The sequence below is a fragment of the Adiantum capillus-veneris genome, chromosome 27 (genome assembly GCF_014529385.1).
Source record: "Adiantum capillus-veneris isolate H3 chromosome 27, ASM1452938v2, whole genome shotgun sequence".
NCBI classification, from domain to species: domain Eukaryota; kingdom Viridiplantae; phylum Streptophyta; class Polypodiopsida; order Polypodiales; family Pteridaceae; genus Adiantum; species Adiantum capillus-veneris.
In genome coordinates, this window is record NC_140957.1 from 67,732,806 (window position 1) to 67,804,894 (window position 72,089).

General features: G+C 41.4%; 1 protein-coding gene across 1 annotated transcript; it reads right to left on the reverse strand.

The window, feature by feature from the left end:
• Nucleotides 1-38,009: 38,009 nt before the first annotated feature.
• On the reverse strand, nucleotides 38,010-38,678 carry LOC147422135 (uncharacterized). The gene has a single exon (XM_086503016.1). The coding sequence runs from the start codon at nucleotides 38,676-38,678 to the stop codon at nucleotides 38,010-38,012; it is 669 nt and encodes a 222-aa protein (XP_086359142.1).
• Between the last annotated feature and the right edge of the window lie 33,411 nt (nucleotides 38,679-72,089).

The window sequence follows — 72,089 nt, forward strand, 5'->3', positions numbered from 1 at the left end:
ATGTCTATCGTGCTTGTCCCCAAATAAATGCACTCAACAACCCGCCTTGAGTTTCTATGCTGGAAACTCCAAAAGAGGATGCTCATAGCAAAAGGCTTTTGTTTTTCCTAAGCTAGGAGATATGTACATACATGTTTATGAGTCGGGTAGCATCCTATCCCATGTAAATATGCATGCTTTTCTCAAGTTAATGAAAATCTATATATTCATATACATGATTTTTGTTAGAAAGTCTGTAAATGAATTCAATGTTTCAACCATTAACAATAAAAAAAAAAGACGGGAATCAAGAGGAATTAGAATTTTCTACATTCCTAAATGGATTCCAAAATGTTTTTATAAATGATACCCCCGTGAGCTATCTCCACAATGAGGGGAAAATGACCATGCAATGGAGCTTTTACCACGAAGCTCACTGCCTAATAAGCCTCCTTATTGAGCTTTATAAGCTCCACAAGAGGAGTTCAAAAGGCAATAGCAAGAACTGGTAAGTTTTGAAAGAGATAAGGCTTTCCTCTAACCAAAAGAAAAGTGGATTTTTTTAAAAAGAGATTCAATAATTAGGTCACATTATCTCTAAAGGTCGTATTTGTATGGATCCACAAAAGGTAGAGGTAATAAAAAGATGGCCTAATCCAAGGAGTCTACATGAGTTGTGAAGCTCTAAAGGTATGAGTGCATACTAGAGATTCTTCATACGAAAAATTCATGCTTATAGCAGGTCCAATACATGACTTAACAAAAAAGAACGTTAAGTGTACATGGACTACAAAGAGAGAAAAATACTTTTGAAAAGTTCAAAGAGAAACTTATCTCTCAACTTATGCTTACACTACAGGATCTCTCAAAGCTATTTGAGGTCCAATGTAATGTCTGAATGCATGCCTTCAACCAAAAATTTTCTTCAAGAAGGGAATACCATAGAATACAAGATTCAAAGACTCAAATCCAATGAGCAAATGCTGGACATATACAAAAGAAACTACGAGCTATTTTACATGCCGTTGACACATGGAAGTACTTCTTGCGGACTCCATCCATGATACAAACCAAGCTCTTCGACAATCAAATGAGGTGGGCAAATTTATTTTTGCAATTTAAATTTTACATTGCTCACATTGCTGGCAAGCACAAACATGTAGCCGATGCACTTTCCTGATGGCCAAGGGTAGATAGGGTATCAATAGCAACTTACAATGAACTATGTAAAATATGTAGTTAAATATGCTTCTAACCCAGGCTTTAGGGATATAATAATAGCCTTTACAACTGGAAGAAAAAGAACCACTCATGTTAGAGGATGGTTATCTTCCATACCTCAATAGGCTATATCTTCCTCACTTCCCATGCTCCTCCCATATGTGGGGCAAAGAGGAATTCGAATTTATTCTTTTAGAAATAAAAGCATACTTGTATTGGCTTACCAAGAAACAAGAACATACAAGAGTATGTTTCAAAATGTATGGTATACCAAAAGATGAAGTATGATAGAAGGACCATGGCTTGCCAACATCTAATTGTGTCGGATAGAAATCCTACCATGACCACTAATTTCTGATAGAGTCTCTATCAGAACTAGAGTAACCCTCTTATGTTGGCCTACTATTCCAACGGATGGCCAAAAGGAAAATCACAAAACTAATGATCCTTGATCTACTAAAAGCTTGTTATTCGAGGTAGATCAATGCTCAAAATTGGAGAAGTACTTACCCTAACAACAGCATGTCTCTAATAACATGAACATACTTCTAAGGGGAAAGTACCTTTCGAGGCTAAAGACGGAAGATCCAAACGTCCCTTGTAGCTTAAGGTACCTGGGAAGATCTTCATTGAAAAGGAGTATAGCCGAGATCAAAACGAATCTTTTTAGAAGATTAAACAAGATATATCCATCTATTAGCTAGGCAAAATAGGCTCCTGCCATTAGGCATAAAAGAGCCTTATCCTTTAAAGAAAAATAAATATTTCTTTGTGTCTTACTAAACAATTAAATTTGCCTAACTATTGGCTCATATATATCATTTTTCATGAGAGCCTATTCGAGCCTTATTAAGGAGAGCCACCAATAGAGGCTATAAATGTAGACCCATTAGAGATCGAGGAAGAAGCAAACGAGCTCCAACCCAAGTTCATCCTTGGACAAGAACACAAGGTATTAAGAAATGGTAAGATTACTGACAAAATCTTATTTAAGTTAAGAATTATCCTTTCAAAGATGCTAAATGCATGCAAAGAACATAGATTAAGGATAATATGAACCTTGTTAACGATGCTTACAATGACACAAAAGAGTAAGCAAATGTAAAAGAAATGCATTTTAAATGATCCATGTTTTTGTCTTATAAGACTCTCTTTTTATGTTTCGTGCACAAATTTTAAGAAGTATGCATACTTAGGATCATGTTTGTGGTGACTACGTCTCCCAAACATCAAGTAGAACTTGTCACTCTACTTTGGAAGTATGATATGGACTAAAAAGAGCACACATGCTTGCCGCATAAAATGTCTCTCAAGCACCAAGTGGATCAGTCATCCACTCTGGAATGATGTCATAGGGTAAAAATGGATCCTCTACCCGCTAAGACCAATGGACTAATGGGTGAGACTTTACCATCTCTACCTCATAGTCGAGGACGACTACGATTCCAAGAGAGAGGTAATGTCATAAAAACTAATATCTAACCAACCCAAATGATTTTCTCATATTAAACTGATCACTTAATGTGGGAGAATAAACGGGAACAAGGGTTAAGATATAGACATGTGCTTATAGATCTATCTCAACACGGGGCCAATGGTAAAGGAGCCCAAATGAGAGATGGCATATCAAAGAGCAAGGCTGGAGCATAAGACCTTAGGGTTAGCTTCATTGAAGACCTCCAATAATGTGTGTAAACGTCCTTTGACCTTATGTAAGCTAGGGATGAGCTTGAGGCGCGGGAACCCGACCCAGCTCGAGGTGCTTGTCTTGCTTGTCATGCTTGATGACTAAGGTGCTTGAGGTTCTTGATGATTGAGGTGCTTGATATGCTTGAGGTGCTTAATGATTGAGATGCTTGAGGTGCTTGACATGCTTGAGATGTTAGGGTTGCACTTGAGGTGAGAACCCAGCCCAAGCTTAAAGTGCTTAAGGGACAAGCTTGTGGTGGGAACTGGGCCTATACATGAGGGGTTGAGGTGTCAAAAAGTCAAAGATTCAATCCCTACAAGGAGGGGGCGAGCCCTACATGAGGGGGGATGAGAGAGAACACCCACACACTCACACAAGGCATGCATGGTACAAAGAAAGCAAAAGGGACACTTGTCAAGTTCCTCCTCATGTTGCCCTCATGGTGTGCCTAAAGCCTATTGGTTGGCCACCCAAGGGGTCCAATGATAATTTAGGGGATTTAATTAATTGATTTTTCATTTATCAATTCCTCTCTCTCAAAGGGGAAAGGGGGACACTTGTCTCAAGGCTACCCTTGCTGCTTGTAATGCCTCTGCTTATGATTGTCTAGGCTTGGAGGGGTCCAATGAGCTTCAAGCATGAGCTACAAGGGGGGGTCGACCCAAGCAAGCTAGGGGGTTGCTTAGGGGGTATACTCACCCACACACACTCACAAGCACTCTCATTGTGTGCTAGGCAAGGTGCAAGAGCTCCATCTCCTTCTCCAAGCTCCTTGAGAAGTTGAGAACCTACACCAACACTCTTGGCTATGGAATGCAAATCCAACCAAGAGCTATGCTTCAATGCTTAAGCTTTCCATCTTCTCCATCTTCATTACTATGCTATTATGTATGCTAAGCAAGAAGAGTGATGATAAGTGAGGAATTATTTCTTTCTCCTATGGAATACTTCTTCTTCCTCTTCCCTACCCTCATTCCCTACTAGCTCTCTCCACCTTCGAAGGTGTTTGAGGTCTTAGGATTGAGGCTTGGGATAGTTAATGCTTTCCAAAAATTGCATGTTATGCTTATTGCAAGAAGGCTAATGGTTTATTGCAAGTAGATTAGTTACTTAATGCAGGTAGATTAATTGTATTGCAAGGTAGATGAATTGTTGCTTTAGGCACAAGTTGATGCCTAAAAGTATACATCTTCATGCACTCAAATGATTTAGGGAACACAAAGACTAATGATGTTCACGAGTTCTTGACTGTTTTCAAGCTAAGATTGATTGTTGATATTATGCAAAAGCTTGGTGTATGAAGCTTCCATATCCATACTGTCAAAGAGCTTTCAAGGAACACAAAGATTGTATTGTACCAAGTCTCTCTTAATGAGAGAATCTATAATACAAATGCCTTTTGGAGGGGGACCGGCTCCACATAAATCCAGTCCTCAACTGTTGTCATATTCTCTAAAATCTCTCTCTCTCTCTCTCTCTCTCTCTCTCTCTCTCTCTCTCTCTCTCTCTCTCTCTCTCTCTCGCGCAAAGATATTGCTCATGCCTAGTTAATTAAGTGTTATGATTAAGTTGTTACTACCAATTAAGTCCACCATCTATGCTCTCAAAGTTGCTCACTTTAATTCTCTTAATTCCGCTATTCTCTAAGTTCATAGGCCATTTCCATTAAAATCTTCACCCATAACATCTTTGGGAAAATCACCCTTGGAAGTCTCAACATTCAACAAAGCTTTAGGAGTTGGCTCCTCTTGCAGCCCGTATATAAGCATAGATGTAAAATCCATGTCAATATCCTGTTCATAATCAGCATAATCTAAGCAATCTTCATACTCATCCATCTAATTCTCTACTTCCTCATCTGCATCCATGTTACTTAGCAATACATCATAGCACTGCAAAGGCTCATCTGACACCCCCTCTGAAGAGGTACACACATAAGAAAGATCTTCTATACTGTCATTGTGAGGTCCCCACCCCGACGTTTCCAATGGCGGATCTAATGGTGAACCCGGTGGCCACTAGATCTATTGCGGAAGCAAACAAAATGGTTCAGGGTCCGACTAGCGGACGATCTCTCATCACAAAGTGAGTCGAGTTCGAGCCTACTAGCAGGGAGATCTAGCTCCACCTCGCAGGGGAAGCGTACTTGAACTATCTAGCGATCCTAAGACCCACCTTCCAAGAGGAGAGAAGCCTCGAGTGCCTTTTTCCCCATGTTTCAGAGGCACGTACTCTCGAGAATTCCCCCCTCTAGGGGCAATGAGCATTACTAATATCGAGTAAGCACTATGGGGACAGAGAGTTTCCGACCAATCGGGACCACCCATCTCGTAGGCATTGGCAACGTGAGCCAAGCCCCCACTTTCCACCCCCACACTCACACTTCCTCGTGTGACCTAATTACTACCACAAAGGTTGTTCAACATAGATATTCCTTGTTTAATTCCGAATCACATGATTCGTTAAGACAGCCCTTCAACCAGTATTGCAAACAACACCAAGACAGAATTCTAGTAAAAATTCTACTCAAACTTATTCATAAAAGTTCCAATGTTCTAGAGGTACAACATCCTCCCTCCAACGAGAGTTCACTCCTCCCGTTGTCGCCTAGCTGTCCATACAACTAGGTATGTCCACCGCATAGAAAGCACGTCATGGACACTCCCGCCGCATAGAAAGCAAGACGTGGATTCAAGAATCCTTAACGAGGAACTCTGCCCCCTGTGATCAGTAGGGGGGTCAGGACTGATTCAACATTGGAAATAAAATGAACATGTCGAGCTAAATTTTCCCTAACAGACATTCTTTCCTAATTGCAACCAGCATACCCATCAATCATTCCCGTCCTACTTTAGAACTTAATGTACAATGAATTCAATGCCGAGGTTTCCGTCGGATTTCTCCAACATGTTTGGGGATATTTTCATTCCTAACTAAACGTGTGCAATGTTAAATTAAACAACTTGAATGAAATTATGATCTACCTCTTCCATTTCTTCGTCGATGGCCCGTGAGATGGCCGGTATTTGTTCCTCCATGGGAGCTTTTCCCTTTCCGTTCACCTTGCTCGTTCCTGCATCGTGGTCGTGAGCTCCACCAAAGCGAGTCCTCTTAACCGGGGCCATTTTAAACTCACTACTTTAAGTAATTAACTTGGGGAAAAGAGCTAATGTCCGTAAGCGTCATAACAAGCCAAATGATAGATTAGCAACATCAAACAATGTTTGCTACATGAGAGCTTTAGATTTTTCCATATAGCAATCATTATGGATGACACATAATCCTATGGGAACCGGCTCTAAAGATAATTACTCGGCTTACATGATTAAGAATAATAGGATTTCACTAATGGAATTACCAGAGAGATGAATTAAGCACGATTAATCTCTTTCCTAGCAATTAGAGGGTGCAGAATCACCGCATGCATAGGTGTGAGAAAAACCACCTCTTAGAGACTTAATGACAAATTAATCTTACCTTAATTATATCTTAATGCATAACAAAGATGGATCTAAATCAGCTACAATATAAATGCGTGATAGAAAGAGTGATTCTCATCAATCTACACAATTACCAGCTTATCGATTAATTTCTATGCTACCTAGAGAGAGAAAATTCTAATAATCGTGCACTAATCATTAATTAAGAGTGATGAATGGCTGATAATTCAGCTATGGGATGATGATTACATAATAGAATATGGTTAAGGATAATTTAGAAAGTGATTATAGAGAATTACGATTAGGAATAAGCATAATAGACGAGAAATTTAGATGGTAATGAAAAGGATTTGCAGAAAGCATTAATTAAACCGTGGTTACCGTGATTAAGGGCTGATAATCCTCTCAATTCTCTGATCTAATCGAGCTTCTTGAGGCGAGAATTCGACAGCACCTCCCTCCTTGCTTCTCCTTCAAAAGATGTGTGTTCCGGCAGCACCTTCCCAGAGTGTGTGTAGGTGTGTATGTATGCACTGTGTGTGTGTGAGCATGTGTGTGTGTGTGTGTGTGTGTGTGTGTGTGTGTGTACAGGCCTTTAAATAGGCTCCTACAGGCTGAAAATCGACCAGCCCTGCTATTAGCATCTGGAGGAGCACTCAGTTCACTGCATTGGCAAGTCTAGTTGCCTACTCACCAAGTGTCAGGTTGGCTAGTTTAACTGACTCTAAGACTTAGTTAATGGCTTGGAAACTCTCCGAGGACTCCCACAAAGCAAGAGGGCACCCCCTAGCTGCTAAAGCTGATCTGGAGTGGGCTGGAACCTGTTCCCACACAGTCCCGGGCCCCCCGGTACCTCCTCGGACAATTTTTAGGAAAATTGGTTCTAGGCTAAAACGGGTCATACGAGTCGGATTTTGATGCCGAAAATTGCTATAGCAAGATCTAACTAAGGCGTACTGGCCCGGGTACCTGCCATATTTAGCAGCCCCTGGGGTCCGAAAATGCATTTTTTTGAAATTCGGGGTACGGGTGCAGTTTTTCGAGACGATTAGAACTGGACGGGTCGGGTGACCAAAAACTTACTATTTTTGGAATTTTTTTACAAAAATTATTTTAATTCACATTTTGGAGCTTTAAAACATTCTAAATATCATGGCACTGACAGAATCTGGAAACTTGCTAAAAATAGTAACTTATTCCATTATATTCAGTTCATGGTACAAGGGTGCTCTTTTTGATCGGGGTCAGAGACCTTACAACCTCCCCAACGTGAAAAATTGAGATGTACTCATCTCAAGAATGTGCTTGGGTAATCCTTTATGAGCGTTGGTTCGTCCTCCCAAGTTTCATCTTCGTCAGGGTAATCCTTTCACTTTACCAGATGCTCCTTTCCCTTGTTTCCAGTACGTAGTCAGGTTGGAGCTCGAGAACTCCTTGTGCTGGCATGACTATCTGATCTGAGTCCGAGAATTGATCAGGGTTAGGAATATAGGGTTTGAGTAAGTTGACGTGGAATAAATCATGAACCTTCAAGTTTGCAAGTAACTTTAGCTTGTAGGCTTGGTCACTCACAACCTTAACGATCTCGAATGGTCCACAATACCTTGGGCTTAGCTTCTTATATCTGCCTAGAGATAAGTTGCTTTTCTTTTGTCGGACTCGTAGAAAAACCTTATCTCCTTCTTTGAAAGTTCTTTCCGAACGGTTCTTATCTGCATAGTGCTTCTGTCTATCCTGAGCGGCCTGAATGTCCTGGAGAATAGCTCTAGTCTGTGCTTCCATATCCTCTAACATCTTTCTAGAGGCTTCTACCCTGATGGTTGGATCTGAGAAGTTCAGTGGTGCTAAACAGTCATGTCCATAAAGAGCTTTGAAAGGTGACATTCCAATGCTTCTGTGTTTGGAAGAGTTGTAAGCATACTCCACCAAAGGTAGATATTGTAGCCACTTCTTTGGCTCTTGTGAACAATAGGCTCTGAGAATGTCCTCGATGACTTGATTAACTCTCTCAGTTTGCCCATCTGTTTGTGGATGATAGGCTGTACTAAAACCTAATTGTGACCCAATAGATTGGAAAAGAGAAGTCCAAAATTTTGATGTAAACTTGGCATCTCTATCACTGACGATACGCTTGGGTAGACCATGTAACCTAAAAATATCCTTGATGAATACCCGACTAATATCTGAAGCAGTAAAGGTTGTCTTTACGGGTATTAGATGAGCCACTTTTGTAAGCATATCAACAACCACGAAAACAGAGTCATAACCTCCTGTAGAAGGTAATCCTGTAACAAAATCCATACTGATGCATTCCCATTTCATCTGGGGTATGTCAAGAGGTTGAAGTTGCCCTGGTAACTTGATTCTTTCGGCCTTTATCTGCTGACAAGAAAGACATTGCCTCACATAGCGAAGTATGTCCCCTTTCATTCCAGACCAAAAATAACTCCTCCTGATAGCATGAAGAGTCTTAGCATAGCCTGGATGTCCGGATGTAGGGCTATCGTGCGCTTCATACAGAATAGTCTTCTTTAGAGCTGTGTCTCTGGGTACACAGAGTCTATGTCTTTAGTAAAGACATCCTCCCATAAGAGAGTAATCTTTAGCTTCAGGCATCTTATTCTGTTGGACTAGAGATACTATACGTTGGTACTCTGGATCTACCAAAGATGCTTCTTTGATTCTATCCCAAATAGGGTTATTTGGAATAGAGATAGCTCTGAGAAAGGATTTTCGGCTAAGACCATTTGCAACTGCATTTTCCTTTCCTGGTCTATACTTTATGTCAAGGTCATATTCCTGTAACAGCTCTATCCATCGTTGTTGTCGCATATTGAGAATAGGTTGAGTAAAAATCCATTTTAAGCTCTTGTGTTCTGTAACCAGTTGAAACTTGCGCCCAAGAAGATAATGTCTCCATAACTTCAACGCATGAATAACTGCTAAAAGTTCCAAATCATGAGTAGGATAATTCTTCTCATGATCTCTCAGCTTTTGCGAAGTATACGCCATTGGTCTTCCTTCTTGAGTAAGAACTCCGCCTAGAGCAAATTTGCTAGCATCAGTCGCTACTTCAAATTCCTTGCTGAAATCTGGAAGCTTTAAAATAGGAGCCGAGACCAAGAACTCTTTTAGCTTAGCAAATCTAGACTCGTGCTCGGTCTTCCATTCAATTCTCATTCCTTTCTTCAGGAGTTCCGTCAAAGGCGCAGCAATACGTGCATAGTCCTTGACAAAAATCCTGTACCATCCCGTTATTCCAAGAAATCCTCTTACTTCGCTGACGGTGGATGGTTGAGGCCAATCAACGATGTCCTTGACCTTGTCTGGGTCCACTAAAATCCCCTTAGCCGATATGACAAATCCAAGATAGTTGACTTTTGGTGAGCAAAAAGTGCACTTGCTCTCTTTAGCGTAAAGCTCATGTTCTCGAAGGAGATCAAGTACCTTGCGGACATGATATTTGTGATCTGCTTCGTTCTTAGAGTAGATCAGAATGTCATCAAAGAAAACCAAGACAAAATCATCCAGGTAAGGTCTGAAAATATCCTGCATAAGTCGATTGAAGCTTGCAAGAAGCGTTTGTTAGACCAAAAGAAATTACTGTGAACTCGTAGTGTCCATACCTAGTATTGAAAGCTGTCTTTGGAATATCTGATTCCTTGATCCTGATTTGGTAATATCCTGATCTTAGATCAATCTTTGTAAATATTTTGGTGCCGTGGAGCCTGTCTAAGAGTTCTTCAATCCTTGGAATTGGATACTTGTTCTTGACAATTACCTGGTTCAGTCCCCGGTAGTCTATGCATAGCCTTAAGGTCCCATCCTTCTTTTTCTGAAAAAGAACTGGAGCACCCCAAGGAGACGTATTGGGTCGAATGAATCCTTGCTCAATGAGTTGCCTAAGTTGTTCCTTGAGTTCAATGGCCTCTGGAAGTGACATTTTATAAGGTCTTTTTGAGATAGGTTCACACCCACGGATAGTCTCAATCTCATGATCTACCTCTTTGTGTGGCGGAAGATTTGTAAGGTCTTCTGGGAACACATCGTCATATTCCCTCAACCAGTTTGGTCGAAGTGAGGTATTTGATTGGTCCACCTTGTTGAGTTTAACTGCATATATTTGCTGACCCTTCCTTAGTCCCTTCAAAAGTCTGTTGGCCTTAACTAGAGTAGCCTTAGGTCTCCCATTTTCCCCTTGGATTAAGGCTTCATTACCCAAGTTATCTATAAAAGTAAAGTTCCCTTGTGCACAATGTATGTGGGCCCTATTTTGCTTTAGCCAGTCCATCCCTAGTATCCCATCAAACAATCCTAAGGGTAGGGTTCGAAATTGGGCAAAAGTTGGGTGTCCCCCTAAATCAAAGTCAATTTTTCCTGCAGAGTGTTGAGATACTACCTCCTTGCCGTTTGCTAACTCTACACCTAGCTTGCTTGTTGGATACTTATCTATCTTTAGCTTCCGCATGCATCGGGGTGAAAGAAATGAAAGAGTACTACCACAATCTATAATGAAGTTAACTTGTTCACCTCTGAGAGATCCTGGCGTATGAATGACTGCGTATTGCTTGCAACCATTGGGATTGTCAATTGCAGCATGTAGGGTTGCTCTCTCCACTGCTTCATCACCCACAATTGGTTGTACCACTGAGGCATTCACTCTGGCGGTAGCTCCACGCCCTCACCCTCTGTTCATCCTTCCTCGTCCTCCTCTTCCATTAGCTTGGCCACGCCCACGGGTATTCAAGGGTATGGCATTGGCATTGGTTGCTTGAATGTTCCTGGGGCAATTGGATCTGTAATGTCCATGCTCGCCGCAACCATAACATCGAACATCGGGGAACTCCATGGTTGTGGTGGTAGCCACAATAGGGCGCTGGTTATACGCTTGGTTGGCTAGTCTGTTATCCCAAGTAGTGGTCCTTTCCCTCTTTGCCCAATGATTCCTTCTGTTCTGATTAGCCTTTTGTACTTCGAGAGCTAGAGGTTTGGCCCTTAACAAGGCATCCTGTAGCGTCGTCGGCCTGAGAGCTTCCAACCGAGTATTCAGGGGATCGATTAGTCCTTGACAGAACCTTGCCACCTGTTGTTCCAAGGTCATCGTAGGAGCATATCTCTGAAGAGTGACAAACTTTGCATAGTATTCTTCGACAGATGAATTCAGCTGCCGAAGTGAAAAGAATTCATTCATCCTCAAGGTTCTATAGGCAGGCGGTAAATAACGTCCCATTATTGCAGCTTTGATGTCTTCCTAGGACTGGGAAGATCCCTTAATATCCATGTCCCTGCAATGTTGCTTCCACCATATCTTGGCATCGCCAGTCAAGCGGAACATTGCAAGCATGGTCTGATTTACGGGTTGGGTTCCCGCAGCTTCAAAGTAGTCGTCCATGGCTTCCATCCATACTTCTGCATCTCTCTCCACATTTTCCCCCTCGCCCTTAAATATCGGAGGTTGGGCATGCTTAAGGAGGATCTTCTTCTCTTGCGCTGCCGAGTACAGAGCAACAGGCAGTGCCTACATGGGTTATACGAATTCTTGATACATTACTTGGATTTCAAAATAGACACGAGACTTTAAATAAAATTCAAGATTCTACTTTATCAAGAGACAGAGATTCAGAGACAAAAAGCACTTTATTGATGAAAATTTATTACAATTGAAACCCCTCAAGGTTTAGGATAACTGATGATTAGCTTATTACATGGCTTTATGGATTGCGTATAAAATACGCCTAGGAGATGGTATTCACATGATGCACTACTTCATTCGTGTAATAGTTCCTATACTCATTCTTGAGTGGATAATAAACTAAGATATCAAGCCGGAGTTCCGCTTTCAGTAGTCCAAAGGTTTTGACTCGGTTCGCTGGGATCACCTTGGTGACCTTCTCCAAGAGCCAGTCATTGATGGTTTGATTGGAGTTGCCTGAAATAGTCTGGTCCAATCGTGTAGGCACCAAGTAGAATATCTCTATTACTCTCAACTCTTGTCCCCAACGTATCTTCTTCAAGTCGGTAGCCAGGCATCCTAGCTTCCGAGCGTTGATATAGTAAACCCCTCCTGGAAATGTCCAATCAAGTTCCCATCCTCTATCAATGCGAGTGGAGTTTGGCGTATAAGCCTTCAATAGTATCTCCATGACATCTCGCCTGAACTGGTAAACTGGGGATCTTCGAGCTTGCTCATAAATAAGCTCAAACACTTGGAACTTCCGATATTCGAGCACGGGGTCTTCCTACAACACCAATGCAAGGAATTCGGATCAACTACCTATATACTTTCAGTTCCTTTTAAATGTTCAAACAATACGACTTTATTTCCCAGCCTAACCTAGGCTCTGATACAAGGTGTGAGGTCCCCACCCGCCATTTCCAATGGGGGATCTGATGGTGAACCCGGTGGCCACTAGATCTATTGCGGAAGCAAACAAAATGGTTCAGGGTCCGACTAGCGGACGATCTCTCATCACAAAGTGAGTCGAGTTCGAGCCTACTAGCAGGGAGATCTAGCTCTACCTCGCAGGGGAAGCGTACTTGAACTATCTAGCAATCCTAAGACCCACCTTCCAAGAGGAGAGAAGCCTCGAGTGCCTTTCTCCCCATGTTTCAGAGGCACGTACTCTCGAGAATTCCCCACTCTAGGGGCAATGAGCATTACTAATATCGAGTAAGCACTATGGGGACAGAGAGTTCCCGACCAATCGGGACCACCCATCTCGTAGGCATTGGCAACGTGAGCCAAGCCCCCACTTTCCACCCCCACACTCACACTTCCTCGTGTGACCTAATTACTACCACAAAGGTTGTTCAACATAGATATTTCTTGTTTAATTCCGAATCACATGGTTCGTTAAGGCAGCCCTTCAACCAGTATTGCAAACAACACCAAGACAAAATTCTAGTAAAAATTCTACTCAAACTTATTCATAAAAGTTCCAATGTTCTGGAGGCACAACATCCCCCCTCCAGCGAGAGTTCACTCCTCCCGTTGTCGCCTAGCTGCCCATACAACTAGGTATGTCCACCGCATAGAAAGCACGTCATGGACACTCCCACCGTATAGAAAGCAAGTCGTGGATTCAAGAGTCCTTAACGAGGAACTCTGCCCCCTGTGATCAGTAGGGGGGTCAGGACTGATTCAACATTGGAAATAAAATGAACATGTCGAGCTAAATTTTCCCTAGCAGACATTCTTTCCTAATTGCAACCAGCAAACCCATCAATCATTCCCTTCCTACTTTAGAACTTAATGTACAATGAATTCAATGCCGAGGTTTCCGTCGGATTTCTCCAACATGTTTGGGGATATTTTCATTCCTAACTAAATGTGTGCAATGTTAAATTAAACAACTTGAATGAAATTATGATCTACCTCTTCCATTTCTTCGTCGATGGCCCGTGAGATGGCCCGTATTTGTTCCTCCATGGGAGCTTTTCCCTTTCCGATCACCTTGCTCGTTCCTGCCTCGTGGTCGTGGGCTCCACCAAAGCGAGTCCTCTTAACCGGGGCCATTTTAAACTCACTACTTTAAGTAATTAACTTGGGGAAAAGAGCTAATGTCCGTAAGCGTCATAACAAGCCAAATGATAGATTAGCAACATCAAACAATGCCTGCTACATGAGAGGTTTAGATTTTTCCATATAGCAATCATTATGGATGACACATAATCCTATGGGAACCGGCTCTAAAGATAATTACTCAGCTTACATGATTAAGAATAATAGGATTTCACTAATGGAATTACCAGAGGGATGAATTAAGCACGATTAATATCTTTCCTAGCAATTAGAGGGTGCAGAATCACCGCATGCATAGGTGTGAGAAAAACTACCTCTTAGAGACTTAATGACAGATTAATCTTACCTTAATTATATCTTAATGCATAACAAAGATGGATCTAAATCAGCTACAATATTAATGTGTTATAGAAAGAGTGATACTCATCAATCTACACAATTACCAGCTTATCGATTAATTTCTATGCTACCTAGAGAGAGAAAATTCTAATAATCGTGCACTAATCATTAATTAAGAGTGATGAATGGTTGATAATTCAGCTATGGGATGATGATTACATAATAGAATATGCTTAAGGAGAATTTAGAGAGTGATTATAGAGAATTACAACTAGGAATAAGCATAATAGATGAGAAATTTAGATGGTAATGAAAAGGATTTGCAGAAAGCATTAATTAAACCGTGGTTACCGTGATTAAGGGCTGATAATCCTCTCGATTCTCTGATCTAATCGAGCTTCTTGAGGCGAGAATTTGACAGCACCTCCCTCCTTGCTTCTCCTTCAAAAGGTGTGTGTTCCGACAGCACCTTCCCAGAGTGTGTGTAGGTGTGTGTGTGTATGCACTGTGTGTGTGTGAGCATGTGTGTGTGTGTGTGTGTGTGTGTGTGTGTGTGTGTGTGTGTGTGTGTGTGTGTGTGTGTGTGTGTGTGTGTGTGTGTGTGTGTGTGTGTGTGTGTGTGTGTGTGTGTGTGTGTGTGTGTGTGTACAGGCCTTTAAATAGGTTCCTACAGGCTGAAAATCGACCAACCTTGCTATTAGCATCTGGAGGAGCACTGAGTTCACTGCATTGGCAAGTCTAGTTGCCTACTCACCAAGTGTCAGGTTGGCTAGTTTAACTGACTCTAAGACTTAGTTACTGGCTTGGAAACGCTCCCAGGACTCCCACAAAGCAAGAGGGCGCCCGCTAGCTGCTAAAGCTGATCTGGAGTGGGCTGGAACCTGTTCCCACACAGTCCCGGGCCCCGGTACCTCCCCGGACAATTTTTAGGAAAATTGGTTCTAGGCTAAAACGGGTCATACGAGTCGGATTTTGATGCCGAAAATTGCTATAGCAAGCTCTAACTAAGGCGTACTGGCCCGGGTACCTGCCATATTTAGCAGCCCCTAGGGACCGAAAATGCATTTTTTTGAAATTCGGGGTACGGGTGCAGTTTTTCGAGACGATTAGAACTGGACGGGTCGGGTGACCAAAAACTTACTATTTTTGGAATTTTTTTACAAAAATTATTTTAATTCACATTTCGGAGCTTTAAAACATTCTAAATATCATGGCACTGACAGAATCTGGAAAACTGCTAAAAATAGTAACTTATTCCATTATATTCAGTTCATGGTACAAGGGTGCTCTCTTTGATCGGGGTCAGAGACCTTACAGTCATAACCATCTCCTTCAGATCTAGACAATAAATGATCGATTATGGCATCTTCTTCCATGATAATAGCATCTGCAAACATATGGTTAGTAGCAATCATAGTCTCATTGACATCCTCAGGCTCATCCCGTGCTGGATCGACAATCTTGGTCACTTCATCAGCTATTGTGTATATAATAGCTTTGTTTATGCACTCATCTATAACAAACATGTTTTCCTACTTGGCTATAGTGCAAATAGTTTCAGTAATATCCTGTAGAAGCTCATCTGCTTGACAAACTCCTTCAGAATAACCCATATCAAGGTGAGCAGCTTGTAAACCACTTGCTATATAGTCTATGTCTTCACCGAAACCATTATTGGAGGTAGCATCCATGTGAGCAATCTTTGAAAAAAAAATCGTATAATTTTGTTTCAACATTAAATTCATTGTTTACCTTTTCTTCGTTGCTCAAAATAAGTTCCTCTGAAATTGAATCTGCTACTTCGAGCTCAGCATTTTCTTTGGCTTTGCTTCTTGCAGAAATATGCTCCCACAATTCATCATAGTTGAGAAACTGCATCTGATCCCCTTCACCTTTATAGAAAACAATCTAGCTTCGTTCGGTAATCTCCTTCATTGCGAACTCAATAATCCTTGAGGTTTCATGAACAAACCCATCTGCAAAATAGTCCCATTGTGTGGGATATGTTTCTGCAACTTCTCAAACCTTACCTTTAAATTTGGAGGTTACCACTTCTTCAAAACTCGAAATCATCCGATCTTCTGAAATTCCTCGGCTCTTCATCTCCGCTTTATAGCATGCAAGGAGTCCATCTGGATCATGTCCTTGAAAAATTCCATATTGTTCATGTACGACATCAAGTGCCATCTCCACTGCATCATCAATCCGCTCTTTCATCTTCATAGCTTTTACTTCTTGTAAACATCTCTGAACTAAGCCCAACATTTTTGGCAGATCTGTCGCTGCTAGATTTCTATCAAATCTATTGAGGTTGTAATCTTCAATAAACTGCTTCAACTCTGTTGGAATCTCCATCTTGTCCTCCCACCCCGGCTCGTTTCGCGTCGGGTTCACCAAGAATGTCGAGGGATTTGTGTTCGAAAGGTGAGCCAGGAAGGCGCGGAGCCTCTGGATGTGAGAGATGTGTGAAAGACAGTTGCAGCAGACACAATGAATGTAGACAAAGCTTGAAATTAACAACTTGAGCAAGATCATGAAGCTTGATTATCATTAACAGTACCACTGCTTTAATTAAATGTTAATTGAGGAGTTTAAGCTCCATACATCCGTTTAATCTGCCTTAATTCAGATTATAATAGAGAAAATAACACTTCAACTATCTCAATGATGATGGTGTTGAGATCGATGATGATGATGTTGTTATGCTTTCCCCTTTACCTTAATTGAACTGCCAAGCTTGCCTTGATAATATTCCTCTCCTTCGTTCTTCTCGTGCTGCTTTAAGCAGGGATTTTAATTACGCGATGACGCATTTTGTTAGATGTTAATTATTGTTGTTATTATCACTATTTTTGTCATGTTAATAACATATCTAATGTCATGACTTACGAAAACCGGTAGAAAACGTAGAACCGGCGGGGCAACCACAAACCCCGGCAGGCCCAGCGGGCATATTATGAATCCCGGCGGGCCCGACGGGCAAAGCAAGAATCCCTCCGGCCCCGTCATGTACCCCCTCCATATTTGGCGGCTCTATATAACCCTGTAGTAGACATCACATCACATCACCGCTTCCTCTAAATTTGGTCATCCTTTAAAATTTAGAAGAAAAACTAAAGGTAAAAGAATGAATAGTCTTTAAAAAAAATTAAAACTTAATGAAACTCTGATCATCGATCATTAGTTCTTTTTTGGACTGAACTGATTCTTGAAAGGAGGTAGAAAGGTGAATCTTTGGGTCGGTATCTCTACATTTGGGATGGACTAATCTCATGTTTGGTTCACCGTTATATTTGCTAAATTGATTGCTATATTGATTAGAACTTCTATCATGGGTCATTAGTTCTTTTTTGGACTGAACTGATTCTTGAAAAGAGATAGAAAGGTGAATCTTTGGGTCGATATCTCTACTTTTGGGATGGACTGATCACATGTTTGATTCACCGTTGTATTTGCTTGCTATTTCGATTAGAGCTCCAATCATGTGTCATTAGTTCTTTTTTGGACTGGACTGATTCATGAAAGGAGGTAGGAAGGTGAATCTTTGGGTCGATATCTCTACTTTTGGGATGGACTAATCACATGTTTGATTCACCGCTGTATTTGCTCGCTATTTCGATTAGAGCTCCAATCATGGGTCATTAGTTCTTTTTTGGATTGGACTGATTCATGAAAGGGGTAGGAAGGTGAATCTTTGGGTCGATATCTCTACTTTTGGGATGGACCGATCACATATTTGATTCACCGTTGTATTTGCTTGCTCATGTTTGAGTAGATTGAGGTTATTCCCTTCAGGCTTCACTACTACGCTTGTGTGTGATATTGATTATAACACTAATGTTTGGTTTGAATAATACTTGAAAGAAGAGATAGCATACTGAGCTATGTTTATTGGTATTGCACGCATCCAATAAGTATGTCTTCCACCGGGAATGTCAGCGGTGGTGTTGGTGTCCCAAGCCTGGCTTCCTTGAGGAGACCTCCTACCTCGATGCCAGGTCCTGCTTCAAAGGGCACCACTTCGCAGGGCAAGCGAAAGGCAGGTGGAAAAATTCCAGGACCCGAGTGGAATTTTGCCACAAATTTAAATAAGTATCAAGATTGGAAATGTAACTTTTGTGGCGAAGCAAAATCTGGAGGAGCACCAAGAATAAGGGATCATCTGCTAGGTGGCAATACCAGAATTCAAGAAGGAAAGTGCAAGGGCTTAGGTGCAGAAGAAGCAGCTATGCGCTTAAAAGCTTTAATTGGTAAGCTAATTTCCACGAGCAAAAGATCAAAACTCTCTACTTTCGACCATCACACCCCCGTATCGATAAGATCAAACTAGTATGAGGGATCATTGGGTGTAACGCCCACCAATGGAAGCACTCAAAGTAGGGAACCAACTTCTCATATCGATGGAAGTACTCCTCCAAACCATGGATCTCCTGACTTTCAGGTAGGATCGTAAAAAAGTAGACAAGTTATCTTACAAACGAGCTTCAAAACACTTGCCTTAGAAGAAGCACAACTTGCACTAGCTAAAGCCGTCTATATTCACTGGGGGAGCATTGGCCATTGTCACCCGTGATGCATGGAAGTCAGCTTGGAAACGCATTGGGGAGTATGGTGCTGGATTTACCCCTCCAACATATCACCATATGAGAAACCAACTGTTGGATAAACGTTACACAAGCACACAACAGGATATTCAAAGGGTAATATTAAATGCAACAGAACAATCTGGATACACCATAGTTAGTGATGGTTGATCCAACGTTCAGAGGCGGCCATTGATCAACATCATGCTTGTATGTCCTCGTGGTGAATGTTTTATCAAAGCTGTGGATAGCTCTGGTCAAATAAAGTCTGGCAGTTTTATAGCTGACATCATTGGCGACGCAGTTGAGGAACTTGGAAAAGAAAATGTTGTCTAAGTAATCATGGACAATGCCAAAAATTGCAGGGCTGCAGGTAGAATACTTGAAATTCGCTTCTCTCACCTATATAATGTTGGTTGCAGTACACACAGCTTGAACTTGGTATTGCAAGATTGGTACAAGAGGGAGGACACAGAGTGGTTCAAATGGATAGTAGACAGTGCTCGCTTAATAGTCAAGTTTGTTTTGAAGCATCAGAGGGTTCTTGACATGTACCGTCAGAGGATGTCTACTATGTTAAAACTGTCGTGCGAAACTAGATTTTGCACCAACTACTATACGGTAGAATCACTAATAAAAAATAAGAATGTTGTGATGGAGACATTTGTTTGTGCCACTTTTTTAGAATGGGAGGCTGGTCAAAGGGAGAAGATAAAAAGCAAAATAGGGGTGATCAGAGATCTACTAGCTGATCGCCACTTCTGGGATGATGTGGTGGATGTGCATAATGTCATGATGCCCATTATGCTCGCATTACGCCAATTGGATTCTGCCTTGCCTAACATAGGTAAGGTGTGGATGGCTTGGTGGACTGTTCAAGAAAGCCTTGCAAATCCAGAGGAGCCCCAGGAGCCAATTGTGAAGCCTTGGAAGACACCATTCACTCAAAAGAGGAGAGAAATTTTGAGAAAGTGTGTGCATGGTCGATGGGTTGGAGCACATAGTCCACTACACAGCGTAGCTTTCTTATTGGATCCAGAGTATTGGGCAATGGAAATAGACAAACTTGATGAGGAGGTGCTGGAAGACTTTGATGATGTGATAGGCAGGTTTTATGATGATCCTGATGAGCATGCATCAGCTGTTACTGATCTTACGAAGTTTAAACTCAAAGAGGGTAAGTTTGGTACAGAATTTGTGCAGAAACTTGCCACGGAGCAACCAACGTTGAAGTGGTGGATGATGAATGGTGGTAGTGCACCCACCCTTAAACGCCTAGCTGTTAGAATCCTAGCCCAATGTGCATCCAATTCAAGTTCTGACAGAAACTGGAGTACATATAAATATGTACATTCCACCATCAGAAACCGCCTTCTAAATTCAAGAGCTGAAAAATTGGTGTATATGTACTGCAACCATCGGCTATTGGCAAGAGTGCAAGCTGAGAACTACAAAGAGGAGATGCCACGCTGGACTTATGATGTAACCAATGATGAGGTGGACGAAGACAGTGAGCTGCAAGGGGAATCTCATGAAGTAGAAACTACATGTACTTTAGAAGAGATTGAAGAGAATTTGGAAATTAAACCAACTTTGACCCGTCACAGCAAGCGACGGTGGTTTAATTAATAGATTATCGAATCCATTGAGTGACTTCTGCTTAAGCTCAAAAATTGTTTATCTTATAAGCTTTTTTTTATATTTAGTTTAAGGTTTAGACATTTTCTTAATAATAAACGAAGCCCTTAAAAACCTTTACAAGGCCACAAATCACTATTAAAGCTTCATAATATACAAAGCCCTAACAAATCGTTGCATTATCACATATCATAATTGAAGCTGAAGAGAAGACAATTCACAATTCACTAATAAATTCTCGCAATGACTGGGAGCAACATAAAACATAGTCATCCTACGCTTTTGCAATGACACACCTAGTCGCAATTGCAACCATGTGCCAGTGCATCCACGCATGGTGACTTCTTTCAAACAGATACTACCGTTAATCTAGCAGCAACACACCTAGTCGCAATTGCAACCATGTGCCGAAGCATGAATGATTGGGAGCAATATAAAACATAATCATCGTACGCTTTTGCAATGACACACCTAGCCGCAATTGCAACCATATGCCAGTGCATCCACGTACGATGATTTGATAAAAGAAATTTTATACCTTTAAGTTTTAACGCAAAAAACTCAAAAAAACATCAATAAAATAAGGAAGGGATTAAAAAATTACCGCTACACTGCTTTGAGAATGTGGAAAGCTGCCAGAAAGTTTGGTGAAGAAGACTTTTCAATGTACCTCTCTTGTGAAAAAGACAAGCACCGGCGTCGTCTTTATATAGCCACGGCGGGCCCGGTGGGGAAGTGGCTTTACCCGGCGGGCCCGGCGGGTTAACTACTTAGCCCGGCGGGCCTTTAGCCGGTCTCCAAGTCTCCTTGCAGGTCAAAAAAGATGAATGTCGATTAACATAATATTTGTTATTTTGCATTTCTATTGTTATTAACCTGAAATTATAGTGTGATCACGTCATTTTGAAATCCCTGGCTTTAAGAGAGAGAGAGAGATGGTAGGATCAGAGTGGGCTATGGTGGCTTTGATTAGATTGGCTATGGAATCTTGAATTAGAGTGGGCTAGGGAAGCTTGGATTAGAGTGGCTATGGAAGCTTGGCTTAGGATTAGAGTGCTCAAAGCTTATGGCTTCCTCCCTGTTAATAGAGCAGAGTACAAAAACTTGAATATCTCCTAATCGGTGCAGAATTAGCCTCTGTGCGTGAGATGCAAAAATGTTTAAAACGCCCTTTTCCCCAAAAACCTACTTTACGAAAATTTTGTAGACTAAGACTTTTTCAGCCTCCCATGCAGAGGTGTGAAGTCTCTCACACACTTTTCTTTTTACCACTGACCACATGTCTTCCTCTACCCAAGTTGCCTTATATGTCCTAAGAGCCCTTTCACATGTAAAACCTTTTCTTCAAGCATAAAATCTCTACGCTTAGGCCTTCATAACCACATAAAGTATACGCTTTCTGGATCTCCTTGCTTGTTTTTGAGCCCTGGTCACTGCTCAATAAATGTGTGAGCTTCAAATAGACTTTTTCTGCTTCTCTTTACTCTTTTTTCCATCGTGGAAGCGGAGCGGCACAACATTGCCCTTATCAACAAGTAGCCGGCGATGGTGATATCTAACAAGCAAGGGAAATTCACCATCTCTCACATGGTATTAAAGCACTCCTATAGCAACCAGTATATTGATTATTAGAGTTTGGATAGTGATGCCGAAGAAGAGCCAAAAAAACAAAAAAAATCCAAAATCAAAGCTCATCTAATAAGCAAGTCAATGGTAACTCTTCTAATGGTACATCAACAGATGCAAAACATGAAGATTTGCTTCGAAATTTTGGTTAAGACTTCACAAACTATTGTTACTAGCTAAGTGATAGATTTGTAAAGGTTCTTCTATTGTCAAGACAATCATATATTTATCTGTCAAAAGCCTTGTTTTAGATTGTAAGTTGTCAGTAATTGCCATGTCACACTCATTTTGTATGGGTTAGACATTGCCACACATATATAAGTGGTAAGACCTCCCAAAAACATTTTTTCTCAACCCATTTTTGTCCCGCTTCTCATGAGGTTATTGGGTACCCCTTAAACCCAAGGTTTGGTAGTTAACCAAAAACTCCATTTGATGATAGCCTAATAGAAGCACCAGGTTATGGATACACCAAAATCCTTGGTTGTGAGAGAATCTAAAACTCACGGTTGATGAGTACACCAAAAACTCAAGGTATCATGAGAGTGATGTAGTTCGGGCTTGAGGGGGGGATTGTTAGGTTTCAAGCCCTCCGCGTGGGAACATGCCCTTGTGGCATGTAGGAAAGGTCAGTTTAGCTTCATTTTTGCATGGCTAATCGCTTATATATTGTAATGTTTTTATTATAGAAGAAATAGCGTGCTTTTTCTTGTGGTGTTGAAACTCTCTTTCTCTCTCTCTCTCTCGGTACCTTCCCCTTGCCTTGCACATACACGCCATGGCTTCTCCTCACCGCCGACACCCACCATATCTCCGCTGCACCCAATAGGTTTGGGAGAAATCTCCATCGAATGGCTTCTAACACCAACATCAAGGAGTGCTTCAATAAGTGCAATTAATATCCAAGTTAACATAAGGATACTAAGAGTAAGCTGTAATAGGTAATAAGCACGCTAAGGATAAAGAAGTGAAGATAATGTAGACTGAAGGGAGAAAAGCACTCTTATGAAAAAGGTAATAAGCACACTATCAAAGATGAATTTGAGCCTAGGTATGCAAGGTCATTGACGTGCTTAGGTAACAGGAAATGAGCATTCAAATAGCACCCAACAAGAGCAGCCAAGGGGAACCTGTGAAGCCAGCCTACCAAGGTAGGGAGGGGGGAACGGCTGTCTCGCGGGGTGGGTGAGTTCCCAAGCTGAGAAAAAGTGAACCCTACAAACCTCGATGGGCAACCTCCACTCCACTGTAGTTCTTTCACAACCTGGAGCTGCTACCCTCCCCTTCACCACTCAGACAATGTAGAAGATAACCCTAACCAAAGCACCATCATCATCTCTTGATATGTAAAGCAATCTTAATCTTCAACTGCACATACTTTTTGGCTTTCTAAAAGAAACCTTAGAGGAGAGTTGGGTTAGGCATACTTTCAATGTTTTCAATGATGATTTAGATTTATGTTTAATGTTATTTCAATTTTAAAATTGTAAATGGATCTTTTCATTTCACTTTCATTTTACATCCTGACATGTCTTGATTTTTCTTCCATTTTATTGTTTTAGAAAGTTAAAGTGAAGCTTCACCTTGCATAATTCTAGTATATTCTATGGATACACACACACATATATATATATATATATTTATTTATATTTATATTCACACACACACGCACACACACACACACACACATATATATATATATATATATATATATATATAATATTGACTAGAATCACATTTCATTTCACAGCCTCACATGGCTTGACTTTTCTTGCATTCTATAACTTGATTCTAGTCAATATTATATATATATATATATATATATATATATATCACATTTCATTTCACAGCCTTACATGGCTTGACTTTTCTTGCATTCTATAACTTAATTCTAGTCAATATTATATATATATATATATATATATATCACATTTCATTTCACAGCCCTACATGGCTTGACTTTTCTTGCATTCTATAACTTAATTCTAGTCAATATTATATATATATATATATATATATATATATATATATATCACATTTCATTTCACAGCCTCACATGGCTTGACTTTCTGGCATTCTATAACTTAATTCTAGTCAATATTTAGGAAAGTCTATTTTATTAAGCGGCCGTCAACTAAGTTTCCTCCCCAAAAAAAGAAGCTTTCCTCAAAATACTAGCATAAATTTAAAATTTGCAAGATTTTTGAACTATTTGCTCACATATTTCACCAATTTTTCTTCCCTTTACCATGGTTTGCAACCAGCTAGTCTCGATTTTCAACCGTCTCAAGGCTAAGCTGAGGCAATCCTTTCTCGAACACTGACTCTACTCAAAATAAACCTAATGATTTTATCACTTTCTAATTGTTTTAGAAAGCCACCATGAATCTTTCACTTGTTTAAGGAGGAACATGTGTCATTATGTTTATTGACTTGTTCAATAAACCCATGTCTACAAGGTAAAGTCATCTACCAAACCATTGGAATAACATTAGTGAAGTATTAGGATAGGATGAGAAGATTCTAGGGTTTGTTGTGTGTTGGGAATGTATGGCCTTTCAGCCTGCGAGGTCGGTCCCAGGATTGGAGGGCCCCTTGGGGACGCTGCAGTAGGGCGAGGCCAACAGTTCCCAACCTCAAGCAGCCCATCTTTTTAGAACTTCGGGGGGCAGAGGTCCTCCCACCTCCTCTTGGGGAGGAGAATGGCCTCCATGTCGACTGGGTGTCGGCAGTATGGTCAAATAGTGGGAGGGGTTTGTTGCTTGGGGCGGGCTCCTTCCTGGGATGCAGAGGACAAGTTCAGTTTGTTGAGAAGTAGGGCACTGTTGTGCAGTTTTGGTTTGGGGCCGGGTGTGTCTCTGAGCTACCTTGGTGGTGTTTTCTCTCTAGTGGGTGCTTGGCCCACCCTAATGGCTTGATACTTTATGGTGATGGTAGTTGTTTCTCTTTTTGCATCTTCTCATGTGGTTCTAGGGGCTTGCCGACATCGGTGACAAAGACCTCGACATGATGGCACTCCTCGGACTAGGTTGGTTCATCCTTATGTGTTCTCTTGGGTTTGGTTTGCCTCTGTTTGGATGCATGGCTCCGGTTGGGGTTTGAAGATCCTTTTTGCTTGGGTTATGTGAAGTAGTTTTCTGTGATGCTATCAGCGGCGGCCAGTTCAATGGTTGGTCCGTGTTGCAAGGTGGCAGCCTTCTCGGTCTTGTGGCAACCTCGGTTGGACTTTCTCTTGTTTTCCCTCATACGGGTAGCTCCCAGTTCAACCTCTACTACATTGTCAAGGTGGCTCCCTTGTCAGCCAGGTGGCTCCTAGATCAGCTAGTGTATTTGGTGGGGTTTGTGTCTTCGGATGTCTTATTATGTATTGGTGATGCCCTGATTTGGTCTAAGAAAGGCTATCTGTAATTCGTTTTTATGATATCTAATATACCACTCACTCTTGTGAGTTTAGCAAAAAAAAATAGTGAAGTATTGGTATCATTTTTAATTCCAAAGGTAATCTCCTAAGGTTGCAAAACCTTTGCAAATCTAAGCACTTGTTTCTATAAAAGCTCGAACAAAGGAAATATATGTCTCCCATAGGTGTGTTTATTAAGGGGATTATCATTGGATTCCCTTATGGATTTGAGGGAAAAAGTTATGATGCAGCACGTGGAGGAAAGGTTTTTTTTGGTTGGATTGTTTATGGTTCGAAGCCATAAAATACCATGCAAGGATTTTCATGTGTCTTGAATTGGAGGGGAGATTAAAATAAAGGTAGCGACTTCCAGTATGTTGGCTGGCTCGGAAAGGTCTAAATGGCAAAGTTTATGCAAAAAGTGGGTGATGGTCAACTTATGGGAAGTTGGCCCATGGAACAGCATGCCTGGTTTCACCTACACAAGACTCTAGTATGTCTGCACTGCCTTCAGGTTGGACAGATGCTATTGCTCACACCAAGCTGACTGGATACCGTCGTTGATGGAGATGAAGGTAGTCCCAACAAAAAGCCTTTCGGATCACATTCCTCTACACATACATTTTAAGAAGAATAAATGGGAGGAGCAGACCCCAAGAGGTGAGAAAAAATTGTTAGTAACAGGGGCACACCTATTCAAAGACCCTCTTCTCAGGAATCTAACCAAGAAGGCACTGGGTAAGCTCAAAAAAGATGTCGACCTCAACAAACACAATGTGTGGGACCTATTTGCTCGGAGCATCCAAAAAGAAATCAAAACCTCGGGCCCCCAATTCAAGAAAGCTAGGGAGGTACTCCTTCTGCATCTTATAGCAGAGGTACAATTGCTTACCTCCATAAAAGCCAATGGGCATGCTACGGAGGAGGAGCACAAACGATGGCTCAAAGCCAAAGCTAACCTTGCTAATGAGCAGTTAGAAGATATTAGAAAGGCAAGGCTTCTCTCGAGGGAGACTTTTCTGCAACCTGAAGCATCTTATAGTGGAGGTACTCCTTCTGCATCTTATAGCGGAGGTACAATTGCTTCCCTCCATCAAAGCCAATGGGCATGCTACGGAGGAGGAGCACAAACGATGGCTCAAAGCCAAAGCTAACCTTGCTAATGAGGAGTTAGAAGATATTAGAAAGGCAAGGCTTCTCTCGAGGGAGACTTTCCTCCAATCAAACTCAGTCTTTTAGGGCTTTAAAAATCAAGAAGAGTCGGGGCCACATCCGCTCACTCTATGATGAGAAAGGGACAACAGTTCATAACCAGGATGAGATGGATGGTCTGATGTTGAGATACCTTAGTCAAATCATTGGACGGCCAGAGATCCAATCCCAAGAAGTGGAAGAAGCCAGAGGGACCTTGCTGCAGAGTGTCAAGAAGGAAATTCCCCACTCAGAAGCTAATTGCTTGGAACGGGCATTCTCCGAAGACGAATGTTCACTAGCATTGCAAGCCCTTGGCAATGAAAAGTCCCATGGTTGGGATGGGATGACGGTGGAATTCTATAGAGAAATTTTGATGATCTCAAGGCCCCAATCACAAGATTGGCCAATAAAGCCATGGTCGAAGGGTCGTTGGAGGTAAGTGTATAGAGAGGGCTTATCAAACCCATCCTAAAACAGATTTGTTGTTCTCAACTTAAACATTGGCGCCCTATAACGATGATGTCTGTGGCTTACAAAATCATAGCTAAAGCAGTAGCCCTCAAACTAGTCCTCCTTAATAATCACTCAAACTAGTCCTCCTTAATAATCAAGATCATCTCTCCCCATCAACATGGGTTCATAAAAGGAAGATCCATCTACGATAACATCTTGGCAGCAATGGTGGGCATTGAATACGCAACTATCACAAAGCAAGATTGCATTCTACTGCAGCTGGACCTGGACAAGGCTTATGACAGAATAACATGGACATATATAGAAGCCATCATGGAAGCTCTGGGCTTTGGGCCTTGCCTATGTCAGTTGGTACGCGTACTAGGGGCTCGAAGCCACTCAGAGCTCCTATTCATTGATATAATTGTGGGGCTCTTTTGAGGTCAAAAGGTCTATTAAGCAAGGATGCCCTCTGGCCCCCCTGCTTTTCACCATAGGATCACATCCTTTAATCATGACGCTCGAAGCTAGTGCGGAACGAGGGGAGTTGCAAGGCCTTGCTTTGCTAGGAAATAGCCAACTCCTAGCAAAACTCTTTGCAGAAAATTCTCTTCTCTTCTTGAAGGCATGCCTCCAAGTCATCAGAAAAGCTTTGGAGATTGTTCAAATATTCTCAGTAGCTTCAGGGTCCCAGTGTAATATAGAAAATTCAAGGCTGATCTCCCTATCGAAAAATGACTCATTTGACCCTTCTATCTGGTCAGGGGAGATTGTCACAAAAGGGAATATATTCAGGCATCTGGGAGCCCCCTTGGGGGTGGACGTAACTCACAAGCAAAGATTTGAGTGGGTGCTCAAAAAAATCAAAACAAAAATGAGTAGGTGGGAGTATGCTCTTCTCCCATTCCCAAGTCGTATAAAAGTGATGAATGCCTTTATGATTCCCTATATTGCCTTCACTAGCCCACATCTCAAGATGGCTAAGTGTCACTGGAAAGAGTTCTTAAAACCAGTAAAAAGGTTTTTATGGAAAAACAACACAAAATCCTCCAGGCCATGGCAATGGGCCCGTTGGGAATCAGTTGCTCGGTCGGTGAATCAAGGAGGCCTTGGAATTCTCAACCTTGTGGCCCATGCAGAAGCTTGTTGCACCAAGTTTGTTGTTTCCTTGGCTAAATAGGATCAAGTTTGGGATGTCATTGTCAGAGATATGATAAAAGCGGCTAAACTTGGCTCGAATGGTGGAAAGTGGAGAGGGGTGGAGGTTCATGACAAACTGTTAGCCCCGGCGTGGTCTACCTTAAGACTGGGGGCTTGCTCAGGTGAATTGATAAGAAAATGCAATAGAGCAGCAGGAGTTTTAAAGTGGGGTGAAGAAGTCAGATACTTCAAGAACTCCATTTTACATTGGTCCCCTTGGCTGTACAAAGTTGTCGATCCGCCACAAACTCCCTATTGGATTGAGACAACCAGGAAATTGAATAATAAGGGTCTGAAGCAACTTGGGGACTTCTGGGACAGTGGAAACAAGAGTTGGAAAACCATTGATCATATGGTTACCCAGTACCAACTCAATAGCTTGGAGGTCTTGCTTGTCCACAAAGTGATGAAAGAGCTTGGCAATTTAGTGATGCCAATCTATGATTCGAAGTTTGATTGGAATGCCTGGAAATGGCCCAGAAACAGTCTCTTATGGAAACCCCATCTTAAAAGCATTTATCAAACAATGGAGAACATATGGAAGCCAAAGCTTCCGCATCACATGAAGGTTTTTCTATGGAAGGTAATTTGGGGTGCTCTACCAACGGGGGTGAAGATTCAGGAGAGAGGGATTGGGTCAGATTGATGCTTGGGGTGCAGGATGGCTAGTGAAGATCTAGCCCACCTATTCATGGACTTCCATCTATTAAAGGCCTCGCAGGAAAAACATGCAAGTGAGAACATGGAAAATTAGTTTCTTCAAGACTAACCTATTCCTTGTAGGTAAGAATTCAGGAAGTCCTGCCCTCCTCATCAGCACTAAATCGTCAGATACTTCTTCTTACATAATGTATGGCAAACAAGGAACCGCAGTGTGTTTGAAGGAGGTTTTGAGGTGGCAAGCTTCGCAGAAATCACTCAAGAAAGCAAAGTGCTAATATGGATGCGCGGGTGCAAGCAACACTCAAAGGATTGGTCTAGGACTACGTGTACCTTGTTGTCAACAGATGGAATGCCTAGGATGGGGGAAAGTCTTGGCCATCGGTAAATAAAAGATCTCATAAGGGCAAGTTTATGGACCTTGTGTATCGAGGAGGAGGGGGCGGGTTGGTGGGGGTGGCTACCCTGATAGCCGATGTAATTATAGTTCCATGATGATGTCATGGCTCAACAAGAGCATGACAAGACCTTGTAATTTTTTGGGCTGTTCAATACAATTCACTCACAATTGTGAGTTTTGCTTTTTTTTTTTTTTTATAAGGTAGCAACTTGATACAGGTAGCTATTTTGAATCAAATGTCTCCCAAATTAAATTTATGTTGCCACAGGCAATAATTCTAGTAAATACACAAAAACAGGAATTTTTTGGTAAGTGAAATTAAAGTTAAGCTTAACTGCTATTAAAAAAAAAGACCACATCTGAGAGTCCACAATTAAACAAAAAATGGATTGAAGATTGAATAAACTAACGAGCTTGCAACAGAGTAGCGGAGGCCTTGGAATGGGGAGAGTTAACTAGATACCTTCACAACTCGATGTCTCATTGGTCCCCTTGGCTATCTAAGGTGGGAAGCGTCCAGTTGAACCCTACTTGGAGGGAGGTGGCCAAAAAGATGAACAACAAAGGACTCCAATGACTGGGCCAATTTTGGGACTACAATAGCAGTGACTGGAAAGGATCGGACCAACTAGCCTCCCATTTCCATTTCAATGGGACTAAAAGATTGCTGGTAAATAGAGTCTTAGAACGGCTTGACAGTTGCTGCCTACCATCCTGCGAGTCTAGGTTTGATTGGGAAGCATGGCAGTGGCCCATAGACAGACACTTCCATAAACCACACACCAAGGAGGTGTACAACATACTCATGGTCTTGTTGGATTGGTTCTCCCCCCTAAAGAAGAAGTGGGCCAAGCAATGGCCGGAGGCAAGATGGGTGACTATTGTTAAGAACATCTGGTGCCCACAATGGCCACTTAGGATGAAGGTATTTTTTTGGAATGTACTCTAGGGTACTTGCCGACTGGGGTGAAGGTCCTAGCTAGAGGGGTTTATCCAAATAGATGCCCGCAATGCAAATAAGCAAGTGAGAACCTCTCCCACCTTTTCAAGGATTGCCCAAGGATTTGTATCCTGGCAGGAAAGACATGTAAGTGGGTTCAAAAGACATGGAAGATTGGGTTCTACAAGAGCGATCTCTTCTTGGGTGGGGAGGTTTTCATGAGCCAACCACTTCTAATCAGTACACAAATCGTCAAGTTTCGTTACTTTAAACATGCTTGGAAGGCCAGGAACTGTCAACTATTTGAGAACGTCCTTGAAACAACCAACTTCATAGAGATCATTCAAGAAAGCAAGGAAGTGATTATAACCACTGGGAAATGGAGGAACTTTGAAGAGTGGAACAAGGTTGTGACTACAATAATGTTGGAACCACATGGGTAAGTTTCTGCTCCTTATCCAGCCAAGTGTTTTACCTTTGTTGTGGGGTGGCCCCCCTATTAGCCGATACACTAATGGTTGTTGTTATGGATCAACACTAGCATGACTAGTAAATGTAATTATTTTGGGTTGTTAATATAATCCACACAGTTGTGAGTTTTGCAAAAAAGAGGGAAAATGTTTTTGGCAAGCCCTGTTTAAAAGCACAAAGAGGGATCATGATTCAAAAACAATAAATGGTGCAAAATGCATGCTTTTGATCAACACATACATCATCATCATCACCATTTTGATGAGTGTGCAGCTTGAAAAATATAAAAGCCCCCCCCCCCCCCCCCCCCCCCCCCCGCCCCGGCCGAGAAGAACCACAATCTTTCACAGTTAGGTAAAATGGAGTTGATGAAATCCATGGTTCAAGGATTATTCAAACAAAAACCATTTTCTATAGTGAGGATCTGTGGAGATATCTTCAACTCCAAAGTCAAAATGGACTCTCTTTTGGTTTCAAAATTGAACTCCAGAATGGGGGATTTCTTGGAATGCCCACCAACAGGCCTATAGACTCAAATGCTTGTGGGCTTATCCTTTATCTATTAAGCAAAGATGTCTCATGTGGCTAATCCTACATCCCGGATTATGGATAGGTTCAAAAGCCAAGAACTACGGTAACTCATATGGGTTGCACTACAGGTGTAACTTTCAAGAGGAATCCCTTGCTCATTTGTTTATCAACTGTCCTCACAACTTCCATCTCACAAGGGAATTACAAACAGCCTGTGGAATGGCTTGTCCCTTCCTAGATCTCTTGAAAGTATATACTTTTAGGGGTATGTAAACACATGACATCCCTCCCTGGACTTTTCTCAGAAGTTCATATGGTTGGCAGTCTTTGGAAGACCTCATAATACTAATCCCATCAAATTAAGGACAAACTTCTCGTTCATGATGAGGGTGATCAAATCTCATATAAGGGATGCCACTATAAGTAGTGGTGGGATTCAAAAGTCTATTTGTTGGAAAAAATGGAGAAAGTGTATTTTGGTTTTCTTTGAGTCTTCAAGATTGTACAAGATCCATGAGTATATGGATTGGGTGCAACAAATGTAGTAAAAACCTTGCTTTTTTGTTTCATAGCATAGGATAGCCCCAATCCTACCTTAGGAGCATTTGTATCTCTTTCATCTTTATATTGATATAGCAATTTTTTTTAACCAAACGAAGGTGCAACACCATAAAAATACCATGAAAGGGATTTCATGGTATTTCAATTTGAGGGGAGATTACAATAAAGGTAGCAACTTGGCATAGGTAGCTATTTTTGAACCATATGAATCCCAAATTCATGTTGCCTCCGGCAATAGTTCAAAAGATTTATGAGTATTCAAAAGATCATGTGTGAATGTGTGCTCCTAGTTTTCGAGTTTAAAACCAAATGTAACAGTAGGAGTTATCTCAATGTGTGTGTGTGTGTGTGTGTGTGTGTGTGTGTGTGTGTGTGTGTGTGTGTGTGTGTGTGTGTGTGTGTGTGTGTGTGTGTGTGTACACACACACATGTGATTAATTTTTGTAATTGTTCTCATCGCATGCATTAGGAGATAGCAAGATGTTCTTAGCTATTATATGCAATACTATAATACATGGGTTATGCTTATAGGGAAGTGCAAGTAAGCTCTCAATTTCTAGAAGGATAAGGAAAATTTTCTTTGGGATGTCCCAAGAGATCTCACAATGGAACAAGGGGAGATATGAAATTCCATTCAAAACATATGAAGGTAGGAGGTAAAAGTGTAAATGCATGCCTAGAATTTCATACTAGATTCTCACGGGAGAAGTGTGTGTGGCTTATTTACTTAAATACGTAAATACAAAAGAACTATTAAGTTCAAAAGACAGTTGGCTTTAGACAAGTGACTAGGGGTGGCAAAAAAACAACTCAATTTTAGAATTATTTTTGTACATTGCAAGAAGAAAGAGGTCTTATTCTAGTAAAAAACTAGAAAGGAACATTTGTACGGTCTGCTTCAAAAAGTGGGATTGGTTCAATATATGAAGGATGGACGACAGCACAGCCAAAGAGATTCCAATAAATGACAGAGTCCTCACTTGCATCCATTCAAACAAGACAAAAACTCTGTTAGCCTTGAATGCACAATACAGGTGTCAATGGACTATTATCAATAGTTATCCATGTACAACATACAACCTTTTTAACCTAGACCATCATCCAAAGTAATCAGTTTTGCCAAAAAGATATGTTTTGTTCTTTTTAAGTTCATTTTAGGGCATGTCATCCAAAGGTCATTACTCATTTATAATAACAGAGAATTAATATAGCTTTTATAGATATGGTTTCTAATGTAAATGGCCTATGAAATTTGAGAGCAGCAGCATTAGGAATTTAGATAAAGCACTTTTGTGAGATTACTTTGTGAGCATAGCGGCTAAACTTAATTGATGGTAGCAACATAAACATGGTACTTAGTTAACTTGGCATGAACAATACTTTTGCAAGAGAGAGAGTTTAGAGAACATGACAACAATTGAGGACCGGATTCATACGGAGCCGGCCCTGCCTCCAATAGGCATTTGTATTATAGTTTCTCCCATCAAGAGTGACTTCGTACAATACAATCTTTGTTTTCTTTGTGACCTTGGTGATGCAATGAAGATGAAAAGCTTCATGCATCACAAACATAACATAAACTTTTTAGAAAGCATTAACTATCCCAAGCCTCAGTCCCAAGGCCTCAAACACCTTCGAAGCTGGAGAGAGCTAGCGGGGAATGAGGGTAGGGAACAGGAAGAAGCAACATTCCATAGGAGAAAGAAATAGTTCCTCACTTATCATCACTCTTCTTGCTAGCATACATAATAGCATAGTAATGAAGATAGAGAAGATGGAAACCTTAAGCATTTGAAGCATGGCTCTTGGTTGGATTTTTGTTCCATAGCCAAGAGTGCTGGTGTAGGCTCTTACTTCTCACAAGCTTGGAGAAGGAGGTGGAGTTCCTCTACTTTCACCAAGTGAGAATGAATCCACAAAATGAGTGTGTGTGTGTGTGTGTGTGTGTGTGTGTGTGTGTGTGTGTGTGTGTGTGTGTGTGTGTGTGTGTGTGTGTGTGTGTGTGTGTCTATCCCCCCAGCACCCCCTTGCTGCTTGGGGTGAGTTGTAGCTTTTACACATGTTTCAAGCTCATTGGACCCCTCTACCCCTAGCCAATCAGCATGCATTCAAGTACATGGGTAGTCTTTTGACAAGTGTCCTACTTACCCCTTAGAGAGAGAGAGAGCTTGAAAATATCTAGATATTTTTTGGATGGAACTAGGAGCTCATTGGACCCCTCTTTAGCCCGACAAATAGCATTCAAGCACACCATGTGGTTAAGCATAGGGAGAGTCTGACATGTGTCCCATATTCCCTTTGAGAAAAGGGGTGCCCTTTGGGTGAGTGGAAGGTTAAGTCAAAGATTCCCCTAACTTTGGGACTTTCATGCATAGGAATCTTCTCAAGCACCTTCCTCATTAAGTTTGTAGGGTCTCTTTTTTACTCAAGCACCTTACCCCCCCATGCGCATGGGAATCTTCTCAAGCACCTTCCTCATTAAGTATGACAAGCACCTCAAATACCTTAGTCATCAAGCATGACAAGCACCTCAAGAACCTTAGTCATCAAGCACAACAAGCACCTCAAGCATAGTCATCAAGCGCGCACCTTAGTCATCAAGCACGACAAGCACCTCAAGCTTAGGTAGGATTCCCACCTCAAGCTCAGCCCTAGCTTGCCTAAGGTCAAACGACTTTTAACACTAACCATTGGGAGGTCTTTAATGAAGCTAACCCTAAGGTCTTTTAAGCTCCATTAGATGCACATTGCTCTTTGATAGACTACCTCCTTTTGGACCCCTATTGAGATGTAACCATCTCTCCTCTTGGTCCCCTGCTGAGGTAAGTTTAGAAGCACTTATTGCACATTGCTCTTTGATAGACCATCTCCTTTTGGACCCCTATTGAGATGCACCATCTCTCCTTTTGGTCCCTTGTTGAGATAGGTCTAGAAGCACATGTCTCTATTCTAACTCTTGTTCCCATTTATTCTCCCACATAAAATGATCAGTTTAATATGAGAAAATCATTTGGTAAAGTTAGATATTATATTTTATGACATTACCTCTCTCTTGAAATCATAGTCATCCTTGACGATGAGGTAGAGAAGATAAAGCCTAGTCATTAGTCCATGTTTTTTAGCGAGTAGAGGATCCCTTTTTACCCTATGACATCATTCCAAGATGGATGACTAGTCCATTTGGTGCTTGGCAACAGTAGCTGTCGCAAGCATGTCTGCTCTTTAGTCCATATCATACTTCCAAAGTAGAGTGACAAGTTCTACTTGGTGTTTGGGAGACATCGTCACCACAAACATGATTCTAACCATGCATACTTTTTAAATTTGTGCACAATAAAAAGAGAACTAGAGTGCTTCGTCAGCCTGTATAATCGGAAGTGGTAGAAGCATCGAAGCATTGAAGAAGAGTATACATTAGTAAAAAGAACATAGAAGTGAAAGCTGAGAGAGAGAGAGTGCGCTTATTTTTTTTTCGACAAATCTTGTTAGTGCAAGGGAGTAGAAGTCACTCATACGTACAGGAATGTAAATATTGTTTTCTTCTCATGCAAGCACTAAACAGGAGCATACATCCGCAAAGAAGAATGAAGAAATGAAAGGTGAGAGAGAGAGAGAGAGAGAGAGAGAGAGAGATAGAGGGGGGGGAGAGAGAGAGAGAGAGAGAGAGAGAGAGCGCTTATTATTTATTTTGCACGAATCTTGTTACGCTAAGTGAGTGTAAGTCACTGAAGCGATTTGATGTAAATAGTATGACAAAAAGTTGATGAATTAAGAACGAAACTAAGCAAACGAGAGTTGGGAAGACTTTGAATGTAGCATGCAATGACTTCTTTACAATAAAATGGACAGAACTTCTGTGGAGAAGAGGAGAACTACTAGGTAACAACACATATCATTGGGATTTTTTGATGCAAGAAGAAAGGGCTATATCGGTAAGATGCTCTTCAAAGTTGCGCGTGTGGCTAACTGGTTGACAGAAAAATAGCATGAAACGAATTGTTTAGCTGACAGAAGGTGGTTGGAGACCACGTTAGAGTAATTAAATTCTATAGTCTCGAGTAGCCCGAGTACGCCCGCAATCTGCACGAACAACATACAATGGTGTTTTGTGGAGCAACCAGCCAGCACGGCAATGTCAATGGTGATTTGTCGACCGAGTGTATTCCAAGTGATGTAATGCCACGGGATAGGTGGCTGAACTGGCCATGGAATGAACTCACTCCATTTATGCATGTAGTGTCTGAGCACCCGCTCTTGCAAATGTGGGTAAAGACAGTATTGCAACTTATACATTGCAGTCTCAAATTATGGCTGCTGCTACTCAATCAGATCAGCTGGAATCGGCCTACCCATTCTAAACTGAAAAGAAAAAGCATTTAAATCAAAGTAGGTGATAAGTTGTCATGTCTGTCATAGCTTGAATGGTAAAAAAAAAGACATTGTTGAAGCCAATGATCAACGTTATATGACAAAGACAGTGAAAAAAACAATGAAATGAAGATGGCAGAAGTTCGCAGTTATATTTTCTTGTTTTTTTTCAAAAAATAATATTTTCTCAACCTTGGTGGATGTCCAGAACAAACGTTATAACCTAATGCAGATGTTGTTTTGTGTTGTTTAATATAGATATGTTCTAAGTTTCTAGCATTATGTATATTTGTACTAGTTGCTAAAGTGGTAATTTCAAAATTGTCCTCGAAAGGACTATGTGCTTGCATGTCCGCTCGCATTCTCTTCGAAGTATTGCGCTTGTGCTGGCTTACGCGTTTATGGATATTATTCGTAACGCCAATATATCTCCTATCGTTTTTCGTGCAGCGTATACTAAAGACTATGTATTCTTCCCGCGACGCTAATTTTTCTAGGGTGGAAGGCCGATGCTTGTCTTTGTTTGTTGATGAGTGTCTAAATCTGTAGTCCATGCAGATTGGTTAGGTCAATAAAAAAATGGCGGTAATACGGAGAAATGAATGGAAGCTAGTGATACTTGTTATCCATACTTGCCTTGGTCTATTGCAATTGGCTCGTATGGTGAGGCTGGTTGGCCGCAATTTACTGCCTTATGTTCGCTGTAGTGCCATGCTACCTTCTGGATTGTGATAGGTGGATCAGTTGCATCGTGCGTGTGGTTTGCCGAAGTCATGAAATTTGTCAAGATAGCGGCACAGTTTTCTTGAGTAGCTTTTGAAAATTCAGCTAAATCAATGTTGTAACCAAACCGCAGCTGCTCCATCGTGTACAATGTAATTCCTTCAGTTTTTGTGTCGAGGAGTTGTTGTGCTTCAACATTACGCAACATACTCTCATCATCATCGTACTGGATGTCAAGCTCTTCAAGTATTTGCTTCATGAGACCTGCAGGATGTAGGAGCAAGCTGGTTAGCGTAACAGACAAAAGGCATTATATTTTTCTTTTCTAATAGTACCTATTTTCATCCTGTTTGTGTTTGGTGTGACCATCGTTTGGTTTAGAGCTTTATATCTTGCGTCGCACTTATTCATGAAGTTGCGACGCTCTTGAAAAGTATGGAACCCCTCAATATACGCATGGGGTTTCCCGCCTACTGAGTTAGCCAATATTATCTGCTTAGTCATGAGGTAAAATCTCTTAGGTTGTATCATTGGTTGCGTTTCCTTTGCATTGTTCGTGTATTGCTTGAAGAGCTGCACAGTAAGATGAGTAATTGATTCGCATGTGTATACATAGGCAGATGCAAGATCGGACAAGCAAGCAAAATGTACCATGTTGTGATCCATTGTTTGATTTAGTTTCCTGCACGTAAAAATAATTATTTTGATGACCTCTTACAGTATTTATGAAGGATAAGATCCGACAAACGTTTAAACACAAATGAATGAAGTGAAAAAGGGAAGAGCAGTAAATTTACAAAAGGTGGATCAGAGTGAGCAGGGGTGATAGGGAAGATGTCTCAGCAATGTAACATATTGAACATGACAAGTCGACAGAAGAGAAGATAAGCAGTTGAACTGAAATTTCTGCTTTATATACAAGGCAGTTACAAGGTGATTCAATCAGTTTAATAGAAAGAGGAATTGATACTAAAGAGGTGGTAGGAGACAGTCATGTTTAGAAGGTCAAAAATCTAGATGGTGTGAACATCTCTGGAGTAGGGAGCTGTAGTAAATTTAGCCGAGTTCGCTCAGTGATGCATGACGTATAGAAGGCCAGGGGCGAAAACTTCTTTTACAATGAGTAAGACGTTGGTGTTGATTGTTGCGCCTTGGGACTTGTGTCCAGTCATAGCATAGGCGAGAGCTATTGGGAATGTGGATTTATGGTACCAGTACCCATTGAATGTCCTCTTGCTATACTTTGACCGTCGAAGTGTAAGTTCTTGTTTGGATGTGTCCAGTGTGACTTTGATTGCTTTGACGCCTCCTTCTTCATCTTGGAGGATTTCGTCTACGCGACATATTGATCCATTGGTTGCTCCAATTGTTAAGTCAATGTTCTCTGTTATCAGCGCCTTTGCTCCTTCTTCTATTCTATCAATTGCATGGAAGTCGAGATCTTCAAGCCATGCTTGGAGCTCAGGGACGTTGTGTGCATTTGTCTTGAGGCCGATTTGGATGATGTGATTGTGCCGATGAAAGCGTTCCAAGAGAAGGTTATTATAATATCGAACGTCAATCTTGTGTGTGCAAATGAGTGTCATATTCCTATCCATGTGTTGCTCTATTTGATCCTGGTTTATGATGCGGTCACCGAGTGTATCGTGGATCTCTTTCTTTGTGGGGAGCCTGACTCTTATTGTATTGAGGAACTCTATGAAAGAGATATCTTTTGCATGGCGCACTGAGCAAGACATAATGTACGTAGTAGCAGTGGACCAATAAGTGGAGCTTGTGATGTGGCATGAGTAGCACTGATCACTTTGATGCCTGCATACTGGTGGCAACTATGCCAAATCATCGCGAACGAGAAGACCTTTTTATCTTTGAATGGGTCTAGCAGTGTGCCATTGGTGACATTCACAATTTGTCGTACTATGAGATCAAAAGTTTGCTTTGTCAACATAGAAATCTCGTCTATGATAATCATGTCTGCTTCTTTAATACTGATGTATCTATCATCAGTTTCGGAGATTGACAGGGGATACTGTTGTGTGCGCACTGGTATCTTGAATTGGTAATGGACAATTGTTGCGATGCTGCCTAACCTCGTCGTTGCTGCACCAGTTGAAGCAACGAGTGTGACAATTTTCCCTTGCATTATGAGTTGGCTTGGGATATATCTAATGAGGAATCTTTTGCCACTCCCAGGAGTGCCTGTGATCACATGCAGTCCACCCTTTGCTGCTATGAGCTTCTTGTAGATCTCTGCTTGTTCAGATGTCAGTGACGCGTTTTGGACGTTTTGAAGCTCGTTTAGATACGAGAAGGCGTGTCTTGTTGCTCATATTCTGTTTGCACATCTGGAGATCGAAATGAGGTAGCCTTTATTGAGGATGTCTTTTGTAGTATCATGTTGTGAAATTGGTGTGTTTGATCTGTTGTGAGCATATTTCATTGTGTGTACTCTGTGATGTACATCTCAAGGTCCTCATCTGTCAGTATCAAATTTCTAAGTTTGCACTCAAGATAGTATGACCTGGACTTGCTCTCTGGTGAGAGAAGCTGGGATTCATTTGTGAAGGTGATGCTCTTTAGTAGCATGGTGTAAAAGAAAGCCTCTGGATGATGCCCTGGGTGAAAGTCTGTGAAATGGACCAGGTGGTGTTGCCGTTGCAGCATTTGGTCGTAGGTATTCTCCTCTGAAATAATTTTATTCCTTTCTTTTCCCTTCATCACTGTGTAATTCTTGTGGAAGTCATAGAATGCAAGCTTCTCCAGAGTTTGTGGTCGTGCGCAATACAGATCAACAGGGTGCAACACGACATCATTGTTGTGAGAAATGACTCGTTGTCGTAGTGCTGGGGGTGATGAGTCGATGTATTGGACACTATCACTCTTTGAAATGATTGGGATTTGCAAACAATTTAATGCCACTTCTGTTGTTGAGATAGGTTTTGACAGTAAGGAGGCTGAGATCAGCTTCAATTTTACAGTGTCAAGGCCACCTAGGCCTAAGCACTCTGCATCTTCTAAGCGGATGTTGAGATGGCCCGTTGGTTCAGTTTTGAGTGCATACTTCAAGAGGTAGTAGGACAACGATGAATTGGTGACCCGCTGTATATTCATATGTGCACCCCATAGCAGAAGCAGTGTAGGGTGGTATGGTACGACATTTCTATCTTCATGTCGGGGCCTAAAGTATTGCCATTTGTGATTTTGTTCGTTGAAGACTGGGTTTGGATTTGGTTGCGCATGGAATGGAAACCCATGTTTACATACTCCATCTCTTTAATCATGGTAACAACTTGTACGGAACTTGTGAAGTTGTTTCCTGAGTACGAGTTCTCAGAGCCGGCTTACTTCTAGCAAAACTACAAAGCTAGTTTCTGTCGGGATGTATGCAGCTATTTCAGCAGATAGTTTCTCTTTGTCTTCTTCATGCATCCACAGTATGATATGAGCATGCAATGATCCTCTATTTTGGACCTCATATCTAACCAAGTGGTGTTGCACACGGCCCAACACACCTTTCGCTAGTATATATTTGGACATAAGCATTTGGAACTTAGAGTGGAAGGTGATGGCGCATTCGACTGGGCAGTCTGTCCAAGTGAAGGAGGCATTCAACTGACGTGCAATTAGCTCGATCGTGTCAATCTCAAGCCATCTTGTGTCTGTGACCTCATCGGCAGTGAAAGTCAAGAAGAAATCAGGCATTCCCCATTCATCCACCATTGCTATCAAGTCCTTTAGGTTCTTGCGGTGCCACGAGCAGGAACCTGGCATGCTGGAAGGGGTGTTGTACCGAAGTACATGTCTCAAAGTATCTTCATCAGTTGCTGTGCAATTGGCCCTCTTGTAGTTGTCAATGTCCCTTTGCAACAAGCTCGTGTGTGTATTGTTAGCCAACATAAGTGCCTGCTTTAGTTGGTACATTATGAGCAGGTATCACTTGTACAGGGTGTAAACGGAGAACAGAGTCGATGCACGTATCTTTACATATGTACTGAAGTTGATTTTACCATCATACTGGCCTTTCCCAAAAGGGAACAGGAATGGAAACGCTGCTGTCTCTATTGTGATGTCATTCACAGATCTTGTTGCGGCAGGCATGCTGTTGGGCTTGAAAGTAACTGTTCTCTCAAGCAATTGTTGACGGCCACGGAGCTGCAGAGAAGCAAATTCGTAAGTATTGCTAGTGGTGAATGCTCTTCGCCTGGCTGGTTCAACGATGTTTTCAATGATACCAAACATCAAACTTGTGTCAAGTTGCGCCATCAGTGCAAATGGTGCATTGTCTTGTTGTTGTTGAATGATCTTGCTCACACTATCTTGACTTAGTTTGCAGAGGCCAAGCTTCTTATACGATCGTTCAGCCATTGACATGCACTTCTGTAGTACAAAGTTGTTCTCAAGATTGAATGCAAGTATGTCTGCCACTTGTGATGTAGCTAGATCTTGCTCTCTGAAGGTTGTTCTATGCTCTTTACTCCATGATAGTAGAGGGTTATCTAATATTGAACGTCTGTCTAGTGTACCTCGTGCAATTGTTGTCACTGTTGAGATGGCATTGATAGATATGTCAATGACGCTCAGAAGCTGTATGTGAAGCTGATTTCCATTCAATATTCTTCTTGTGTAGTCTGGAAGTAAGGGCACACAATATCTGCGACGTGCACTTGAGTTCTCACAAGTGGAGCACTGCACCCATTGCATTTCTATTTGTGTAGCCTCTAAGCTGGATACCAATATACTGCTAGCAAACATTGCAATCAATGTCTCGTCTGGAGCTCGAGTACAATCAAAAGAGGCACTTCTTTGGATGAAAACTACACCACAAACAAAGCATATGCTTAAAGGTCTGAATATCACTGCAGCGTCTGAACTCCATCGGTATACTAAATTGACGATATCAATCCATGATTGTGAGCATGGTAGAAATCTAGCCTTCTTCTTGATTGAAGTGTGATGTCTCGCTTTCGATCTGCTGAGGTGTATCCTATGATTTTGGTGATGGTCCATTGGAGGCTTAAGTCAGACTCAATCTTAATGATTCAATGCGATGAGAACCTTGTGATATTTACTTACTAGTCACATCTAAGCAACGAACAGTTCAAGCGTTTGAAACAACCATGTACCTGGTGCTCGATTGTGCTGTTGTGGGGTTTCGAACTGGGAAGAGGCAAGCGATAGCTGATTTCCCGAATGTCCCTTGCAAAGAATAAGTACGAAGCGTTAGAAAAGTAATAGCACAATGTTGAAGGTTCTAAGCGTAATCTCATTATCTGTATGTGTTCTTCACTTCTTATGTTATAGAAAAAAAAAAAAGAAAACGTGATGGTGTCCCTGCACGGGGGAGTTTTCACAGCCCTCCCCAATTTTTATAATACGAAGGAACGTGCCATTCCCACGGCAGCATGCAATTTTTGGTGTGTTCCTTTTCACTGTGTCCTCAGCGTTCAAGATTAAAATGTGGCACTTCTTACTCACCGCACATTGGAATATGTCACTGTTGCAAATGTAGAGGAGATGTGTCCAATTTTCTCTTGATCTGTTTGCAGGAAAAAATGTAGAGGAGATGTGTCCAAGTTTCTCTTGATCTATTTGCAGGAAAAAATGGTAGAGTTAGGCCATAAGTAGTTGCATCTGCAGAAACGAGCTGAGTAAGGCAGTTAAAGGTGGACATACACACAAAGCTGCTATGATTGCTACACCGGGAAGGTGCAGAGGCTTTACTGCAAATGAAGGTCAATTCGAATATGGCAACGAGGCAAACAATGACATTGTCGACCTTCTACTGCTGGAATGAATAGGGAGGAGCTTGGCCTACAGAATCTATGATATTGAAGAATGCTCTTGCTATGTCGACGAGGTAGGCTTTTTTTCTATGAGCGAGAATGCCTAGTTATTATCGTGAACACTACTGCCATTCCTTCTAGTGAGACCTCTTTATCCTCAGCATGGACACCCCCTGCTCGTGCATGATAACTCTCCCCTCCTAGACGTTGCACAAGGTGGACATGGTCGCAAAACATCGAATAAGTTATCCAAGTAAGATGCACCAGCAAGTAATGAAGATCTACAAGACAATTGGCAGCATTGTGAAACAAGGAATCACGAAGCAAACAATTAGAGCTTATAAGAGGGATTTGCTAGTAGTGTTGTGCGTTGTGACTAGCCCTGGTGTGCTAACGCCATATGTGTACTCCATGGCCCTCGAGGTCCTCCAAGTACTCCTATTGACAGCATGCAATAGATCGTATTGCATCAACGCTAGTACCACACCCTACACCATCACCACAAACCCTGGAGCAATGAGGGATTTGCTAATAGTGTTGTGCGCTGTGACTAGCTCTAGTCTGCTAACGCCATCTATGTACTCCATGGCCCTCGAGGTCCTCCAACTACTCCTACCAATAGCATGCAGTAGATCATATTGCATCAACACTAGTACCACACCCTGCATCATCGCCACAAACCTTGGAGCAATGAATTTTTGAGAGATGTATAGTGCAAACTGGGAGAACAAATTGCACAAGAGCTGATTGGAAAAGCCTTGTGACCCATTGATTGGAAAGCCTTGAATGCAACCACATGGCTTTTGCATCCCACGAGAGTACTGCTCTCTGTCGACTTGTAGACCCGGACCAAGGAAATACATGAAAAATAGCATAATTTTGTAAAATTACTCGCTAGTATTGTAAAATTTCTGATTCAGATTTGTCTTGGAGGGATTTTTGTATGTTTGTGAAAATGAATTTTCCCGAACACTGCTGTAGATGAGTTGTGTCATTAGGTGCTTGTGTGTGTGTGTGTGTATGTGTGTCTCACAAGCATTTTTTTGGACTAAGAAGTCGCATAGAAGGGCCGCCTTCAGGATGCAGGTGGTCATTGACATAACAAGTTCAAATATCCTGATTCTAGATGATAGGTAATCTTGGTGTACCTATGGGTACAAAGCAATCGACGGCTCCCTTTATCATAGGTAAGGCATTTAACAAGACTGTATATTGTTTATATGCTTTTTCAGTTTTCGTGTAGCAAGGACGTAGTTTGTTTTCAGCAGATCTGAAGTCTCTTCCAAGTTTCCAACTATGTACAGGTGTTGAGCCTTCTAGACTGTTGTACACAATACAAAAAAATCCTGGTAACACACTATCCCCAATGTTCGACATCTGTGTATAATGGAAACAGATGGCTAACGTGAGCATCTTTGCATACCCAAATTGTGAATATGTCTGGTTTAAGTATATACGTCAAATCATGAGAGCCTGACTAGAGTTCTTCAAACTAAACATGTTGCGTCTCTCTAAATGAAGAAGTCATGAGAACAATCAGATCAAAGAAGTACTGATTACTTCATTAGTTTTAAGTTGACGGCGGCGTACCTTTTCAAGGCGTAGCTTCCTGTGACAACGAAGTGCTTTGTTGCGAGCTGCTCCTGCTGATTACTTCTTTAGTTTTAAGTTGACAGCGGCGTAGATTTTCAAGGCGTAGCTTTTAGTCACGGTTTTTTTTAGAGCTAAGCGTTGGCCACGTGGCTAGCTGAGAAGCGGAGTTTCTTGAAATCGCTGCTACGCTAACGAAGTAACTAGTCTTATAAGACAAAAACATTTTTCATTTAAAATGCATTTTTATATGCTTACTCTAGTGCAACATTGTAAGCATTGACAAGGTTCATAGTATCCTTAAGCTAGGTCCCTTGTTGCATCCATTTAGCATCTTTAAAAGGATAATTCTTTAACTTAATAAGATATCATCAGATAATCTTATCGTTTCTTAATACCTTGTCTTCATGTCATAGGATAGACTTAGATTGAAGTACTTCTTCTTGATCTTTGATTTTTGGAGGTTCTACAACTATTGCTTCTTTTGATGGCGCTCCTTTGTAAGGCTTATGTAGGTTCTCATGGAAAACATTGTGCATGAGCCAATGGTTGGGCAACTTCAATTGATAAGCCATCTCATTGACTGGCTTAAGAATTTTAAGGGCCATAGTATCTTTTTGCTAGTTTAGCATCATAATCTTGGTGGTCCGTTGGACTCTTGCCCATAGTATGCCTCAGATGAGCCTTGAGGAACTTTAGCAAGACCCAATCATTTTCCTTAAAGGCTAAGGCTCTTCTGTGCTTATTAGCAGCAGCCCTTTTTCCCTTTCCTGTGAGATGGATATAGCCCCTTTAATCTTTGGAAAAGATTCTTGTAGGTCTCGGCTATATTCATCAGCAGTAGCGAAGTACTTTAAGTAGTAAGTGACTTTTGGATCTTCCTTCTTTAACCTCAAAAGGTACTTTCCCCATAGAAGTATGTACAATATCATTGTACGCATACTCTATAAGAGGTAGGTACTTCTATCATTGAGAACATTGATCTACTTCCATGACATAGGCTTTTAGTATATCAAGAATTTTTAGATTATTTATTTCACTTTGGTCATCCGTTTGTGGATGATAGGCTGAAAGAGAAATTTAATCTACTTCCTAGATTCTCAAAGAGACCCTTCTAGAACTTACTGGTCATTCTAGGATCTTTGTCCCAACACTATGGGTGTTCGAAATCCATGATGCTTGAAAATTTGAGATCTGAAGAGGGTTGCCATTTGATGTGCCTTAATAGTCTTTTTGGCAGGCATAGAGTGTGTTTTCTTGTTAAGCATGTTGATTGAAACAATCCAAGTTGCTTCCCTCGATCAAATTTCAACTTTTGGTATACCACGCATTTTGAAACATACTCTTGTATGCTTACTTTTCATGGTACACCAGTAGAAATACACTTCTACTGCTCGAAGACTAGACTATGGAATCCCTTTTTGCCCCGCATAAGGAGAACTATCGGATTCATACATGACTTTATTACTATATGGGTGAGTGACACATATCCTATTGCCGTTTGGAAGATAACCATCCTTCAAGGTGAATGGTTCTTTTTTCTTCCGTAATGCAATGAATATAATTACATAATTAAAGTCTCGGTCAGTAGCATACTCATCTATCATAAAAGATAGATCATTGTGAGTTGCTATAGACACCTCATTTACCCTTGGTCATTATGAAAGTGCATCGACCACTTGATTGTGCTTGCCAACAATGTGAGCAATATGAAATTTAAATTGCAAAAGAAAATTTGCCCACCTCATTTGTTTGTCGGAGAGCTTGCTTTGCGTCATGAAGTTCTTGAGGCTTTGTGATCCATTCGTAGGATGAATGGAGTCCCCAAGAGATAGAGTTTTCATGTGTTTAGGGCATATAGAATAGCTAGTGGCTCTTTTTTGTATTTGCCCAATACTCACTTATTGAAGTTGAGTCTTTGACTCTCATATGATATGGCATGCCCTTCTTGAAGCAAAATAGCTCCAAGGCAATTACCACAAGCATTACATTGGACCTTGAATGGCTTTGAGAGATCTAGTAGTGTGAGCACACATTGAGAGATAAGATTCTCCTTAAGCTTCTTCAAAAGCTTCTTGCACTTTTGCACTCCATGAATACTTAACGTTCTTTTTTGTTAAGTCATGTAATGGGAACACATACTTACAAAGCTTCGTACCTCTTGTAGATTCCTTGGATTAGGCCATTTTTTTATTACCTCTAACTTTGTTGCATCCATACGGGTGCCATCTTTAGAGATAATGTGACCTAAGTATTGAATCTCTTGTAGGAAGAATCCACTTTTCTTTTGATTAATGAAAAGCTTATTCTCTCTCACAACTTGAAAGATTACCTGGAGGTGTCGCTTGTACTCCTCAAGAGAATTTAAATGGCCTGAAGATTTTTGTCCATCATGAGTTTGAATGCGTCTGGAGCATTTGCCAGGCCAAAACTTGTAAATTATCAAATAGATCTTCTATCCACGACACAGGAAATCTATCTTTGATAGTGATCTTATTTAGTGCTCTATAGTCGACACACATGTGATATGTGTCGTCTTTCTTTTGCACTAAAAGCAAGGGTGAACAAAATGGAGAGGAGCTAGACCTCACCATCCCTTTTTTCACCAAGTCATGCACTTGCCTCATGATCTCCTCTTGTTGAGCTTGTGGAACTCGATAGGGAGGCTTGCTAGGCAGTGAGCTTCCTGATAGGAGCTCATTCCATGGTCATCATCCCTCATTTTAGAGGTAGCTCACTATGGATCATCAATGAAAACATCTTGGGATCCATTTAGGAAATTAGACGACTCTAATTCCTCTTGATTCCCTTTATTGCAAGGATATGGTGTTCCCCGACTCATTAGCATCTATGTACATGTTTTTTTCCCTGTAGTAGGTGAAGTAGATTCTCCTTTCAGGGAACTTCATGTTGGAAGCCATGCAGTTAAACCATCGTGCCCCAATGATAACATTCTCATGTTTGAGAGGGAAGATGAAGAAATCCTTTTTTTCCACATAGCTTTGGACATGAAGCCTCAATTTTCCAATTAAGGGAGTAACTGAGATGTCTTGTCCCTTGATAGATCCATCGGCTTTTAATGTATCTCCCATCTCGTGGGCTTGTAAGCCTAGCTTGGTGGTCAACTCTAAACAACATAAAGGCATCATGCTCTTGCATCTTTTCCCAAGCATAGCAAAGGAGAAATCCTTGGCAATGAGCATCCTCTTTTGGAGCTTCAAACATCGAGGCTCTAGGAGTCTCATTGCGGGCAATTCTATAGGGGCAAGGATGATAACCATGGCCTTGCTCCCCACACTTAAAACATTTGTGATCCTTACAAAAAGCTTCTAGCTCTTTAGGAGAGAGTTGATATTTACCTTTGTAAATTCCCTTCTCCTTGGCCCAATTGTTGTTGGAATAGCCTTGGTAAAAATTTTGGGCATTGGTTTTCCCCTTGGCATCACTTTTGTCTTTATTTTCCATGGGCTTGACATTCCGTCTAGCCCCTTGTTGGAAATTGAAGCGCAAAGCAATCATGGTGTGGTGGATTTTACTTTGGTGATAGAACCAGGCCATTGAGAGTTGACATACTCGGTCATCTCTTTGGGTAATCCCTCACATAATTGTTGCTTTTGCTCGACAAAGTCTATCTTTTAAAAGATAGTAGCCTTGAGATGTAAATCCCAAAACTTGTCCACATATTTGTGGATAGACTCATGAGAGAGAATCTTTAAACTTCACCATATGGTAAGCACTTTGTCCTTTTCATCATTTGCAAGGAATTGCTTCATGATGGAAGCTCATAGAGTTTTCCATGTCTTTGAAGCTTCATTGTTGCCACAAAGTCTAGCCCACCATTGACGAGCCGATTTTTGGAAGTGCATAGCTACATGGCGTAGCTTGGAGGACACCGTGAAGCCCTCATCTCCAAAGGCCACATCACATTGTTGGATGAAGGTCAATACTTTGTCAGTAGCACCAAAGGTGCCATCATAGGTGAGAAAAGAGATACTCTTTCCTCCCTCTTTGAACTTCTTGAGCTTTTGTGACCTTCGCCATGCAAGATAATATTTGCGATATCCTCCCCTCTTGTATTCTCTAGGAGAATAGCTATTGCTTTCGTCGAAAGAGGAGGAAGGTGAAGAAGAAGGAGAAGAGGGTGACCTCTTTATTGTCCTTTTCTTCCTTTGTTTCCTCTCTTCCCTTTTTGAAGTGATGAGGAGAAGGACTATAGGTTAACTGTTTCCTCTTGGGAGGAAACGGTTTCCTCTTCGGAGGAGAAGGACTATAGGTTAACCGTTTCCTCTTGGGAGGAGTTGACGATTGTTTAGTCCGTCATCTTCGTAGAGCCACATCTTTGAAGGAACATAGCGATTCATTACTTTCTTGTTCTTTGGATTCCTACTCTCGTATGGGAGAGAGTCTTCTTTTGGGGGTCTCATCAAGAGGCCTCCTAAGCTCTCTCTCCTTTTGGAGAGGAAAGGAAATCCCATAAGCACAAAGTTGTTGAGTAACTTTGTTAACCCTCACGGCTCACGGACACCCTATCACCTACGACGGACGTTGTAACCTACGGCGGACATTGTATTATTTATTTGGTAGAGTCAGGTACCGGGCTTGTCGGTCCAATAGGAAAAGGGTAAGAGTGATCGCCGATGAGAGGCGCACTCTAACTGGAACATTCAAGGGATTAGTTGGCTAAGCATGGGCACCCAAGTTTGAATGGGACGAGCTCATATAAAAGTCAACTAAACCTAAAATCCACTCATTCTCTCATTTGTGCAATAGAAGAGTGCTCTTGCTCCATCTTCTTCTTCTTCTTCTTCTTCTTCATCTCTTTGTGTGTGTGAGAGAGAGAGAGAGGGAGAGAGGGAGAGAGAGGGAGTGTGTGGGCGATCGAGCATTACGAAGGCACGACGGCGGTGAAGCGGTTGAGCGCGGCGTAGCGGCGTCTCCTTCTTCTTCGTGGCGAGGAATCCTCCACGAAGCAAGCGTAGAGCGGTGAGTGACACACCATCGCCTTCTTTGAGCTTACTAGTTTAGGCTTGTTGTGTGCTTGGAGCCATTTGTGGCTCGCACACGGTGTATCAGCAAGTTCCTTGCATTGACAGGTGCGACATACGCGCTCATTTTTGGCGCCGTTGCCGGGGAATGCCATACATGAAGCTTGAGTAGCACTCTATGCTTCTCCGTGGTGCAATTTCTATTGTAGGAAAGGTAAGGAAAGAGTGTGTGTGTGTGTGTGTTGAGAAGAGGGATTTGGTATTATACTGTGTGTTTTTTTTGTTAATGGAGTTTTCAAAGGTTCTGTGTTTATTCTCTATATATTAAGGTAGTTAGTTTTCTTTGTTAATAGAGATTTCAAAGGTTCTGTGTTTATTCTCTATGTATTAAGGTAGTTAATTTTCTGTTTACAGTAAGTAGGAAGTAGATTAGTGAGAGTTAATAGAGTGTGTTAGTGTGTAAGAGTAGGTGTATTAGTTAGAAGTAGGTAGATAGAGTGTGTGTGTGCTCTCGCGCAGGCCGTGGCGACCTTATCCTTAAAAAATAATAATAATAAAATTTAAAAAAATAAAAAAATTTAAAGGTAGGACCGGGATCGGGAATATCTCCAAGACCCAAGCCCGAGCTCACGCAGGCCTAGGCCTCAGTCGCCTTTTAGAAAAATGAATTTTAGCTTCACACGCAGCTAAAAATCGATTTTTTGAGGACCAATGGAACGTCAAATGCCCGAAAATTGTGTTGTAAAGCACACAGTGACCCTCTAAGTGATACACTCATTTCGAGCTATCACACACTTTAATAAAAAAAAATCAAACATTAAAAAACATTCAAAAAACATCAAAAACAAGAATAAATCAAGTAGAAAACGGGGTGCAAAACACCCACAAAACAAAGCAAGTAACCTTTGAGGGTACTTGCCGACACTTGTAGGCCACCCAAAGCACATGTATCTACGCTCTGGTCGTGTGCTAGAGTCCAAACAACTAGCTAGTGCTTCAAATTACGGGGGTACTCACTATCCTTCCACGCTAGGGTCTACTCCCTCGGCGGGGACCCAAGGTAGTGCAACCCAAGACCCAAATATAGCGGCTAGCGACTCTTCCTCTGACTACGATATTATGGAAGAGCATCTTACACAAAGCCCCGGGGGAACAAATGAAACCGTGCCTAGCTGGGCCCAACAACCTGGAACTAGTGTTTTTAGCCGTTTGATGGAAACTTTTAGTAGAGCTACGCGCTCTGAACCTACGGCTAGTGAAGTAAACGAAGGGGGTGGGGAAGTAGAATCACCATTCACATCTCCTGTAGACCCCACACTCCCTCAGAGTGTCCACGTGGACATTCTACCTACCTCATTTAATGAGGGCCCTACCGAGCCACCACCTTCCAAAGTCTCCTCTAAGGTAGCGGTGACTAAAAGTCAAAACACGGGAAGCAACATTGCATCCACCTCACGGCAACCCTCTAGTACACCAAGTTTGGACGGGGTATTTCTCAATGAAAATTGGGAATATGACCTACACACAAAGACTTTGACCGACCTATACATGGGCTACACATACCATGTGGGTTGGTTAGAAGTTGTACAATCCACATCTAGTGCCACTAGTCTAGAGGAACAACAACACATGATCTGCAATGTCATCCATAGGATTATCCAGTCTGAGAGGCAAAATCGAGGAATAAACATACCTTCGACGGGTCCTATGCAATTTTTAGACACGGGCAAAGGGAAACAACCCACTCTATCACAAATGGAGACTCCTCCAGTGAGTCCCATCGATCCCCCATATGTTGTTTCGCCAAGGGTCTCAATGCAATCTGAGCCCACAAGTGATAGCTTTACTTTTCCAAGTCTAGCTCATCTTTCCCTGGATGACACCACAAATGCGATGCCTACCCCAATGATGGGCATGACAAGAAACACACCATGGACCTCGTTTGTTAGTAAAGCACCGTTACACGGTAGCTCAATGCCTGCAACAGTACCTACAAGTGTGTACAATTCGTATGCACCTATGGCTCACACTCATGTAGTCCCTACCCCTCCCATTATTTCAACTACCTATGCTCCACAACCACAATACACAAGTTCTTATTCCCATGGGACTATACCGGCTAGCATTAGCATGTCACATCCGACGTCTATTATGCCTAGGGCCACTCATATGAACTATGGACCACCACATGGCACAACATCGTACCCAACGTGGAACCCAAGGGCTTCCTATGCACCAAGCCCAATGCCAATACCTACTCCACATGTAGTCTCTGGAGCACCTTCACCCACGATGCCTGCTCACTTAGGTGACTTGGCAACATTTTCTCAAGCTATTGGTCGATCTATTGCTAATATGCGTAACACACCTGATAGAGAGCCTAGAAGTAAGGCAGTACAAATAGCCAAGCTCACACAAAAATTTAGCGGAGACGGGGATGTGAGGAAGCATATCTAAGTGTTTGAACAAATATGCGATTCTCTATGAGAACATAATGACCTACATAAGAGCAATGCTTTAAGCCTAATCTTAAGTGGTAAGGCAAGGGATTGGTATAGAACCCTAAGGGTGGAAGAAAAAACGATTTACCCTACTCTTAGGAGACTGTTCTTAAAAGAATACATACGAGAGGGAGTGCTTTGGGGTGTATCCTCTCAGCTTCAAAAAGCCCAACGAGAGGAAGGAGAGTCGGTGAGAGACTTTATAAGTCGCTTGAAGCATTTGAATTCTCGTTGTAATCCAAACGAGCGCTTCAACAATAACCAATTGCTTGATAGATTCATTAGGGGATTACGACATGAGGATATCTACAATGGTCTAGTCATTAGAGGTATCACCACTTGGGAAGCAGTCACCACCAATGCGATCCAATTGGAGGATAATTTAATGATTCAAGGAGAAAGAGTGTCTGTTGAGCCTAAATCTATTAGCTCGCAAGCATCAAGGCATCAGCCAATGACCCTAAAGCCTATTGCTAAGGAGCCAAAGCTATCTGAGATGACTTTAGCAGATCTCACCGAGGCTATTCAAGAGAGTCTTAGAGACAATCATGCTCCGCAAAACAATCATATGTATCCAAGAAGGGAGCAGAAATGGTGCTCAGTATGCTATGGACCGCATAGTACCAGTGAATGCCCTACTTTTAGAGTAAAATTCAATGGGAACTGCAATGCATGTGGGAGGTATGGTCATCAAGCTAAGGATTGCATAGTATTTAAGCGTGCGATGGCCAATAGATCAACCTTAGCATGGACAGACACACCTCGAGTGCCTGCATTGATGCTGGCCCCACCTCTTGAACAAACAACACATGGTCCCTAGGGCCCAAAATGTTGTTCAAACAACACCCTTACCACCTCCAGTGCTAGGACTGCAACCACCACATCCGAGAATCACTTCTGTGAATCAAGTGGATTGTGAGTCATCTATTTCTTGTTTGGAAGGCTATGAGGAAGATATAGATCCTAATATCGCCTATGGGATGGATGTGCTTGAAGAAAGTCCACAATACTACATGGAGGACTATTGGGGACAAGTCAAACCTGTATATCAAGTAGCTGCTCTAGCGGCAAGAGGCCAAAATATCAATTACACTGCTAAGAGACCACCTCTTCAATGCTATGAGTGTGGAGGTCCACATCGTGTATCCGAGTGTCCTATTAGGCTACAAAAGAACGCCACACTAATGTAAACCAATCAAGCAAGCACGTCCACAATGCCGATACTCATGTGTAATCGATGTGGCATAGATCATTTGATTACCCAATGTCCAAAAAATCCAAATGCACCGAAGATCACGCCATTAAACTTGATTGAAGTTACCGAGGAGCCATCACCAAGTACACCCGTGGTACAAGTAAATGTACTCACACGATCGATGCTCCAAAAGCAAAAGTATATTCTTGAGGAAAGAGACACGGCATCAATTGCCCAATCTGAGAAAAAGAAGAAAACACGAAGAAAGAGATCGCAAAAAGCAGCTAAGTCAGACCCCAGTTCAAAGACCAACATAGGGACTGGTGATGACCTCGTATATATGAACGGCGCTGAAGAAGATTCTGATTCAGGTGAAAGCATGGAGACCAAAATGACCACTAACATAGAAACCAACAAGGAAGATGTTCATGAGCCACAATGGCCAGGATCCAAAAAGAAGATAGGAACTTATCCAAACCCTACAGAGGAGATTGAGCGAGTCAAGCAATTAAGTAGTTTGGTAGAAGATACCCAAAGGGATCTGGAACCAGCACCTAGGAAGATCCAAATTACAGACACCGTGTTCCCTACGCAACAACAACCTCACCAAGTCCATAGACCCTTGGACATACCTAGTGTCATCCAAGAAGAAAGTGACTTAAAGTCATGGGAAAGTGGGCGTACTCACTTCTTGATGGAAATAATGTTTACACAGGGACTACCTGATCCTATTGAAGAAATGGAGATCCCATCTTCCCCACGTCAAGGGACTCAAGGCCAACAGGTGCTGTTAAACATTGCCAAATTGATGGATTTCATGTCTTCAGAAGTTAGAACCACCATCATGTCCAAACTATATAAAGACCCTGAGCTAGTCTCAGCTCTTCGAGCCTTCCTCAATGGAGAACTGAAGTTTGGGCTACCACAATTTGCCCAGATGGATGGAGTTGGGGAGATGCCAATAGAGGAGGAACACTTAGATCCACAACCCAACCTAGATGAGAACCTTGTTATAGAAATACCTGTTAACAAGTTGGGACAATACTTTGAGGGTGATGAATCCAATGCGACTATACCAATCACTACTAAGGGATTAACTGTGAAGGGAATCCTTGATGGTGGCGCTGGGGTTAGCATTGTGACTAAAGATTGCTGGGAAACTATGGGAAGACCTCACCTTGCGACCACAACCATAGTAGTGAAGATGGCCAATGGGTCTATTGTTAGACCTATTGGGATGCTAGAAGATCTCAAGATCAAGGTGTTTGGACATAAAATAAGATTTACCTTCATTGTTATGAATTTCTCCAAGCACACTATGGCATCTGAGATGATCTTAGGACGTCCTTTCATGAGGGAAGCAAAAATGGTGCATGACTAGTCTAAAAACCATGTCTACTTGCAGTTCCAAGATTCTGTTATTCGAGTAGATCTTGTGACGGGTCGAGCACATCCTCTAGGAAACAGGTTTATAATTGATCATAGATCTGACACCACAGTTCACTCGGCCCCATTGCAGTATTGTTATACGTGTAAAGCGGACACTGATGTTGGGGAAGATTCTCCTTATATGGATGTACTACCTGGGATGACTGAGTCGGACAATGTGGAGTGGGTCCACCTAGCAGCAACCATAGACACTTGGGAAAATAGGGGGACGACCTGGGTAACACCTAAGGGGGATGAAATGCCACCACTCGTACCCTTAAATATGCTAGAAGCAATGCATGTAGCTTTTGACAAGACTCATCCTAATATAACAAAGAAAACATACAAGTGGATCCCTAAAGCTTCTTTAGCGACCAGCAATTAAACAACTTAATTGACCAGAGAAAATTAAGAAGCTTTCCCATGGTATTAATAGTCAATCTCTAGTGCCTTTCGACCGTTAAATTAGTGACCCCAGACTTGTTTAATTTTTTACCTTTACATCTATATATGCATTTGATTACATTGCAATTTAATGTTTATTGTTGCTGACAAATTGTTTAAAATTCTGTTACCAATCAATTGTCTGCCTAAAACTGCATATGATTTTTAATCGCTTATGAGAATGCAATTACTGCGCCAATGTTGTTTGATTTTGCAGTGACTGAAGAAGGCTAAGGACACTCATCTCAAATTCTCTTCCACCTCGACGAACGAGCTTCAACTCAATAGCTTCCAAGGGCGGAATCTACATCAAGAAGGGAGGCATGTTAACCCTCACGGCTCACGGACACCCTATCACCTATGACGGACATTGTAACCTACGGCGGACATTGTATTATTTATTTGGTAGAGTCAGGTATCGGGCTTGTCGATCCAATAGGAAAAGGGTAAGAGTGATCGCCGATGAGAGGCGCACTCTAACTGGAACATTCAAGGGATTAGTTGGCTAAGCATGGGCGCCCAAGTGTGAATGGGGCAAGCTCATATAAAAGTCAACTAAACCTAAAATCCACTCATTCTCTCATTTGTGCAATAGAAGAGTGCTCTTGCTCCATCTTCTTCTTCTTCTTCTTCTTCTTCTTCATCTCTTTGTGTGTGTGAGAGAGAGCGACAGTGAGAGAGGGAGAGAGAGGGAGTGTCTGGGCGATCGAGCATTACGAAGGCACGACAGCGGTGAAGCGCTTGAGCGCGGCGTAGCGGCGTCTCCTTCTTCTTCGCGACCAGGAATCCTCCACGAAGCAAGCGTAGAGCGGTGAGTGACACACCATCGCCTTCTTTGAGCTTACTAGTTTAGGCTTGTTGTGTGCTTGGAGCCATTTGTGGCTCGCACATGGTGTATCGGCAAGTTCCTTGCATTGACACGTGCGACATACGCGCACAAACTTCGGCTTGCAAAGCGGGGTTTCCCATAGCTTGTTGCAACCTAGTGACAAGATAATTAACAAACATGGGGGCGTCATCATTAGCATCTTCATGTGAAAAATCAAAGTTATCAATGTTCATTCTACTCTCTTGGTTATTGGATTCCATGTTAATTGAACTTATGTGTTTACTTAGTGTATGCTTTGGCAATTCAAAACCTTACTTGCTACTCCTCTTAGCCTTTGAAAATAGGCACTTAAGTATCTACACCCACGGCTCGAATTGTTTAATCATAGAGAGTAGTGGACAGAGTCTAACATAGCAAAGTTGACGAGGGATAGCTCCTTTTGGACTTCTTATGGATCAATAATGGTAAATCCGTAGGCAAGTCTAAAAAGACTCCATTACTAATACCAAAGCTCCCCAGATGTGCACCATATCCCACATAGTGGGCTCAACAAAACCGATAATAGATCCCAGTCCCACTTACCCTAATATAATTAACAAAATCAACCATTAATAGGCTACTTAAGGACCTCTCTTCTTAAGAAAGAAAAGAAAAACCAAATGCTCTGTTACCAATATAATGGAAATGGCCTATAAACTTTGAGAGTAGCGGAATTAGGAATTTAGATAAAGCACTTTTGTGAGATTACTTTGTGAGCATAGTGGGTGAACTTAATTGATGGTAGCAACATAAACATGGTACTTAGTTAACTTGGCATGAACAATACTTTTGCAAGAGAGAGAGTTTAGAGAACATGACAACAATTGAGGACCGGATTCATACGGAGCCGGTCCCCCCTCCAATACATTTGTATTATAGTTTCTCCCATCAAGAGAGACTTGGTACAATACAATCTTTGTGTTCCTTGTGACCTTGGTGATGCAATGAAGATGGAAAGCTTCATGCATCACAAGCATAACGTAAACTTTGTAGAAAGCATTAACTATCCCAAGCCTCAATCCCAAGGCCTCAACCACCTTCAAAGGTGGAGAGAACTAGCGGGGAATGAGGGTAGGGAAGAGGAAGAAGAAACATTCCATAAGAGAAATAAATAGTTCCCCACTTATCATAACTCTTGTTTCTAGCATACATAATAGCATAGTAATGAAGATGGAGAAGATGGCAAGATTAAGCATTGAAGCATGGCTCTTGGTTGGATTTGCGTTCCATAGCCAAGAGTGTTGGTGTAGGCTCTTACTTCTCACAAGCTTGGAGAAGGAGGTGGAGTTCCTATACTTTCACCAAGTGAGAATGAATTCACAAAATGAGTGTGTGTGTGTGTGTGTGTGTGTGTGTGTGTGTGTGTGTGTGTGTGTGTGTGTGTGTGTGTGTGTGTGTGTGTAGCTGTATTAAATCTTACTTAATAAGGCATAATTGAACTTTTACATTCAAAAGACAACTGGCCAAAGATCAATGAACTGATTTGTACAAAAATAACTCAGTATCAGAATTATCTAAGTACAATGATTGTAAGAAATAGATCCTCTTTCAATGTGGTAGGTAGTAAAAAAACTTCCCCGTTTTTCAATGGATATTTCATAACAGTAATGTTGCTTGCCAAAGAAAAGAAAATAAACCCTCCAAGATAAGATAGAGTCCTTACCTGCATCCATCCAAACAAGACAACAATTCAGTTAGCCTTGGATGTGTTTTACAGGTATCAATGGACCATATCAGTTGTTATCCATGTCCATCTTATAGGATTTAATTACTTTAGACAAGCTAGGTTATTTAGTAGTCTCTTTTTTTATAAATGAGTGATATATTTTACTTTTTAATGTGAGTGGTGAAGTTCATCAAAAGTCAAAAACATTTCAAGATCCATAGCTCGGTAGCTATGCTTATGCCCAAAAATAGCAACCATATACTTACCTTCAGACTTAGTAATCCCATGGTATCATTGGTATCCCTTTATTCAAACATAGGTCATGTCCGACCTTTTCCAGCACATGGAATCCCAATTTTTTGAATCATAGCTTGGAAGCTATGCCAAAGCTAAAAATACCATCCATATACTTACCTTTATAATGACAATGATATCCACAAGTCATTATCCATTTTACAAGAATGACAATGTCCGGCCCTTGACTGAGTGAGATACCTTACTTGTTTATCAACCAGAGGTACTAGATGCAATGAGTACCACCCCAACCATTTGTTTTTATATGAAATTACAAGCGCCAAGCTGTACTAAGCCCAGCAATTTATCAAGCCAAGTTAACACAAGTAGTTTTTAACATATAGCTTCCAATCCTGCACATCATGCAATATGTCAAAAAAATGTAAATTAACGCCCTGTAATGGTTAAGAACGGCGCCCCAATCATTCAGTATGCGCACACACGTCACTTTTACAACCAGTAGTGCACCACTTGCAGAGCCAACAACAACCAGTAGCTATAAACCAGCGACTGCTCGAGAAAGAGCCAGTACAACACTTAGTAGCAAGAAACAGTCGGTAGCAAAAAAATTCTATCTACCAATGTATGTCAAATCATTCCAGCCAGTCATTATTTTTTACTAGCCTAAGAGGTGCCAACCACACACAGTATGAACAGCCGACATACCTCGACATTTTACCAAAGACGCGAAAAAACCAATTCAAGGTCAGGAGCACCTCGCATTTGCATTATCATGATGTTATATCATACCATGTTAGCCCATAGCAGATGGGGGTGTACCATGCCCTAGTTACCATACTAAGCAAACACCATTACCTCATGTGTTTATCTCCATCAGTACAGCCACAGGAAAGGCCAAAAAAACCGTTGTTTTTTATGCACAAGCAGTCCCAAGGCTTACCATAATGTCCCATTCTATGCATATGAAGTTTTAAGGCAATGCTAAAAATGCCTCGGCCTAGTAATTTCATTCAAAAAAAAACCAGTTAATGAGTGTGTATACCAACAAGCTCCCGATTGAAGCCAACCATGCCATAATTCATAACCAGGTGCCTTACCACAAAAAATCCATAACAAAAAACTCATGCCTAGGTAACCCAATATGGTCATTTGTATAGTTTAACATCACTCCCTTAGGTGTTTATCCCCATAGTAAAATTCCTTGCTCCAATATTTAAGAGCCACAGCGAATGTCTGTCGAAAAAAACCAGTCTTTTTCAAGCTACCCTTATTGCAAAACCACCACTAAACGGTGCCAACCACACATAGTACGAAGAAAAAAAACACAGACCCTGATAGTTTACTAAAAGATGCGGCACAAAACCAGTCCAGGGTCAGGAGCACCTCTCCTTTGTATTACCATGATGTTTATATCATACCATTTCAGCCCATAGCAGATGGGGGTGTGGCATGCCCATAGTTACTAAACAAACTCCATTCCTTCGTTGGTATAGTCATAGGAAAGGCAAAAAACAAGAAAAAAATAGTTGTTTTCTATGCACAAGCAGTTCAACGGCCCACCATACTGTCCCATTATATGCATATGAATATTTTAAGGCAATTCTAAACCATGCCCCGGCCCAAAAGAACCAGTTACTTAGTGTTATATACCAACTGTTTACCCATTGTTGTGCTACTACAATCTAGCTCTAAGAGAGCCCGTCAGGCAGAGTACTCAAAAAAACCAAAAAACCAGTAAAATGCCTAATCTGCAGTCAGTTTAACGACTACAAAAACAACCTTTGAGTAATTAGCAACCATATGTTATGCTAAAATATCTTAAGAACCACAGTTGGTCACGGAATAACACCCATTAGGCTTGATCAAGCCCCATGTTAAAACATTTTTTAGAAAAACACAACAGTCGGTCTCTGATGACAAAAGACAATTTAGGTAAACTATAATACCTGTGGAGTCTGAGCAGCAAGCTCCATTGTTTTCGGACTTTCAAGTAGAAATGACAAAGAATCGGGTTTACCCCACACAAAACACTGACTCTCAAGCTAAGTGAGGGCAAAGGAGTGCCCTCACCTTTAGAATTTATAGGTTGGTATGCACGCATCCTGAGTGTCTGAAGTGAAGAGAGAAGAGCCGCCCCTTACTGTGGGAGTTCTCTCACGCGTCAGAAGCCATTACTATCAAGGGAGAGAGAGCGCCTTTACACGGTCCGAGGGTGGAAGGAGCCGCCTTCTTATTGTCATGATAGTTTTGACGATTTTTTACGAGCCATTCGCCCAGTACCCAAGTCGGTGGTGCAATGTAGCAATGAAGGCCCTATTTTGTCAATAAAGGGGGGGGGGGGGGGGGGGGGGGGGTTGTTTTTTTTGTTTTTTTTTAATATAAAAAAAGGGAGGAACCTTATGAGGGAAAGAAGTATCTGACTTCATGATGTTTAACCATAGTGTGTGTGTGTGTGTGTGTGTGGTGTATATCCCCCCAGCACCCCCCTTGCTTGCTTGGGGCGAGTTGTAGCTTCTACACATGTTTCAAACTCATTGGATCCCTCTACCCCTAGCCAATCACATGCAACATGCATTCAAGTACATGGGTAGTCATTTGACAAGTGTCCTCCTTACCCCTTAGAGAGAGAGAGAGCTTGAAAATATCTAGATATTTGTTGGATGGAACTAGAAGCTCATTGGACCCCTCTTTAGCCCAACCAATAGCATTCAAGCACACCATGTGGTTAAGCATAGGGAGAGTCTGACATGTGTCACATATACCCTTTGAGAAAAGGGGTGCCCTTTGGATGAGTGGAAGGTTAAGTCAAATATTCCCCTTACTTTGGGATTTTCATGCATAGGAAGCTTTTCAAGCACCTTCCTCATTAAGTTCGTAGAGTCTCTTTTTGCCTCAAGCACCTTACCCCCCCATGCATGGGAAGCTTCTCAAGCACCTTCCTCATTAAGTTTGTAGGGTCTCTTTTTTACTCAAGCACCTTACCCCCCATGCATGGAAAGCTTATCAAGCATCATTAAGTATGACAAGAACCTCAAGTACCTTAGTCATCAAGCATGACAAGCACCTCAAGCACCTTAGTCATCAAGCACTCACTTTAGTCATCAAGCACAACAAGCACCTCAAGCACCTTAGTCATCAAGCATGACAAGCACCTCAAACTTAGGTCGAATTCCCACCTCAAGCTCAGCCCTAGCTTGCCTAAGGTCAAAGGACTCTTAACACTAACCATTGGAGTTCTTTAATGAAGCTAACCCTAAGGTCTTTTTAGCTCCATTACATGCACATTGCTCTTTGATAGACTACCTCCTTTTGGACCCCTATTGAGATGTAACCATCTCTCCTCTTGGTCCCCTGCTGAGGTAAGTTTAGAAGCACTTATTGCACATTGCTATTTGATAGACCATCTCCTTTTGGACCCCTATTGAGATGCAACCATCTCTCCTTTTGGACCCGTGTTGAGATAGGTCTAGAAGCACATGTCTCTATTCTAACTCTTGTTCCCATTTATTCTCCCACATTAAATGATCAATTTAATATGAGAAATCATTTGATAAAGTTAGATATGACATGGTTTCTATATAGCCCAGTTTTTAAGACCTTACATAGCATATTGGGTTATATAAAAACTGGGTTTCTATATAACCCAGTTTTTAAGACCTTACATAGCATATTGGCATACATATCATTCTTATTGGAAGGCCACCACCTCTTCCGATCCAAGTGTTTTAATCCCAAAATCGGGCCCAATTTTTCAGTCCTTCCCTATTGTAGGATCTTTCAAACAAATAGCCCAAGAATTTATCAATCCCAATCCAATGATTTTGATTTCATTCTAATCTCCTTTCTTGAACAAAAATCTTTAATAAGACTCACTATTCATGTATGAGAAAAAAAATGCAATATCCATCATATTCAGCACCAAACAATAGCCAGTAGGTATTCTAAAAAACAAACTTCCCGGGCCTCAAAGCCCCTTATTTTCTCTCTCTTTTAAAAAAACTGCTCATAGTATGTAGTAACAAAACCTAAAATGTCGAATGTGTAACCTGGTCACGATAGCGACATTGCTAGTAAACAACTCGTCATAAAATATTTATATGCAACTAGAGCCCTTTTGGGCAGAGCATACAATGTTCTAAACTCAAAAAAATTGCACAAAGTTTCTATTGCCTTGCTTGACATCATATGGGGTACCGCCTCTTTTTTTTACCCACAAACATGAGCCACTTCTTTTTTACAAAAGACCAGTATCAAGATAACTAAGACAAAGCCCCAAAGTAATGCAAAAACATAATGGTTACCAATATGAATTAACTAACAGCTAGTAATAAGCAAGGCCAAGAAGGTTCCATAGGTGTCAAAACACAAGCCATTACTTGGAGGACAACCAATATAGTACATCAGTGCTTAAAAGTCTACACAAAAAGAGGGCCACCATAAACCTTTACCTTGCTATGCAAGGAAATTAGTAAAAAAGTGTGTTATCACAAGGCTTGTGAGCTACAAAAACAACCTTAAATTATCAAATCCTTCCCAGTATGTAGGTTCAATAATCAGGCAGTCAGGGTAAATGTATTTTAACTCTTCATAGAAGAATTTGTTATTGAGGCTCAAAATATCATCCATACATCTATATGTATGCTTAAACATAGAAAGTTTATGACAGGTTTTTTAATGTTTTAAAGTTTCAAAAACCACTTGTATTCAAAATAGGCTAAGTATAAATTACACATAAGGGGTGAACACAAAAATCCCATAGGTATACCAAGGCTTTGGTTGTAGCATTGGTTGCCAAAGTGGATAGAACGATTATCAAGCAACCAAGTAATGTGATCACTTAGTTTCTTTTCATCAAAGTGGAAGTTATGAGAAGAGGTGGCTTTTTTAATCCATCTAGACTTATTTACCAAAGAGATAAAGGTAAAACCTTCTAAGCGGGCATTTTCAAACGCAATCCTAATCATTTTTCTCAAAACATTCTTCAATCCTTCATCCTCATTAAGGGGTATGTTCTCATAACATCGAGTGATGTCTACAGATCTAAGGTAAAAAATCCGACCAGGGAAGTTGAGAGTGACATAAGTGAAGTTTTTAGCCAGCAAAAAGGTGTTACAATGTATTTTAAGACAATTTGAGCAAAGTTTTTGCTTAATAGCACAAACTGTCTCAAACTTCAAAAGGACAAGGTCAAGGCATACCGTGATGTTTTTATTAATCTAGGTAAATATCCCATTAGAGGCATCAAAAATCCATCAGAAATTATTTCTGTGATGTTTGTAAGTGGGAAACAAAATTGGAAGTTTGAGGGACTTTGGGGAGTAATCCATATTAATAAGGTGTTTAGTAATTTTATTAGTGACCTCCCAAGGAGAGAAGTTAAGCAGAGTAAATTATTCACTAGAAAGGTGAGAATGAGCCACTTTCCACGCAAGGTTTTTGCAAATAAGGTTGGGGAAGTTGGAGCTTTTATCCATACTAGCAATAAACCAATTTAGTGCGAGTTTTTGAAATTTCAATCCCAATTCTGGGGTGATCCAAAAGCTCTTTGTAGGCAACCAATTTTGAGGTAAGCGAGAGACCTTTTGAAAGAAACAATGATTAATTAAATTGCTTAAGTCTAGTAGGATTGTCTTCTCCAGTTGGAGAGCATTGACCAAGTCAGTCAGGCAGCTAAGTAAAGTTGAAACCGCCAAGTACGGGTTCTTAGGAAAAATAGGAATGTGATTCAATCCTTTTGTCAAAAAGCTTTGAATGGTGTAGTCATTAACCATACATGTTTGCCTAACTCACCAAAGTCCTTACAAAAATTATTATATTTAGTGTAGGCACAATCAGGGATATTATCATGTCTAAGAAAATCATTGTTGTAGACTATATTTTTAATCGGTTGTTGATAAGTCTAGCCGACTACAACATTGTATTAGTAGTTTATGGTTACCAAAAAGTAAGTCAAAACACTCACAAAATATTGCCTTTGAGAAAAACCAATCCAGAAGTTCGTTTTGGAATAGACAATTTATTTAGATACGTTTTGATGTCGGGAACTTCTTCGGGAGTTGCTTCCTTCCACAAGGGCCAAAAAGTACGTGCAAAGTATAGAAGGCTACAAGTCAAGGAAGTGGTGATGATGGGAGTCACTGTGCCTCTACCTCTAATAAAGCTGCATGACCTTCCTCTATTAAAGTTATGAGAAGAATTAGGTGTAAGGAAGGAAGTCAAAGAGTTATTGGGGGTAGTTACAGAGTTTAGTCTTTTCAAAGAGGAAGAATCATCATCCTTAATGCTGCATGGTTTGAGTAATGCATTGATGATTTTTGACACCTTTATAATTGGCATAAGTAGTAAGACAAGTGCCTAGTTCATCAGATTTGAGTTCTTTAAGAATATCCGGTATGAGACCCCGAAAGATGTTGAAAGAAATTTGAGCTATAACAAGCTGCTTGGCTTGCCCACCCAACCAGGAGCAAATGAGGGAAAGATGAAAATCAACAGGTTTCTCTGGAAAGAGCTTTTCTAGATGAGGGGTTTAGAGGATATCTCCAAGCCTTGATAAAGGGCCAAGGCCTATAACAAACAACATGTAAGGCTAGAAAGAGATTACTTAGGGTGGGGGAAACAAAGTTTTTGGCCTTTCTGGCAAGAAAAGACCTAGTTCTATGGGTCAGAATTTTTTTGGGGGGTGGTCCTCTAAGTACAATCTGATTTGCTCTAAAATTTTCCCATGCTTCTCCAGGTCCTGGATAACTCTCATACGAGCTTTCAATTTGTAATGTGAGTGTTCTTGAAAGAATGTATACACATCAAGGTTATTAGTTTTGGATATCCTTGCAACCTTTAAACCAGCTGAGTCCAGGGACTACGATACCCGTGGGCAAGAATCCAGAATTATAGTGTAGGAGGGACCACCTAGCACAAGCCAACCTAAAAACAAGAATTATTGACATTGGGTCCAACTTAGCCCTATAATCCAAATTAGTCCCTAAAGCCAACATCCTTGCCTTCCCAAAAACTCGGGAAAGCCTTGTGAGGAGGACGTATGTGTAGTTGTTTTACTTAAATATATAAGCACAAAAGAACTATAAAGTTCAAAAGACAACTGTCTTTAAACAAGTGACCAGGGGTAGCACAAAAACAATTCGTGTCTGCTTCAAAAAGTAGGATTAGTTTGATATATGAAGGATGGATGACAGCAAAGCCAAAGAAATTCCAAGAAAGGCTAGAGTCCTCACCTGCATCCATTCAGACAAGACAACAACTCTGTTAGACTTGAATGCGTAATACAGGTGCCAATGGACTACATCAATTGTTATCCATGTCCAACGTACAACCTTTTTAACCTAGACCTTGCCTATTCAATTTGAGAATAGCGGAATTTAATGAGAGTACTTTCAAGAAATGATTTTGTGAGCATAGCGAGTAGACATAATTGAAGATAGCAACATAATCATAGCAATTAGTTAACTTGGCATAGACAATACTTTTGCAAGAGAGAGAATTTAGAGAACATGACAACAATTGAGGACCGGATTTATGTGGAGCCGGTCCCCCCTCCAATAGGCATTTGTATTATGATTTCTCCCATAAAGAGAGACTTGTTACAATACAGTCTTTGTGTTCCTTGTGACCTAGGTGATGCCATGAAGATGGAAGGCTTCATGCACCACAAACATAACATAAACTTGAAGAAAGCTTTAACTATCCCAAGCCTCAGTCCCAAGACCTCAAACACCTTCGAAGGTGGAGAGAGCTAGCAGGGAATGAGGGTAGGGAAGAGGAAGAAGAAACATTTCGTAGGAGAAAGAATTAGTTCCTCACTTATCATACTCTTGTTGCTAGCATACATAATAGCATAGTAATGAAGAAGAAGGAGATGGCAAGCTTAAGCATTGAATCATGGCTCTTGGTTGGATTTGCACTCCATAGCCAAGAGTGTTGGTGTAGGCTCTCAACCTCTACTTGCTTGGAGAGGGAGCTCTTGCACTTTGCATAGCACACAATGAGAGTGCTTGTGAGTGTGTGTGGGTGAGTATACCCCCTAGGCACCCCCCTAGCTTGCTTGGGTCGACCCCCCCTTGTAGCTCATGCCTGAAGCTCATTGGACCCCTCCAGGCCTAGCCAATCACAAGCAGGAGCCATTACAAGCAACATGGGTAGCCTTGGGACAAGTGTCCCCCTTTCCCCTTTGAGAGAGAGGACTTGATAAATGCTAAAAAAATTAGATAATTCATGTAATTTATCATTGGACCCCTTTGAAGCTTAGCCAATAGGCTTCAAGCAACACATGAAGGTAACATGGGTAGGGGCCTGACATGTGTCCTTGCTGCCTCTTCAAGTTGGGGCTTCCCTTGTGTGTGTGAGTGGGTGTTCTCTCTCTAGCTCCTAGGAAAAGGGCTCGCCCCCTCTCTTGTAGGAATGATTTTGACTTTAGGTGATCAAGCACCTTACTCATCAAGCATGACAAAGCACTTGAACTAGGGGGTGTTCCCACAAGCATCTCAGGCAAGCTTCTCAAGCCACCTCAAGTACTTTAATCATGCAGCAAGTCAAGCACCTCAAGCATGGAGCCAGTCAAGCACCTCAAGCATCTTAATCAAGCACCTCAAGCATGAAAAACACCTCAAGCATGACAAGCACCTCAAGCAGGACAAGCACCTCGAGCTTAGGCCGGGTTCCCACCTCAAGCTCAGCCCTAGCTTACTTAAGGTCAAAAGGACTTTTACACACATTTATTGGAGGTCTTCAATGAAGCTAACCCTAAGGTATTATGCTCCATTGGTTAGCCTTGCTCTTTGATAGACCATCTCCCTTTTGGGCCCCTTTACATTGGCCCCGTGTTGAGATAGATCTAAAAGCACATACCTATATCTTAAAACTTGTTCCCGTTTATTCTCCCACATTAAGTGATCAATTTAATATGAGAAAATCATTTGGGTTAGTTAGATATTAGATTTTATGACATTACCTCTCTCTTGAAATCATAGTCGTCCTCGACTATGAGGTAGAAGAGATAAAGTCTTAGTCATTAGTCAATCGTACTTAGCGGGTAAAGGATCCCTTTTTACCCTACGACATCTTTCCAAGATGGATGACTAATCCATTTGGTGCTTGGGAGACATAGCTGCCGCAAGCATGTCTGCTCTTTAGTCCATTTCATTCTCCCAAAGTAGAGTGACAAATTCTACTTGGTGTTTGAGAGACGTCGTCATCACAAACATGATTCTAAGCATGCATACTAGTTAAATTTGTGCACAATTAAAAAGAGGACTAGTCATATAAGACAAAAACATGAGTTATTTAAAAGAAATTTGTACATTTGCTTACTCTAATGTAGCATTGTAAGCATTGACAAGGTTCATACTATCCTTAAGTTGTACTCCTTGCATCCATTTAGCATCTTCAAAAGGATAATTTTTGAACTTAATAAGATACCGTCGGATAATCTTACCATGTCGTAGTACCTTGTCTTCATGCCGAAGGATAGCTTTGGGTTGTAGCACCTCTTCTTGGTCTTCAACTTCGGGAGGGTCTTCAATAATTAGTTCAATTGGTGGCTCTCCTTTGTAGGGCTTAAGTAAGCTTACATGAAAGGCATTGTGTATAAGCCAATGGTTGGGCAACTTGAGTTGATAAGCCGTCTCATTGATAGGCTTCAAGATTTGGAAAGGACCATAGTATCTTTTTGCTAGTTTAGCATAATACTTTTGATGGCCCGTACGATTTTTGCCCGTCGTTTGCCTTAATCGAGCCTTAGAAAACTTGAGTAAGACCCAATCATTTTCTTTGAACATTAAGGCTCTTCTGTGCTTATCAGCAGCAGCTTTTTGCCTTTGTTGAGAGATGGCTATAGCCTCCCTAATCTTTTGAAAAGATTCTTGTAGGTCACGGCTATACTCATCGGCGGCGAAGATCTTCCCATGTACTTTCAGTAGCAAGGGACTTTTAGGTCTTCCTTCTATGATCTCGAAAGGTGCTTTGCCCATAGAAGTATGTACAGTATTATTGTAGGCATACTCTACTAGCGGTAAATACTTTTCCCATTGTGAGCGTTGATCTACTTCGGTAACATAAGTCTTGAGTAGATCGAGTATCGTAAGATTGGCTATCTCACTTTGGCCATCCGTTTGTGGGTGATAGGCCGAAGATAAATTCAATCTTGTTCCTAGATTTTCAAAGAGACCTTTCTAGAAATTACTGGTCATTCTAGGATCTCTATCTGACACGATGGATGTGGGTAATCCATGGTGTTTGAAAATCTGAGATATGAAGAGAGTTGCCATTTGATGTGCCTTAATAGTCTTTTTGACAGGAATAAAATGTGCTTGCTTGCTAAACCTGTCGACTATTGTCCATATTCCTGTATTCCCATGGATAGACTTGGGTAATCCAAAGATGAAATCCATGGATATACTCTCCCATGGTGAATTTGGAATAGGCAATGGCTGGAGTAATCCAGGTTGCTTCCCTCTATCATACTTGGTCTTTTGGCATACTACACATTTTGAAACATACTCTTGTATGTCCACTTTCATGGTAGGCCAATAGAAATACGTCTCTACTCCTCGGAGAGTAGGTTGAATACCTCTATGCCCTGCATATGGAGGAGCATGGGATTCATACATAACCTTCTCACGAAGGGAATGGGTAACACATAGCCTATTGCCGTGGAGAAGATAACCATCCTGCAAGGTGAATGGTTCCTCTTTCTTCCCCAAAGCAAGGGCTGACATTATGTCTCTAAAGTCAGGGTCAGTAGCATACTCATCTATCATAGAGGATAGATCATTGTGAGTAGCTATAGACACCGCATTAACTTTTGGTCGTCGTGAAAGTGCATCGGCAACTTGATTGTGCTTACCAGCTATGTGAGCAATATGGAAATTAAATTGCGAAAGAAAATTTGCCCACCTCATTTGTTTGTCGGAAAGCTTGGTTTGCGTCATGAAATACTTGAGACTTTGGTGGTTGGTTCGTAGGATAAATGGAGTCCCCAATAGGTAGTGCTTCCATGTGTCTAGGGCATGTAGAACAGCTAAAAGCTCTTTCTCATAAATGCCCAAGACTCGTTCATCACCATTGAGCCTTCGGCTCTCATATGCTATGGCATGCCCTTCTTGAAGCAAAACTGCTCCAAGGCAATCACCACAAGCATCACATTGGACCTCAAATGGCTTTGAGAGATCCGGAAGCACGAGGACTGGTTGGGAAGTAAGCTTCTCTTTGAGTTTTTGAAAAGCATTTTGCTCCTTAGCAGACCATACAAACTTAACGTTCTTCTTGGTTAAGTCGTGTAGTGGTCCTGCTACTTGAGAGAATTTTGCTATGAAGCGTCTATAGTATGCGCACATACCAATAAAGCTTCTTAGCTCATGTAGATTCCTTGGGTTAGGCCATGATTTTATTACCTCTAACTTTGATGGATCCATACGAATACCATCGTGAGAGATAATATGGCCTAGATATTGAATCTCTTGAAGGAAGAATTCACTTTTCTTTTGGTTGAGAAAAAGTTTGTTCTCCCTCAAGGCTTGAAAAATCACTTGGAGATGTTGCTTATGTTCCTCCAAAGACTTGGAGTAGATGATGATATCATCGAAGAACACTCCAGTGAATTTTCGATATGGTCTAAAAATTTTCTCCATCAAACGATTGAACGTAGCTGGTGCATTAGTCAAGCCAAAAGGCATGACTAGATATTCATAAAGACCAAATGTTGTGCGAAACGCGGTCTTTAAGATATCCTCATCCACTATCCTTATTTGTTGATAGCCACTCTTAAGGTCAATCCTACTGAAGTAGGTAGAGCCTTGTAGCTTATCAAACAGATCTTCTACCCGAGGTACGGGAAATCTGTTTTTGATAGTGATATGGTTTAGTGCTCGATAGTCCACACACATACGGTATGTACCATCTTTCTTTTGCACTAAAAGGACTGGAGAACAAAAGGGAGAGGAACTAGGCCTCACCATCCCTTTGTCTACCAGCTCTTGTACTTGCCTCATGATCTCCTCTTGTTGAGCTTGTGAGACTCGATAAGGAGGTTTGTTAGGCGGTGAGCTTCCAGGAAGGAGCTCAATACGATGGTCATCATCCCCTCGTTTTGGAGGTAGGTCCATAGGGATATCATCGATGAACACATCTTCGAATCCTTTTAGAAAAGTAGACAAGTCTAACTCTTCTTGATTCCTATCATTTTCATTTGATGAAACATTATTAGCTTTTAGAGACTCTTTGACATAAATCATGTACGCAGAAACTGAGCTTTTCATTTATTTATCAAAAGAAAGAGGATTTACAGGTGGAATAGTGCGACCACGCTCATTAGCATCTATATACATGTTCTTTCCCCTGTAGGTGAAGTAAATTCTCCGTTCAGGGAACTTCATGTTGGCAGCCATGCGATCAAACCATGGTGCCCCTAGGATAACATCCTGATGTTGGAGGGGAGAGATGAAGAAGTCTTCTTTGTCGACATAGCTTTGGACATGAAGCCTCAACTTCCCAATCAAGGGAGTAACGGAGGCTTGTTGTCCCTTGAAAGCTGCATCAGCTGTTACTATATCTCCCATCTCAAAAGCTTGAATGCCCAACTTGGTGGCCAACTCTATTGATATGAAGTTGAGATTAGAGCCAGGATCAAACAAGATGAAGGCATCATGCTCTCTTACCTTTCCCCAAGCATAGGAGAGTGATGATCCTTTGCAATGAGCATCCTCTTTTGGAGCTTCGATGGTGGAAGCCCTAGGAGTCTCATTGCGAGTATTCTTCTTGGGGCAAGAACGATAGCCATGTCCTTGCTCCCCACACTTGAAACACTTATGGTCCTTGCGAAAAGCTTCAAGCTCTTCAGGAGAGAGTTTGTTTTTACCTTTGTAAACTCCCTTCTCCTTGGACCGATTGTTGTTGTTGTTGTTGGAAGTGCCTTGGGAATTATTTTGAGCATTGGATTTCCCCTTTGCATCATTTTTATCTTTGTTTTCCATGGGCTTGACATTACGTCTAGCCCCTTGATGGAAATTGATGTGTGAAGCAACCATGGTGTGGTGGATTACTTCGGTAATAGTACCGGGCCGTTGAGAGTTGATATATTCGGCCATCTCTTCAAGTAATCCCGCACAGAATTGTTGTCTTTGCTCGGCAAAGTCTATCTTTTGAAAGACAGTAGCTTTGAGATGTAAATCCCAAAACTTATCTACATACTTGTTGATAGACTCATGAGAGAGGAGCTTCAAGCCGCGCCATTCGGTAAGAACTTTATCTTTAGTATCGCTTGGAAGAAATTGCTTCATGATGGAAACTCGTAGAGTTTTCCATGTCTTTGGGGCTTCTCCATTGCCACGAAGGCTAGCCCACCATTGACGAGCTGATTTTTGGAAGTGCATAGCTACATGGCGTAGCTTGGAGGACTCTGTGAAGCCCTCGTCCCCAAAGGCCGCATCAAATTGCTGGATGAAGGCCAACACTTTGTCGGTAGCACCAAAGGTGCCATCGTAGGTGAGAAAAGAGATACTCTTTCCTCCCTCCTTGAACTTCTTTAGCTTTTGTGACCTTCGCCATGCAGGAAATGATTTGCGATGTCCTCCCCTCTTGTATTCTCTAGGAGAATAGCCATAACTTTCATCGGAAGAGAAGGAAGGTGAAGAAGAAGGAGAAGAGGGTGACCTCTTCCTAGCCCTTTTCTTCCTTTGTTTCCTCTCTTGCCTTTGAGAGTGATGAGGAGAAGGACTATGGGTTGCTCTTTTCCTCTTGGGAGGAGTAGGCGATCGTCTAGACCGCCTTCTTCGTGGAGCCACATCTTCAGAAGAACTTAGACTTTCATTGCTTTCTTTCTCTTTGGATTCCTCCTCTCGAATGGGAGAGAGTCTTCTTTTGGGGGTCTCTTCAAGAGGCCTCCTAAGCTCTCTCTCCTCTTGGAGAGGAAGGGAAATTCCATAGGCACGAAGTTGTTGAGTAACTTCGGCTTGCAAGGTAGGGTTGCCCATAGCTTGTTGCAACCTAGTCACAAGATAATTCACAAACATGGGAGCATCATCATTAGCACCTTCATGTGCAAAATCAAAGCTATCAATGTTCATTCTACTCTCTTGATTATTGTCAGCCATGTTAACAAAATTTTATGTATGTACTTAGTGTATGCTTTGGCAATTCAAAACCTTAGTTGCCACTCCTCTTAGCCTTTGAAAATCGGCTCTTAAGTATCTACACCCACGGCTCAAAGTGGTTAATTATAGAGAGTAGAGGAGTAGGTCTAACATAGCAGACTTGCCAAGGGCTAGCTCCTTTCGGACTGAGCTAGCAGGGAATGAGGGTAGGGAAGAGGAAGAAGAAACATTTCGTAGGAGAAAGAATTAGTTCCTCACTTATCATACTCTTGTTGCTAGCATACATAATAGCATAGTAATGAAGAAGAAGGAGATGGCAAGCTTAAGCATTGAATC

Excerpts from the sequence above, each read along its gene's own strand:
- LOC147422135 (XM_086503016.1), bottom strand. The coding sequence starts at position 38,678 with ATGTCTTGCTCAGTGCGCCATGCAAAAGATATCTCTTTCATAGAGTTC.